This window comes from Hyperoodon ampullatus (genome assembly GCF_949752795.1).
Source record: "Hyperoodon ampullatus genome assembly, chromosome: 18".
NCBI lineage: Eukaryota > Metazoa > Chordata > Mammalia > Artiodactyla > Ziphiidae > Hyperoodon > Hyperoodon ampullatus.
The window spans coordinates 57,431,371-57,503,459 of NC_136931.1; the positions used below are offsets into that span (position 1 = coordinate 57,431,371).

General features: G+C 41.8%; 1 protein-coding gene and 2 pseudogenes across 3 annotated transcripts; 2 read left to right on the forward strand and 1 right to left on the reverse strand.

Moving 5' to 3' along the window:
- Positions 1-30,172: 30,172 nt before the first annotated feature.
- On the reverse strand, positions 30,173-30,999 carry LOC307066763 (translation machinery-associated protein 16-like; annotated as a pseudogene). Its single transcript has 2 exons — positions 30,571-30,999; positions 30,173-30,353 (listed from the first exon to the last, which is right to left on the reverse strand). The product of its transcript is annotated as a translation machinery-associated protein 16-like (transcript).
- On the forward strand, positions 30,998-38,390 carry LOC307066920 (zinc finger protein 350-like; the record flags this gene model as incomplete). The annotated part of the gene is made up of 4 exons (XM_079724139.1): positions 30,998-31,084; positions 32,155-32,281; positions 33,019-33,114; positions 37,048-38,390. 4 exons carry the CDS (start codon positions 30,998-31,000, stop codon positions 38,388-38,390), a joined length of 1,653 nt encoding a protein of 550 aa, XP_079580265.1.
- Positions 38,391-59,680: 21,290 nt separating this feature from the next.
- Positions 59,681-67,555, forward strand: LOC307066921 (vomeronasal type-1 receptor 4-like; annotated as a pseudogene). The gene is made up of 4 exons: positions 59,681-59,747; positions 60,915-61,578; positions 61,634-61,699; positions 67,429-67,555. The product of its transcript is annotated as a vomeronasal type-1 receptor 4-like (transcript).
- Positions 67,556-72,089: the final 4,534 nt, after the last annotated feature.

Genomic DNA, 72,089 nt, shown 5'->3' on the forward strand with positions numbered 1-72,089 from the left:
GTCTTATCCCCCCAGTAAATTAAAAATCCCTTGATTTTGCTATTTAAATGTTAAAGTTTTAACAACAGTCTGTTCCTCAGTTGCACTAAACCACATTTCAGGTGGTCACAATGTGACTAGTGGGTACCACATTGGACAGCACAGACAATGAGCAAAACTTTGTAGCTGACTATGTGGCCAAAAAGTATATACTGAGAGAAATCTGTCATCATTTCCATCATCCTAGAAAGTTATACTGGAGAGCCCTGGTTTACATGATTTTATATTTCCCAGCACAGAAAAATAAAAACCAAGTATCTGTTAATTTGGAAAGTGAATGAATGAGCTAGTGGACTAATCAGAGTGTTCTGTCATTGAAGGGAATGAGCCATTGGAAGGCAGTCCTGAAGAACACAGCTGTCTGCCCCAAATTGTATGTGATTAGAGACCCAATAACAATATAAACTGGGCAAAGCAAAAACGAAAAAGGATCCTCAGAATACATAGAATAGAAAGGATAGGAATCTTAGTCTCTAAGAATGGAGGAGAAAATAGGAGATGGGAGGTGACATTCTTTTTTTTTTTTTTGCGCTACACGGGCCTCTCACTGTTGCGGCCTCTCCCGTTGCGGAGCACAGGCTCCGGACGCGCAGGCTCAGCGGCCATGGCTCACGGGCCCAGCCGCTCCGCGGCATGTGGGATCTTCCCGGACCGGGGCACGAACCCGTGTCCCCTGCATCGGCAGGCGGACTCTCAACCACTCTGCCACCAGGGGAGCCCGGGAGGTGACATTCTTAAAGGATGTTGTGGAGAAGAACCTTTGTCCACAGGACTATCACTCTTGAAAGCTGCCACCATTAAAAAAATTCCAGCTGCACTGTTACCTGCTGAATTAAGATGTGTTTTCATTATTCTTTCTCCCTCTTCTGGGAGTGGGGCTCTTGGCCTCTCACTAGCCAGAGTACTTTTCCTTAATTTCCTAACTATCCTGTAGTTATCCTAACTATTCAAGTTATAAATAGTTGGGTCTTGTTAATAGGAAAGGAAATGGAAATTTGCCATGTTGTGGCCATCTCAGAATTCAATCTGAAATGCTGGGTTATTGGGTAATTCCCTCCTTCAGACGTATTTTAAAGCACCAACACTGTGTGAGACGCTGTATTCCACACTGAAGATACATCAATGAACAACACAGGCAAGGGAACGGCCTTTATGGACCTTACAATATAATGACGGAGAGAGTCAATGAATTGTATGTCAGCAAGTGATAAGCCCTATGAAGAAAAACAGAGCCTAGTAACGGTAATTTATAGTAATGTATTGGTAATAATGGGGGAGGCCCTCCCCCCAAGCTTTTCTGGATATAATTTGAGCCAGGACTGAAGTACTGAGGGGAGTCACCCATCACAATATTGGTAACCAGAGAATATTCCAGGACTGTTTCTAATGATTGTATATGACAGGCTTCCTGCCTCAGATTCTCTGAGAAACTTAATGCAAATTTCCCAGCCAAATCTGCGACCTCCTAAACTATAACCTCTGAGGCTGGAATCCAGGACTGCATTTTTAACAATGGCCTTATGCACACCTAATTTTGACATTCTTTGCCCTAAATCTTGGATTACTGTCCTCATCACCACCCGCAGGTTGTGCTTTTCCCAGCGACTCCAGACCTTGAATGGCCTCACTGCTAGTGGCCTTTTCCTAAGTGCCCACCGCCCCCGCCGCCCCCCATCACAACTTAGCTTAGCCCCAGCCGCTCTTTTCTCTCGTTACTAGCCAGCCCCGTACTGTACCAGCTTCTGGGAATCTTTTTCTGTTCTTAAAAACAGCTTTCTACAAACTATTTTCCGGTCAGAAGCTTTCCGTGGCGTCCGTAATTACCGGAGGTTATTATCTTTTCCCTTTCTAGGAGTGCGTTCTCCGCTGTCATGCCGACAACTCCTACTTGTCCGTTTGGAAACTTTTTTTTTTTTTTTTAATACAAAGTAGATAATACACGCCGCGGCCGTATTACTTGTCTGCCTAGCCTGCTGAAAGCAACTTAGCCTGCATCATTTTTGCCTCGCGAAGCTTGGGACTGAAAATTTACCTATTTTCTGCAGGAGTCCAAGTACCAGGAAATTGGATAATTTCACTGGCTTCTCATCTTCCCGGCCATCCCTGGCTCCTGGTACCGAACCAAACCCGCCCCTTGACTTTCTGTACGTCAGGTGTCCCAACATGGCCGCCCCCTGGGGCCGCGGAGATCTGGGCGCAGACATATTGCCTCTCTAGGAAATCCCGGAAATCCGATCGTCCTCGTTTCCTCAAACATCGCATATCCACTTCGTCTGCCGTAGACGGAGCCGGACCGGTCTAGACGTCAAAGCAGTTCACAGAAGTACGACGTTTAGGCTCCTTGTAGGTTGGGGAAATCAGGTTAGTGTGTGGTTTTGTCCATAGATTTTTTTTTTTTTTGTCGCGACACTGGTGGTTTTGTTTCGCCCAAGGGTGACGCGTGGACTTGGTGCAATCTGGACCCATGAAATTTTTGCCGGAGGGCAGAGGAGGATGGTGGAAGTGCGGAGGTGGATGTATTTAACGCGAACCAGGAGAGTACCTGCTTTGAGGTATTTGAAGGGAACCGGACGCGGGTTTTGTCTATGGTTTATGTTGGGGGGTGTCCTGGGAGTCAGTACGATTAGATTCTGTAGAGATCATTGCTCTTCCAGCTGTCAGGGCTTGCGGTTCTGCAGATCACTCCGCTTGCAGGGCGTACGAGTGGCATTGACGATGATCGCAGTGTCGGGTTCAGGCTGGGGATTTAATTTGGGGCTCAGTGGTGTTGGGGCCTGGCTGGATGGTCATCATATGAGGGTGTCTGGCCCAGGTTTCGGATTAATAAGGAAGTGTGTAGTCAGTGTCTGTGGTACAGAGAGTCTGTGAGGGCTGAGGCTTTGGACGCCGAGGACCCCTGGCTGTAGTTTTGGGGTTGAGGTTCCAACTTCGGCTGCTGGGACAGAAGACGGTACAGCCCAGGGCAGTAGTTCGAAACCATCTGGTTTTCAGCTTTTTGGTGTGTGGGTTTTTAATTTTTTAGTATACTTTATTGAAATATAGTTGATTTACAATGTTGTGTTAATTTCTACTGTACAGCAAAGTGATTCAGTTATACATATATGTACATTCCTTTTCGCATTCTTTTCCATTATGGTTTATCACGGGATATTGAACATCCCTGTGCTATACAGTAGGGCCTTGTTGTTTAACCTGGCCTTTTAGCTTTTAATCAAGGAGTTGATTACAGACTGAGGGACTAAACCAGCAATTTCAATCTGTTTTGTATCGTCTCTGATGCTTTCGCACAGCAAAGGCAGAATATAGTCGTGATGACAGAGACATTTTGGCCTGCAAATGTGAAAATCTGTGTCTGTTCTCTTTGCAGAAAATGTTTGCCAACACCTGCAGTCACCTCCTAATATTGATATATTGTAACGGCACCGTTACTTGCTTCCCTGACATACATGAACACTTTGTTCTTTGCTAACAGAATCTCCATTTTGTTTAAATATCTATCCCTGTGGCATGGTGACCTATATCCCAGTTTACTAGTAAGTCCCGGTTGGTCTTAGTCAGTCATGTGGTTCGAGTTCCCATTGCTAGTGATTGAATTAGTACTAAGAAATGAGCTTAGGTATATGGGGCATTTCTAGCCAACTGTGTATGTAAAAATCTGCTTTGGGGTTTCTGGGGGAGCATTTTCTCTTTTAAATAAGTAATGCCTTGAATCCCTTTTTTCGTGTTGATAATGATACTGATGAAAAATTTCTGCCCTATTTTCTAATGTTACCTTATTCTTATTTCAATGCATTGGCTCAACTCTGCAATACAAAATTGAAAAGTGGGGTGGTAATGGACATTTTTGTCTTGTTGCTTACTTATAAATTCACTTGCTATATTGTCTGAAGTCAACATGTTTTCAAGAGGGTAAATCTAGTATTTCAAATTTAATGACATGAAGGTATTCATAGTATTCTTTCAGGCAAAAAAAAATCTGTATTTTATCTGAGTCATAACTTCCATTAATTCCTTTTTCTTTTTCTTTTCTTTCTTTTTTTTTTTGCCCACGTGTAGCATGTGGGATCTTAGTTCCCCGACCAGGGATCAAACCCGTGCCTCCTGCAGTGGAAGTGCAGAGTCTTAACCACTGGACCACCACAGAAGTCCCTCCCATTAATTCCTTCTGTCCTTTATTTCCACTTTCTGTTTTGACTCTAAATATTTATATATTATTGGTCTTTTCAAACAACAGGCTTTTAGTATTTTTGAGATCTTCCATTTCTTTGTTAAATTAAAAGCTCTACAAGTGAGTCAGTATAAAAGGAATATATACATACAGGGACTTCCCTGGCGGTCCAGTGGTTAAGACTCTGTGCTTCTACTGCAGGGGGTGAGGGTTCAATCCCTGGTCATGGAACTAAGATCTCACATGCCACACAGCATGGCCAAAAAAAAAAAAAAAAAAAAAAGGAATATATACATATATACAGACATTACCTACATCAAAAACAGAACATTGCCAGCACCCCAGTGGTGTTCTGTGAACCTCTTCCCAATTATATTACATCCTCACACCCGAAGGTGAATACCATCTTCTCTATTAGCAAGCACTTTCAGGCTTTTCTTTATGGTGTTATAACATAATCATTCATTCCTCATCATTATAGTTTATTTAGTTTTGCATATTTTCAACTGTGTTTCAATGTAATTATACATCATGCATTTTTAAAACCATTTTTAAAAACTGAAGTGTAGTTGATTTACAGTGTGTGTTAGCTTCAGGTGTACAGCAAAGTGATTCAGTTATACAGATATGCAATCTTTTTCAGATTCTTTTCCATTATAGGTTATAATAAGACATTGAGTATAATTCCCTGTGCTATGCAGTAGGTCCTTGTTGTTTGTCTCTTTTATACACAGTAGTGTGTACATGTTCATCCCAAACTGCTAATTTATCTACCCACCCCCCATCCCCTCTGGTAACCATAAGTTTGTTTTCTATGTCTGTTAGTCTATTTCTGTTTTGTAAATAAGTTCATTTATATCAGTTTTTTAGATTCCACATATAAGTGATATCATATGATAGTTGTCTTTTTCTGACTTACTTCACTTAATATGATAACCTCTAAGTCCATCCATGTGGCTGCAGATGGCGTTATTTCCTTCTTTTTTATGGCTGGGTAATATTCCATTGTATGTATACATACCACATCTTCTTTATCCATTCTTTTTTTTTTTTTTTTGCGGTACGCGGGCCTCTCACTGCTGTGGCCTCTCCCATTGAGGAGCACAGGCTCCAGACGCGCAGGTTCAGTGGCCATGGCTCACGGGCCTAGCCGCTCCGCGGCATGTGGGATCTTCCCGGACCGGGGCACGAACCTGTGTCCCCTGCATCAGCAGGCGGACTCTCAACCACTGCGCCACCAGGGGAGCCCTCCATTCATCTGTTGATGGACTCTTGGGTTGCATCCACGTCTTGACTATTGTAAATAGTGCTGCTATGAACACTGGGGTGCATGTATCTTTTCAAATTAGAGTTTTCTCCACATCATGCATTTTTTATGTCAGGTTCAGTATTTCTGAGAATCATTCACATTTTTGCACATAGATGTACTTTTTTTTTTCCTCTGTAACAAGGGTCAGGCAAATATATTATATAAATATCCACACAATAAATATTTTAGAATTTGTAAGCCACAGTTCTCTCACATATATTTCTTTATTTCTTTATTTATTTATTTATTTATTTTTTGCGGTATGCGAGCCTCTCACTGCTGTGGCCTCTCCCGTTGCGGAGCACAGGCTCAGGACGCGCAGGCTCAGCGGCCATGGCCCACAGGCCCAGCCGCTCCACGGCATATGGGATCCTCCCGGACCGGGGCACGAACCCGCATCCCCTGCATCGGCAGGCGGACTCTCAACCACTGCGCCACCAGGGAGGCCCTATTTCTTTATTTTTGTTTTACAGTCCTTTAAAAACAAAAAAGTCGTTCTTAGCTTGAAGCTGTGCAAAGACTGTAATTTTTCCACAGCATTCCATTGTTTGAATATTTGGTTTTTCCTAGTATTTATTAAACTTGTGTTGTTTGCATTTTGGTTTATTATGAGCAGTGGTGCTATGGAAATTACTGAGCATGTCCACTGGTTCAAATATGCCCATATTTTTGGAGGGATGTATTTCTTAGATGTATCCTCAGAGTGAAATTGCTTCTGGCTTGAACATGTGGAGATGCAGGGAGAGTGACGCTCCTATAGGGGTCACTCCTTGCCCTTACACACATACCCTGCCCTAGGCATCTCTTCCATCTGGCTGTTCCTGAGTTACATCCTTTTATAATAAGTAAATATAATAACTAAAATGTTTCTCTGAGTTCTGTGAACCGTTCTGGAAAATTTTTGTTTTTTATTTTTTGTTTGGTTTTTTTGTTTGTTTGTTTTTTAGGCCATGCCACGTGGCATGTGGGATCTTAGTTCCCCGACCGGGGATCAAATCCATGCCCCCTGCAGTGGAAGCATGGAGTCCTAACCACTGGACCACCAGGGAATTCCCTGCTCTAGCAAATTAATCAACCCAAGGAGGGGGGTCATTGGAACCTGCCATCTGTGGCTGGTTGCTTTGAAGTACACGTGACAACCTGGACTTGTGTTTGCACATGAAGTAGGAGGTAGAAGCCAGTCTCATAGGACTGAGCCTTCAACCGGTGGGATATGATATCATCTCCAGGTACATAGCAACAGAATTGAGTTGAACTGTAGGACACCCAGCCGGTGTTGTAGCATTGCTTGGGTGTGTTCAAAAAACACACATATTCAAATTGGTGTCAGAATCGTACCTTCTTCTGGATGAGTTTCTTATTATTACATTTCCCTCTTCTGGTAGTGCTGCAAATTATGTGCTTTAAGAAAATTATTAGTGTTCATTATGACACTAGAGATTACAAATCACATGTAATTATTCTTTGTCAAATTCTTACGTTAATTAGTACTTCTGCACTTTCCTCTGACAATACAGTCATCTTAGAGCACCTCAACTTCATTTACCACCTTCTAATTTATGTACTTTTATTTTGTATTTTAGTTTTTTATGTACTTAAAACCTCCTAAGATATTACCATTATTGCTTACAAGACATTGCTTCTGGTTTGCCCAGTACATTGGTTTTTAAACTGAAGTGTGTGTACTCACAGGGTGTGTAAAAGCGTTTGAAGAGGTTCCTGAGTGCACACGGTTTAAAGGAAAACAGTGCCCAGCGCCTCTCCTCCCATATGGTCTGTTTTGTATAACTGAGCTGCCTGAGATTCTCCTGCTCCTGAGGGCTGCTGCTGGGATGGATCTTGTTTCCCTCATCTCCTTTGACAGTCATCCCACTTCAACTTCATGGAATAAAGGAAAACCCTCACCACGGTTAGAAGCTTAAGCTTTTTGGGCAAAGGAATAAAGTCTTCTGGGGCAACAATCTTCTGGGGACACTTAGCAATGCTGTGGGCATTGGGTTAAGGTGAGCGCCCAGGAGCAGCGTTAGCATCTGGGCCCAGAGGAAATGTACCCTCAGCTTGGATTTTCTCCTCAACCCACAGGTCCTGACTCTCCAGGAGCAAAAGAATCAGTAGAAGGAGGAAGAAGTTACACGGTTTGGTATCAGCATTTCTTGGGACATGCTTGATTGAAGACAGAACAGAATTTAGAGCAGATCCAGAAGACACAGTGACAGAACCTCCCTGTTGCCAGCTGTTTTCAGAAAACAGAAGAAAATGATCCAGGCCCAGGTGACTTTTGTTCTGTTTTATTCTTTCCTTTGTTCCCTGATGGATTTGTAGAGGCCTGTAAAAAATCACTTCCATTATTCTGTAAAGTATAAATATGTGTATCTTTTGTCTGTCATTCATATATCTTTTCTGGGATCTGTTTCTTCTTTATTTTACCCCCATCTTGATTTTTGTTTGCATAGTTTTCTTTTCCCATATGTATATATATATATATATATATATATATATATATATATGAGAATGTGGTGTTTCTAGCTTAACAAGAAGATTTAACTTCTACACATTATAAAAACTTCTAATTGGATAAATGGATGGGTGGCTGACTACACAATTAGAGAATATTTTATTAGACATTTGCTTCTTCAATGGTTTATTAAAATAAAAACCCTGCTAGATATCTCGATGCAGCCTTTAAAGTGGAAATGAGCAGAAAAACTTTAACATTTCTTCCATATCATCAAAAGGACATCACTTCATTAAACACCACTGTTATTACAGGAAACCCTGACATTTGACGATGTGGCCGTGGACTTCACGTGGGAGGAGTGGCAGCTCCTGGCCCCTCCTCAGAAGGACCTGTACCGGGACGTGATGCTGGAGAACTATAGCAACCTGCTATCTATAGGTGAGGATGGCTCCCCTGGGTCCCTTAGAGGGTCCCCAATCAGTGGCCTTTCCTTTCTCAGCTTCTGAAAGCTCTGGAGTGTCTGTGATGCTCTGAAGCAATAGATTCTTAGCCCCTTACCCAGATACGTGGGTATATTCTCCCTTCTCCTGAGAGAAAAGCCTTTACCTTGTAGGTTGTAACATTGTTTTGTCCTCAAATATAACACTCTGCTGTCTTCACAGATCCCAAGCCCAATTCAGTGGGTCTAAATCTGTTGTCATTTCCCACAAATAGGTTTTCAAGCCAGCAAACCAGACATACTCTCCAAGTTGGATCAAGGAGAACCGTGGACAGTGGAAGATGAAATCCACTGTCGAACCCATTCAGGTGAGTGAGAGACCAGCAAGGTGACAGGCGTGAAAATCACACTGTAGTTTGTCAGAGAAGAGTCACAGCTGTGAGGGGGTTGGACGCTGGGTAAGCAGTGCCTCCGTGCATCTCTCTCCCGATGTCAGACCTCTTTTTCTTTGTAGGAGTTTAGAGAAAAATATATCCCTTCTTAGGGAAGACTCTTGTCTTTTTTTTTTTTTTTTTTTTTTTTTTTTTTTTTTTTAAAAAAAACCATTTATTTATTTATTTTTTGTGGTACGCGGGCCTCTCACTGTTGCGGCCTCTCCCGTTGCGGAGCACAGGTTCCGGACGCGCAGGCTCAGCGGCCATGGCTCACGGGCCCAGCCGCTCCGTGGCATGTGGGATCTTCCTGGACCGGGGCATGAACCCGTGTCCCCTGCATCGGCAGGCGGACTCTCAACAACTGCGCCACCAGGGAAGCCCAAGACTCTTGTCTTTTATGGGATCTGTTTCTTCTTTATTTTACCCCCATCTTGATTTTTGTTTGCATAGTTTTCTTTTCCCTAGGATTCTCATATCTTTTCCTTCTTCTTCATACACTTCCACCTCCTTTTCTATGAAATTCCACCTTCCAAGGCCTCTCTCCAAAGAGAAAACTTTGAATTCCTCACTGTCTTCTGACTACTGCACCTTTCTGCTCCACTGGTAATGTTGATTTCTTTTGTCACATCCACCCCATCTTGGATGCCGGGCCCCAAAGTAGACTGGTCTTCACTGTGCCTTATTCCCACTCTGAGGTTCTCCAAAGGTTTTGTTTTCCATTTTCTCCAATGATCTCTTAACCTTCAAAGTTTTCTTCATCATAATAAGCTAAGCTCCTTAGGGTCACTGGAGAAGACTCCCAAATTGATCTCTCCCCAGTGTGATCCACCACAGACTTGGCTTCTATATAACTTATCTCGATGGCAGCTCTTCTGAGTTCCCAGTAACTGCAAGGACCTAAGATCATCTTCCCTCCCAGGAAACCCTAGAAGTTTAGGTTTTGCCTTACTCCTGTGCATCCTCCATCCTGGCCATTCAGGCATTACCTCAAATGTCCCCCACCTGCAGAGCTCTTTTCTGTAAAGGCGTCTGCTGTTCATGATGAATTTTTAACTAGGAAAGTTATTTTAACATCCTACATTCTCAGTTCCAGCCTCAGCCAGACCATAACTCTTGCCTACTTCAAATTAATTCCTTTGTATATTTACTGATTTTGAACTTTCTTCTCGTTCACTGTAGACCTTACCATTGTATTCACTTCCTGAAAGCTTTCATTTCTTTCCCCTCATCTTCTGATAACATTAAGTCCCAGGTAGGAACTTCCCTGGCAGTCCAATGGTTAAGACTCCGCGCTTCCAGTGCAGGGCACGTGGGTTTAGTCCCTGTTCGAGGAGCTAAGATCCCATGTGCCATGTGGCACAGCCAAAAAAAAAAGTCCCAGGTAACCATGTTACCTGTCACATGACATAAAAATTCTTCTTTTAGTGATCACCATGACATATCATCTTGTTCACACAGAGATTTCCATCTTCTTTCCTAAACTTCCCAGTCTGTTCCATACATGTGATTGCTTCCTTGATTCATTCCTCTATGAATTATTTTTTGACAGTCTAGTGTAAGCTGGAAGGTAACAGCAGTTGAAAAAACAAGTAGACCAAGAGCTTTCATTCTAAGAGGACGAGACATCAATTTAATCAAAATTTAAAATAAATAATATGTCTAAGGGGTGAAAAGTGCCGTGATGGAATTAAGTTGCATAATGGATCTCTCTGAGGTGCGCATTGTAAGTTAGATGTGCTTGGAGTTCTCTGCTCCGTCATTTTCTTTCTTTCTTTTTTTTTTTTTTCTTCTTGTCTTCTAGTTTTTTCTTTCTTTCTTTTTCTGCTGTGTCATATTCTTCATTCCCCTCATGCAGACCACAACAATGGATCCATGGGGAGGCCTGTCTTCCTCCAAAATGAGCCCTGGTTTCCTCCACCTCTCTTCCTCTCCATTGTTCCTTCCCACCAGGCTTTCCAACTGCAGCTGTTTTCCTTGTGTCTATCTCTGCCCTGTAAAGTGGTTTTACCCACCTACAGTATAGGCTCCGTGAACACGAGGAGTATGTTTGTGAATCCCCAACACTAGCACCGTTCCTGGTACACAGTGGTGATCAGTAAGGATCTGTGGAATGAATGCGTCCATCCCTCCCCAATTTGGATGAGGTGGCCCTGCAACCTGTGGTCTCCTGCTCACAGGAAATTGCTCGTATTTTACAGTATTTAGAAAGTAACCAAATCTGTATTTATTCATTATGACTGTTTTTTTTCCAATGTATAAAGACCATTAAACATGGAGTTTTATTAACATTCATACCATAGGGTCATCACTAAAAAGACACCTCACATCAAAGTATTTTAAAAGATACCTTTATTCCAAATCTGGAAGATGGAGGAATTCATTCTTCTTTTCTTTCCTAGAAGTCGCGAAAGTTGATGATCACCTGCTGGAGCACTTACAAAATGAGAGCATGGAGAAGAGACTAGAACAATGGCACAAACAGAACCCATTGGAATATTCTGATCATCGGAGCAGAACTCATTTTCTGTTCAGGCAAAATCATGGTATGTTTGACTTACATGGAAAAAGTATGAAATCAAATTTAACTTTACTTTCCGAGAGCAGAAGCTATGAAATAAAGAGCCCTGCTGAGTTTACTGGAGAAGTCAGATCCTGTCTCCATGGTGACAGTGAACAATTTCATACTGAAATTAAATTCCCCGAAAGCCAAAAACTCATCAGCACTAAGTCCCAATTCATCAAGCATCAGAAGACTCAGAAAATAAAGAAATCTCATGTATGTGGTGAATGTGGGAAAGCTTTCATCAAAAAGTCTTGGCTCACTGATCACCAGAATCTTCATACAGGAGAGAAACCCCATCGATGTAATCTATGTGGGAAAGCCTTCTTCAGAAAGTTCAAGCTCACTGAACATCAGAGAACGCATACAGGAGAGAAACCTTATGAATGCACTGAATGTGGCAAAGCCTTCCTCAAGAAATCAGGGCTCAGTGTCCATCAGAAAACCCATACCGGGGAGAAACCATTTATATGCAGCGAATGCGGAAAGGGCTTCATCCAGAAGGGAAATCTTATGGTGCATCAGCGGATTCACACAGGCGAGAAACCTTATATATGCAATGAATGTGGAAAAGGCTTCAGCCAAAAGACGTGCCTCACAGCACACCAGAGATTTCACACAGGAACGACTCCCTTTGTGTGCGGGGAATGTGGAAAAACCCTTTCGCAGAAGACAGGTCTCATTAAACACCAAAGGACTCACACAGGAGAGAAACCCTTTGAATGCAGCGATTGTGGGAAAGGCTTTATCGAGAAGCCGCAGCTCGTTATCCATCAGAGAATCCATACAGGGGAGAAACCCTATAGATGTAGTGAATGTGGAAAATCATTCAGAGGGAAGTCAGTCCTCAATAAACATCAGAAAACTCATTCAGTCAAGGTGGAAAATCCTCCCTCAGAGGGTCACAGGTCCTCACAGAGCAGTGTTGTCCTCCAAGAGAAAAACCTTAATACAGTGACAATGCAAGTATCTTCTGTCCCTCAGACATCAGTCAACATCAGTGGGCTCCTAGCAAACAGGAATGTAGTCATAGTGGGACAGCCTGTGGCCAGATGTGCACCCGCAGGAGAAAGCAGAGGGTTGGCACAGGAGAGAACCCTTATGAATGCAGTGAATGTGGTTGTGCCTTCAGTGGTCAATTATATTTTATTTTATGTCACAGAAAACCAGCAGGGAAAAAATTAAGACATTCTCTGAGGAAAAGCATTGAGCAAAAATTTCTAGTTCATATGGTGGCTGAAAAGTATACACTGAGAGGGCTTCCCTGGTGGTGCAGTGGTTGAGAGTCCGCCTGCTGATGCAGGGGACACGGGTTCATGTCCCGGTCTGGGAAGATCCCACATGCTGCGGAGTGGCTGGGCCCGTGAGCCATGGCCGCTGAGCCTGTGCGTCCGGAGCCTGTGCTCCGCAACGGGAGAGGCCACAGCAGTGAGAGGCCCGCGTACAGCAAAAGAAAAGAAAAAAAAAGTATACACTGAGAGAAACTGTATAAATGCTGAGACTGGGAACACATGACCTACTCATCCAATATCATAAATGCCTTGATACAGAGGCATAATCTGATGTTAACCTAAACACATAAACGTCAGTTGCTCTGTTGTGTCAATTAAATAAATGAAGGAAGCCTGAGTTCAACTAAGTGGAGGAAATAAGGAGGTGAATTTTTTAAACATATAATTTGTTTCTGGAAGGTTGCTATGGAGGAAAAATCACAAGAGGGCTAATATTGGATTGGTGGGATATGGGGCGTGTATATATCAATTCAGTTTCCCCAGGCCAAGGTGAATGATGAATCTGAAACTGGAATGTCTTCCTTAAACTTTCAGAAGTTTACATTATGCAGAGGGACTAATGAAACAACAGCCTTAGACTGAGTCAGTTTGGTCTTTCACAGAGTATTTGTCAAATACATCCTTGGTATAAGGTTCTGTTCCAAAAGCTGAGGATATTGTGGTGATCTGAACAGAGAAAGCTCATGGTCCCCTGGATAGACCATTGAGGTAGTCGGATTATCTTTAAGTGGCATCTCTACTCTCAAGCTAATTTAGTGAGAGCATGTAAGTATCCATAATAAGTGAAATGGACCTGGAGTAATTTGCTCAAGGGACTATGACAATTTATTGTTGAAGGAGCATATCATTTGGGAGATTGGGGAAGGAGTTAATAATGGTATTTAAGCACCATAGAACACAAATACTTTTTTTTAAATTTATTTTATTGAAGTATAGTTGATGTACAATGTTAATTTCTGCTGTACAGCAAAGTGACTCAGTTATATGTATGTATATATATTCTTTTTCATATTTTTTTCATTATGGTTTATCAGAGAATAATGAGTATAGTCCCCTGTGCTATACAGTAGGACCTCGTTGTTTCAAGTAAGTTATTTTTTATTTTTATTTATGTATTTGGCCATGTCACACGGCTTGTGGGATCTTAGTTCCCTGAACAGGGATTGAACCAGGGCCCTCAGCAGTGAAAGTGCAGAGTCCTAACCACTGGATCGCCACGGAATTCCCCAAGTAAGTTATTTTTTTTTAAATGCCTATTTGTTATCTCCATGAGGAAATTATAAATTCCTTAATTTTAGTGGCTTTCTTTAAATTTTAATGTTTAAAAAAAATTGAAAACGAATAAGATGAATCTTCAGTTACACTAGCCACATTTCAAGTGCTCAACAGTCATGTGACTCATGGCAATAGAATTGGACAGCACAGACAGCAAAATGGTGAGACAATGGGAAGATGCTCTACCGTCATTTCCATTGTACCAGAAAGTTATATTGGAGAGTGCTGGTTTCCATGATTTTCGGTTTCCCAGCACAGAGGGGGGAAAAATAATTCTTATCAGCTCTAGATTTGGAAAGTGAATGAATAAACTAATGGGCTAATCAAAATGTATTCTGTCTGTCACTCAAGGGAAAGACAGTTCTAAAGACCAAAATTGACACCCCAAACTGAGGTTAGAGAGACTTAACTGATTATAAAGGGACAAAGCAGAAAAGGAAAATGATTCCTAGAATAAATAGAACAAATGCAAAATGAGAGCCTTAGTCTTTAAGAATGGTGGAGTGTATAGGGAGTGGGGGGAGGTGAGATCTTCTTGGAATGTCTTAGAAATGAATCCTGAGATTTGTCCACAGGCTAACACCTGTGAAGAGTTGCCATTTAAAGATCCTGGCTCCTCTGTGACCTGCTGAGTTGAGACAGATGTCTTCTATCTCACTCATTCCTTCCCGCTGTCCTCAAAGTGGGGTCTTTGCTTTCTCCTTTATCCAGAGTTCTTTCCCATGATCCCATGAGGATATAAGATCCCAATTACAAACAGTCCTACTCATAAAAGACATGGAAATTTGCCATGCTGTGGCCCACTCAGAATTCAACGAAAATCCTGGGTCTGGGTAATTTACTCCTCCAGAAACGTTTTAAAGCACCATCACTGTGCAAATCACTGTTTTACACAGTGAGAAAACGTCAGTGAGCAAAACAGGCAAAGGAACAGCCTTTATCGTGGACCATATAATCTAGTAAAGGAGAGAGATGGTGAGAGAGATTACAAAATGTCAGGAAGTGATAAATCCTATGAGGAGAAATGAAGTCTAATAACAGATAGTAATTTATAGTAATCTGTAGGTAGTAATGAGGGAGATTTCCCCCTCCCCAAGGAAAGGCTTTTCTGGATATAATTTGAGCCAAAACCGAAGTACTGAGGGGAATCACACCAGAGAACATTCCAGGACTGTTTGTAATAATTGTCTATGACAAACTTCCTGCCTCAGATTCTCTGAGAAACTTAATGCAATTCCTGAGTCACACCCCACACCTCCTAAACCAGAACCTCTGGGGCTGGAGTCCCGGACTCTGCGTTTTTAACAAGGGCCTGATGCACACCTAATTGTGAACATATTTGTCCTAACTCCCGGGCTACGGTCCCCATCACCACCCTCACATTATAATGGGATGGATTCAGGACAGAGTCTCCAGCAAAGAACCAGTCACGAGGGCTCCAGCAACCTGACCCTCGGCTGTGACTCTCCACGTCCAGCCAAGGCCTGGTCAGGCGGGCTCACTCCTGGAACTGATCAGCTGGGGCCTGGGATGGGCGGGATGGGCTGGCTGGGCTGCCCTGAGCTCTGAGGGCCACGTGCTGAGCTTACCTTTCATTCAGAACTTGGCATCCCCAGGTAAAGGAGGCCCAGTGCATGCCTAAGCCTGCTTCCACACCCAGGATCCTTATGATTTCAATAAAGATCACCCTTCACCTCAAACAGTGGTTAGGAGTGGGCAATGAAGTCATACTGCCTGATTTTTGGGTTTTTTTTTTTTTTTTTTTGCGGTACGCGGGCCTCTCACTGTTGTGGCCTCTCCCGTTGCGGAACACAGGCTCCGGACGCGCAGGCTCAGCAGCCATGGCTCACGGGCCTAGCCGCTCCGTGGCATGTGGGATCTTCCCGGACCGGGGTACGAACCCGTGTCCCCTGCATCGGCAGGTGGACTCTCAACCACTGCGCCAGCAGGGAAGCCCTGATTTTTTTTTTAATAAATTTATTTATTTTTGACTGCATTGGGTCTTTGTTGCTGTGTCCGGGCTTTCTCTAGTTGCGGCGATCGGGGGCTACTCTTCGTTGTGGTGTGCGAGCTTCTCATTGTGGTGGCTTCTCTGGTTGCGGGGCACAGGCTCCAGGCATGCAGGCTCAGTAGTTGTGGCTCACAGGCTCTAGAGTGCAGGCTCAGTAGTTGTGGCGCACGGGTTTCATTGCTCCGTGGCATGTGGGATCTTCCCGGACCAGGACTTGAACCTGTGTTCCCTGCATTGGCAGGCGGATTCTTAACCACTGCACCACCAGGGAAGTCCCATACTGCCTGATTTGAATCCTGCCGTGCCAGCCCTGAGCTGTGTGCCTCTGAGCAAGTTGCTCAACTCACCTCAGTTTATCTTTAATATCTGCCTGGGTAGGTTTATTGTGAGAAGTAGATGTAGTTAAAATAGTGCCTGCCAAATGCAATTAATAACAGTATTATCATTAGTCCTAGTGAGGGAGGACTTTCCTTTCTTTCCTCCTATCTTCTGGGTCCCTCCTTCATTCTTCATCATCTTCAACAGTCACTTCTTCAGTGAAGCTTTCCCTCACTTGGCCAGGTTCCCCAATTTCTGGCCCTCCATGGAACTATGTTCCTCTCCTTATAAGCCCTTTATAGACTTGCAGTTTTATTTTTCCTGGATTTAGATGTATATTCCCCATCAAGATTGGATTGAAATTGTTTGAATAGGTCACAGAGTCATGTGGTTCAAAACTTAAAACTAGGGGCTTCCCTGGTGGCACAGTGGTTGAGAGTCCGCCTGCCGATGCAGGGGACACGGGTTCGTGCCCCGGTCCGGGAAGATCCCACATGCCACGGAGCAGCTGGGCCCGTGAGCCATGGCCGCTGAACCTGCACGTCCGGAGCCTGTGCTTCACAACGGGAGAGGCCACAACAGTGAGAGGCCCGCGTACCGAAAAAAAAAAAACCGTAAAACTATATAAAAAGGTGCATTTATGAGTCTCACTTTTACCCTGTTCTCAGTTTGTTTTCCCTTGACCTTCTGGCTCCCACAGTTAAGTTTTATTGTGTCTCCCTCCAGTGTGGGTTTTTTGTTTTTTGTTTTTGGCAGTACAAGCAAGTAGATACTACTTTTTGTCCCTTTTCTTTTCAAAAAGCAGCACATATATACATTCTCTTGCACCTTTGCTGTATTTAATTTTCACTGAGCAGCATAGAACCTTGACGAAGAGAATACTGTATCTTGCAAGCCAAATTCAGTTATTCATTTAATAGTCCGTTATTGAAAACTTCTGTTCAAGTTTTTGTTCTGAGCACTGTGGATACAAAAATATTTCAGAGTTTCTGTCTGAGGAACTCATAGTACATTTTGGAGGGCAGTCAAATTAGCATATTATGATGGTCTAGAAAGATGAATGATCTTCAGTCATCCCTTGTATAGACATGTTTTCTCTATTGGATGCCTTTTATACTTCCTATCGTTAGCACCACAATACAGCTGCAATTTTATATTTAATAATAACTGTATTATTGTTTTTGAGACTGACCTGGAAGGTGTCCGAGAATGCTATCCAAAGAAGTGACATCTAAGATGACTCATGAAAGAACAGCCATAGTAACTAATATTCTCTCATTGCTTCCTGTGTGCCAAGGACTTCAATGGAGGGAAAGTATTTGTAAATTCCTGGTAGCATATGAGACCACAGGGCATTGGGAAGTGGAAGGCAGGGAGTAATGGAAGTTGATAATGGAGAATCCGTTTGATGTTTGCCTGTATACAGTCTTAAAAGAATTCTCTTGAGATCTTGCTTTAGTCTGTAATCAGTATACTAATTCAGAGCTTCATGGAGCGTATGGTAATAAACATGGTGTGGTACGGAAAAAAAGGAGGTGGCTGGAGAGACACCTTCTAAGAAGGGACTAGTGCGGTGGCAAGTTCAGTAGTAATTCAGATAAATGGACTAAAGCAATGAGGGCGAGTACAGGGAGTGATTCAGAAGTTATTTCTGAGACAGCATAACGGGAATTGGTGGCCAGCGTGACAACGACATATACGTTTTGTTTTGGCTTCATCCTCTGACCTTTTCACAGCAACCTCCAGTAACCTACAATCCGGGTAACACATCTCTATTCTTAATTTATTGCGTAATAGTGACTGCTAGATGAGAAACAGAATAAGGGAAAATTCAGTCTGGAAGGGAGAAGGACTTCCATTTTAGAGTTGTGTAGTTTGAGGAGCTGTGAGACTGGAGCAGGCAGTATGTTTTGATGCTGTGTTAATAAAATCTTTTGAGTTTAGTGGGTACTTAGTGAAGAGTCCATCTCCAAGCCCAAACCCCAAATATAATCAAAACTGTAAGTTTTACTTAATCCATTCAAAAATTTGAAATGCATATGTTTATTAATGTTTGCCATATGAGGATCATATTATAAATACTGTTCTGGAGGTCAGTATTTCATCCCTTTGAAGTCACTAAAAAAATACTGGTAATTCTATAATTGGCTTTTTAATGGCGATAAACCGTTCTGTTGAGGAATGTGTTTAATTTACCAAACTATTCACCTGCTGATTGTACATTCCAGTTATTCCTAGTTTTTAAAAAATTTACCAAAATTTCTGTGGTTAATATAAAAAGTTTTTAACAAAGATTCTTAGCATTGGAATTTATACATCAACGAGAATGAAAAATTTAAATTGTATAGATAATTCTAATAAATTACCCTCTAGAAAGAATGTATAGATAATATCCTCTACTACCCCTTTGCCTGCATAAAATAATGCCTAATATTTCTTAATCATATTTCAAATGATTTCCCATCATTTGGGAATGATGCCAAACAATATAACAGCACAGCTCACCATTTAATTACTCTGAAATGCCCTTCGTTTTTTAAGGAAACATTTGCATACATTTGAAGCCTCACCCCTCACCCTTCCCTACCAGAGGCAGCCACATTCCCAGGCCCCTATGGGCATCGGTGTTCACAGAGCCCCGCTCTCAGCATCGGCCCCGCCCCTTCAACGGGTCTCAGAGCAGCCGTACTCATTCCCATCCCCGCTTTCCCTCTTTCCCAAATTTCACAAGGACTCGAAGTTTCCGTCTTTTGTCCAGGACCTGACCGCCGCCTTTAAAACGTGTCTCAACTCCTAGAAGCTTCGTTGACCGTCCCAAGTTTCCTCCTAACACTAGCCCCTCGGGTCTCTGCCGAACGGAACTGCACTTCCTGTAAGATGGCCGCCCCCTTGGTGCTCCTCCATCGTGGCTCACGGGCGCCGCCATCTCTCTCGTTTTGCCCAAAAGACAAAATAGAATTCAGCTCGCGCCGCCACGGCCTTGGATAGGGTCCAGCCTCTAAAAAATTATTCAGCCTAGTGCTTCTGACCGACAACGAGGAGGGAAATGGAAGGAGGTGTCCAAAAGTGATTTCAATTCTTCCCGCTCTGAGCCGTAGCCTCCATCATGACCGTTTCCTCCCCGATCGCTGAGATGGGCGTGGCCACGTTACGTCATAGAGCTGGTCGTGGGGCCCGAACTCCAAAACGCCGAAAGGCTCTGAGGTCGGGCCGGCCGGAGGCGTCCCTAGCGACAGCCAGAGAGGGGATTTGGGCGCGACAGCGGGGGAGTGGGAATCATTTTGGAAGTGAATTCAGCCTTTGGCAGCTGGCGGGAACCTTGAGAATCTCAGCAGCAGGTGGGTCGCGGTCTGCACGTGGGTCCGGAGTGAGGGGCCTGTGAGGCCAGTGAAAGGCCTTCTGGGGGTGTCTTTAGGTTCAGTCACTGGGGAGCCTTGGCTTCAGTAATAGGCCTTTTGGCGGTCAGTGTTATTAAATGTATGAATAGAGAAACGACCGAGGCTCTGACTGAGGGTTTTTGTCGATGTGGGTATTTTGAAACCCAGCCCTCCTAAAATGGAGTTCCCCCGTTGACCTTATATATTTAACCTCTCTATCCCAAACTTTATTCTTTTTCTTGTCTCACCTTTTTCCCCTCAGGATTGAGGAGTATCAAAGAAAGGGGGGGATTGAAACTGAGCAGGACCCTGCAGTACCTCTTGGGTACAAAAGCCCCTCTGTGTCACCCCCTTTCTAGTTTGTAGAAAAAGGCTTTGGTCTCTTGGGGTTTCCCTGAGTTCCAAAGATCAGACTAATTAGGGAAGTGAGGGAATATAGAAACAGGAAAAAGCAGACACGAAACAATAGTTCACAGAGTCCTAGTTCCTCCTCAAAGGATGTGCATAATGATCTGACGCATACCTTTAAGTTTTCTGCAGAAACTAAGACACACCTTCCAGGGTGGAGGGTGGTGACTACTTGCTGAGCATAAGCACGTAGACCTCAGACTGGTTGGAACCAGAAAGTTGATTAAGGTTCCTGAAACACTCTGTTACCTCACCAACAACCAATCAGAAGAAAGTCATCCCTCACCTGCATCCCTCACCACAAATGTTGCCTTTAAAAACCCTTCCCTGAAAGCCATCAGGGAGTTGAGGCTTTCGAGCCTGAGCTGCCAGTTCTCCTTGCTGGGCCCTGTAGTAAACGCTGGACTTTCCTTCACACCAACGCGGTGTCAGTAAATTGGCTTTGCTGCCCAGCGGGTGAGCTGACTCAAGTTTGATTTGGTAGCAATTTCTGCTCGTGAAGCTCAGTGATTAAGACCTGGAGTGGTAGGTGTAGATCAGTGAATTCGATGTCTCATGCAGGTCTGCGATTCACTGTGGGGCTCAGATGTGGAGAAGCCTGGGATGGAGAACGGGTGCTAATGAATGGGGGTTTCTGGTTCAGATTTCAGATTTAACTGGGAGTCATTTTTTGTTGTTGTTTTGTGGGGGAGGCTAGTGTATGTGGAAGGGCATGAGGCTGGCGCTTTGGAGACCCAGGGTCCCTGGAGAGTAGGTAGGTTGAGGTTCAGATGGCGATTCCTGGGCACAAACTCACAGTAATCCCACTGAATCAATGACCTTATAATGTGAATGATGATAGATTCATTCAGCTGATCCAAATCCAGTTTGCTCCTTCGAGTCCATACCTTCATCAAGGCACTAATTAAAAACTCTTGTCTTGCCACATAAACACTCTTGTCATTGTCTTCCCAACCAAAAATGTAGTTAGATATGATCTAGTGATGTGTTATAGAAGATACGTTTTATTCTTCTTTCCTCCAACTTTACTCCACAGTTTTCTTGGATATTTCCTTTCAGGTTCATGCGACACAAGTGAAAACATCTCTGTTACCCGAAACGCTGATCTCCAGTGCAAACCATTGTGTATGTTTAATATTTTTTTTGTTACCTTTGCATTTGGAATGACCTGTATAACAGATATAATTTGGTTTTATCACTTCATTTCTAATTATAAACACTTCCATAGTAGAAAACGATTACAGATTTTCTTAATGGCTGCAGTAGTGTCACATCAGGTGGGTGACCCAGTGACAAGGTTACTAGAGTCACATTAAATGTACGTATACATTAATTTGGATAGGCTTGACTTATATATCTATACTTTCCTGCAACATGTTATGATTCTATGCTTATCCAGCTTCTCTCATCCACCCACAGGATTTGTTGCCATTTACTACTGAATCATTCAGAGTGTTCATTTATATTGCCTTTTTAGTTTGAAGGTTTTTCTTGTGTTTTTTTCCTGGATATGCAGGGTTTTGTTTCTATTTTGATTAATGTGTTGAATTTCTCATTACTGTTGATTTCTAGTTTTGTTGTGGTCAAGGAATAAGCCTCTTTGATATTGACTTGTGAAACTTATGAAGATTTCTTTCTATGGCCTACTTTGCTCTGTAAAGCTTTATTTTTTTATATTTACACAGAGGTGTATTTCTGGAAAGGCAGGTGACCCTTCTAGGGCAACATGAGTGATTCCATACAGTGAATGGGTGCAATGCCAAGAAATCATCAGCAGGGACATGAGGGCTCATGGACAAGGAGTCATGAAATTTGGATGTGGCCAAGATGTTGCATTCATGTTCTCCTCCCCCATGAGGTTTTATAGCTATAGTTTTATAGTCCTAGATAGTCCTATAAATAGTTTTATACCGTTTCTCTTGTCTAGATCTCTAGTCCTGGTGCCTAAAGTGATTCTAGGCTGGAGACCGAGGGGGACTGCATGTACTCAGAGGTCAAAGAACAGTTGCAGTAGGGGCACGGCAGTGTTGGTGGGTTTGGGGGTTTAGAAAAGCTACTGGGAAATTATCTTAGAAAAATTTCTGGCCAGAAGAAGGGGAAACAAAAACTCACAGTAATCCCACTGAATCCATGACCTTATAATGTGAGTCTTTCTGACTCCTTGTCTCTCTGATTTGCTGCTTTGGAGTGAGTATTGGAACTTGCTCCTTTTCCATTTCTCTGTTAGTGGAAGAAGGTTGCTGTTTGTGTGTATGCATTGAGTGTTCTAAGAGCTGTTTCAGAAGTCCAGTTTATGCATTGTGGTTATGTGCTACCTTCTGGTGTGATATTAAACTGCCTGAAAAGTAGTAAACTTTTCAGGCAGTTCTACAGAGAACTAAACTTTTGGAGATTGTCTGGTTAAGAAGGTACAATGGTTAAGGTGATGAGTTTTGGAGAGAAAAGGCCTGGGCTTGAATTCTAGCCCTGCCTCTTAGAAAGTATGTGACTCTGGACAAGATACTTTGTCTCTAGGTTTTAAGCCTTGACTTCCTTCGTTCTAGTGATTTGATACTTCTAGATTGGTGGTTGAGGATTAAATAAGAAAGTGCTTAGGATTTGCTTAACACATTACTCTTCATAATGTTTGCTCTGCCTTGAGGTGTAGATGTTGTGGTTTTTTAAACAAAAGAAAACTCTTAAGTATTGGGATTTGATGTTAGAGGACGCCTATATTAGTTTTTTTTTGTGGTTGTGGTTGTTGTTGTTTTTTTGCTGTACGCGGGCCTCTCACTGTCGTGGCCTCTCCTGTTGCGGAGCACAGGCTCCGGATGCGCAGGCTCAGCGGCCATGGCTCACGGGCCCAGCCGCTCCGCAGCATGTGGGATCTTCCCGGACCGGGGCACGAACCCGTGTCCCCTGAATCAGCAGGCGGACTCTCAACCACTGCGCCACCAGGGAAGCTCAGTTTTTTTTTTATATATATATATAAATTTATTTTTGGCTGCCTTGGGTCTTTGTTGCTGCACGAGGGCTTTCTCTAGTTGCAGTGAGCGGGGGCTACTCTTCGTTGCGGTGTGCGAGCTTCTCATTGCGGTGTCTCTTCTTGTTGCGGAGCACAGGCTCTAGTCATGTGGGCTCAGTAGTTGTAGCTCATGGGCTGTAGAGCACAGGGTCAGTAGTTGTGGCGCATGGGCTTAGTTGCTCCGCGGCATGTGGGATCTTTCCAGACCAGGGCTTGAACCCATGTCCCCTGTGTTGGCAGGCGGATTCTTAACCACTGCGCCGCCAGGGAAGCCCCCATATTAGTTTTCTGTTAGTCCTGTGATAAAGTAACATAAATTAGTGGCTTAAACAACACAAGTCTATTATCTTACAGTTCTATAGGTTAGAAGTTCAGCATGGATCTTACGAGGCTAAAATCAAGGTCTCAGCAGGAGTGTGTTATTTTCTAGAGGCTCTAGGGGGAGAATCTGTTTGTCTTTTCCAGCTTCTAGAGGCTGCCCACACTCCTTGGCTCCTGTTTTCCTTTCCCGCCATCTCCAAAGCCAACAATGGTGTGTAGAGTTCTTGTCACATCACATCTCTCTCTCTGGTCTCTTTTGCTTTCTTCCATGTATAAGGATCCTTGTGATTACATTGGGCCTACCTGAATAATCCAGGAAATCTATTTTTAGGTCATCTGATTAGCAACTGTAATTTCATTAGCAACCTCAATTCCCCTTTGCCTTGTGATGTAACATATTCACAGCTTCCAGGGATTAGAATGTGGATATCTTTGTAAGGGCCATGATTCCGCCTACTGCAGCACCTTTACTGCAGGACGCCACCACAATAAATAAATAAATTTATATATATATAAAAACTAATATAGGCGTCCTCTAACATCAAATCCCAACCGACAAGGTGTATGGCTGAGGGGAATGTACAAATTAAAGCGAATTTGCTTTTGAGTCCTTAGAATCAAGTGAAGTAAGGAGAAGGAAGTTCCAGAACCAGGAAAGCGTCACTTCTGGGGATGCCATTAATTTGGGATGTGAGAGCTATGACCAGAATTTGAGTGACAATCTAGAAAAGTAAAAAAAGAAGAATCCCAGTTCCAGTCATTTTCTAAGAACAGAAGAAAATGACCAAGGTCCAGGTGAGTTTTACGTATTTATTTATTCCCTCCTTTTCTGTTGTATTTGTAGAGGCTTATAAAAATTGACTTGATTAATTGGAAAATGACACATTGATAAGAACCTGAATCTGAAGACAAATAAATATCAACCATAATGTTGATGTCACGGTAAACTAGGAATGGTGGGGATGCAAGTCAGAGATTCTGCTCAGAATTTTGAAGTCAGAATATTAATAAAAAACTGTAAGACCTGAGGGGTCATTTGTGTTGAGCTACCAGATTATCTCCAATAATTTTGGTAGCCAGTGCCAGCAAGAGAAACACAAAACATTACATGATTCGTGGTTTTGTACAGAGAAAGTAGATCATTTCCTCAGAAAAGTAAGTATTTCCTGGTACTGAAGTTTTAATAAATTTCTTGATGACTTTTCCTGCAGGGCGCAGTGGCCTCAATGGCAGCCTGCTGGTATATGCAAGAAGAGGTTCCCATTTCTCTGTTTCATGTGTGTGTGTTTTTACACTTTCTTATGGGGGCATAACATACATATAGTAAAGTGAATTTTTACACAGTTGTACACCTGTTGTTTCTTATAGGGTTCCTTCAATACCCTTCTGGTATTCTGGCTTGCTTCAGATATAAAAACCTAGATTTATCTAGACAAATGGATGGTTTAAATGGCCTCTCAAGCCATTTTTGCTGAATTGGATTCCGTGTACAGACCTACCAGCAGAGTTTAAAATCACATTCTCCGCTAAAGACTTGGGATGTAGGGATCCATGATGTTGTCTTTGTCACTGCATCCCAGTCTTAGAAATGTAGTATTCTTCCCGAATTATTCATTGTCAGTTTTCCTCTACTTCCTTGTATTAGTTTCCTGTGGGTGCCATAATACATCACCGCAAAGTAGGAGGCTAGAACGACAGAAGTGTGTGCCCTCACAGTTCTGGAGCCCAGAAGTCTGAAATCAGGTTGTAAGTGAGGCTGTGCTCCCTCCAGAGCTCAAGGAGAAATCTGTCCCTCGCCTCGTCCAGCTTCTGGTGGCTGTCTGCGTTCTGTGGCTTGTGGCCTTATCATTCCAATCTCTGTCTGTCTTCACGTTAGCTCCCCCTCTTCTGTTTATCTGTCTCCTTCTGTCTGTCTCTTATAAAAACACTTGTCATTGGGTTTAGGGCCCACCCAGACTATCTGGGACTATCTTCTCATTTTAAGATCCTTAATTACTATACCTGCAAAGACCCTTTATTGAGACAAGGTAAAATTTACAGGTTGGGGATTAGGAAGTAGACATATCTTTTAGGAGGCCACCATCCAACCTGCTACCTTCCACTTTTATCATCTTTTGTTATCAAATGAGTCATATACAAATCATTTGTTTGTGAAATATACAGAAACAATATGGAAATAAATAGAGCAAAAAAAGAAAGTGGCCCTGTCAAACCCTTCTCTACTCATCACTTAGGAGAGAAATAATTCTGTTTTTATTAACACTTATATGCACATAGGTATACATACATTATGTACACTTATGTGCATATACACATATTTTTTGTGAAAATATTTTTGCATTACTGAGATCATAATAAACACATTACCTGCTTTATTCCTATAGCAACCTGCCCTGGAGAGCATTCCATTCAAGTATTTATGTATCTATTTCATTGCATTTAGGTTTGCATGATATTTCCTAGCATGTATATGCCTTAATTTATGTACTCTGTTTATATAAAGGTACTTTTTTTATTTGGCCCGCCGTGCAGCATGTGGGATCTTCGTTCCCTGCAGTGGAAGCATGGAGTCTTAACCACTGGATTGCCAGGGAAGTCCCTAAAAGTACATTTTAGCCATAAAATTTCTTCACAATACACATTCTGAATATGTGTGAAATTTTTTTTAGGTTAGATTCCTAAAAGGGAAATCTATGAGTCAAATGGCACCTGGACTTAAATTTTTCATGGTTGCTACAAAATTGCCCTTTTTTAAAGTCTTCAGGACTTCCTCTCAGAGTTTATGAAAGTCTCTGTTTTTCCCACATTCTTGCTATTATTTAATATTGTATCAGTTTTTAAATCTTACAAATCTGAAATATAAAAGCTGTATCATTTTTTGAAGGTTGTAGAGCCTAGTGTTTAGTTTTTTTTATTAATTTATTTTATTTTGTTATTTTATTTTATTTATTTATTGTTTCTGGCTGCATTGGGTCTTCATTGCTGCACGTGGGCTTTTCTCTGGTTGTGGTGAGCAGGGGCTACTCTTTGTTGTGGTTCGCGTGCTTCTCATTGCGGTGGCTTCTTGTTGTGGAGCACGGGCTCTAGGCGCGTGGGCTTCAGTAGTTGTGGCATGTGGGCTCAGTAGTTGTGACTTGTGGGCTCTAGAGCACAGGCTCAGTATTTGTGGTGCATGGGCTTAACTGCTCCGTGGCATGTGGGATCTTCCTGGACCAGGGCTTGAACCCGTGTCCCCTGCACTGGCGGGCAGATTCTCAATGACTGCACCACCAAGTGAAGCCTGTAGTGTTTAGTTTAAGAGCACAAATTCTGTGGTCAGATTCACTCATTCATATCTTGCCTTGGTCTATAATTACATGCTTGATCTTATTCTGGTTATTTAATCTCTCTGCAGTCCTTTCTTCATCTGAAAAATGGGAATTATAATAGAATTTACATGAAAGGATTATTCTGAAGATTAAATAGGTTAATATATATCAGACTTTTTTAACCTCAGCACTATTGACTTTTTTGGCCGAACAACAAATTCTTTGTTGAGGGGATACCACAGGATTATAGAATATTTAGCAGTTTCCCTGGTCAGTACCCACTGAATGTCAGTAGCACCCTCCCACCCCCAAGTTGTGATAACCTAAAATGTCATATGTCTGCTGTTGTAAAATAATTGTTGGCCGGTTGAGAACCACTGATCTATGTATATATGTATATACATATGTAGGACATATCTTAGAACATTGCCTGTTATTTAATAAGTTCTATCAGAATTAGTTTTTCCATTATTTTTACTTGCATTATTATCAGTGACTTTGAACATATTTTAATGTATTTATTAACTGTTTGTATTCTGTGAATTGCCTAATCAAATCCTTTGTGCTGATTTTGTTTTTTCTGATCTCTAAAAAAAAATAGGTTTCAGGGATATTAATCTTTATCTTTTTTTTGCAAGACATTTTCTAGTTGGTATTGTTAGTGTGCTAGTTCGTGTGAGTAGTAAACTACTCATTTCTACATATTGATCTATCACAGTCTATCTTCAAGTAATATTATACCACTTCATTCATAGTATAAGAACCTTAAAAGACTGTGCTTCCATTTCTTCTCTGCCAGCCTTTGTGCTATTGTTGTCCTACATTTTACTTCTTTGTATTTTAGAAATCCCACAATACATTATTATCATTGCTCTAAACAATCAGTTATCTTCTAAAGGTATATAAAAAAATAAGATTTTATATTACTCATAGGTTTTTCATTTCTGCAGCCCTTCATTCATTTGGGTAGATCTAGATTTCTATCTGAAGGACATCCTTTAACATTTTTGCTAGTACATGTATGCTGCTGCTGACTTGCTTTAGCTTTTGCATGCCTGAAGAAGGTTTCATTTTGCCTCCATTTTTGAAATATATTTTCACTGGGAATTCAAGGTTGACAGTTTTCTTCTTTCGATTCTGTAAAGATGTTTTTCCATTGTCTTCTGACTTGTACTGTTTACAGGAGAAGTCTCTGTTCATCTGCTCTGTTCTTGTGCCTGTAATAAATCTGTTTTCTCTGGCTGTTTTAAAATGTTTCTCTTTAGGTCTTTTTTCTGTTTCATGCTGAATAGTTTCTATTGCTGTATCTTCAAGTTCACTGATCTTTTCTTCTGCAGTGTCTAGTCTGCTATTGATCACATCCAACGAGGATATTGTTCATCTCAGACATTTCTAGAGTTGGAATTGGGTCTATTTGATATCTTCCATATTACTCCATATCACGTTCATGATTTCCTCCACCGTTTTAAACATATGTATGTATAATATGTATTTTACTATCCTTATCTACTAATTTTATTATGTATGTCATTTCTGGTTTTGTTTCTGTTGATGATCTTTTCTCTTTGTATGAGTCATATTTTCTGTCTTTGCATATCTGGTAATTTTGATTGAGTACCAGGCATTATAAATTTTTCATTGTTGAGTGATAGACTTTTATTCCTTTCAATATTTTTCAGTTTTATTTTGGGATACAGTATAATTTACTATACCTATGTTTTTCAACGAGAGGGAGGCTGTGGGTACTATTAACATTTTGAGCTTGACAGTTCTTCCTGTGTAGGACTGTCATATGCTTTACAGGATATATAGCACCCTTGGTCCCTGACCATTAAGTATAGTAGATACCTGGTCAGTGTGACAATCTGAAACAGTCTCACAAATTTTCATATCCCTCTTTGGTTTTTTTAAAATTAATTAATTTATTTATTTATTTTGGCTGCGTTGGGTCTTCGTTGCTGTGCAAGGGCTTCCTCTAGTTGCAGCAAGCAGGGACTACTCTTTGTTGTGGTGCACGGGCTTCTCATTGCGGTGGCTTCTCTTGTTGTGGAGCATGGGCTCTAGGCGTGTGGGGTTCAGTAGTTGTGGCTTGCGGGCTTAGTTGCTCTGCAGCATGTGAGATCTTCCTCAACCAGGGCTCATACCTGTGTCCCCTGCATGGCAGGAGGATTCTTAACCAGGGAAGTCCCATATCCCTCTTTGATATGACATCTAAAGTTGGAACAAGACAAGGATGTCCAGTGACACCACACTCTTTGGAAATATTAGTCAAGAAAAGATATAAAAGAGATATAAATTTGTAGAAGAGGATTTAAAATTTTCCGTACAGATAATTTGGCTGCATACTTGGAAAACTCTGAGAATCACTACAAGCTTATTAGAAACAATAGGAGAAATCCATATATAATATTAAGATATACTAATAAGTATAACGTTCTTTTTTTATAGAAATAAGTTGTACTTTTAATTTTCTGAAGTAAAAAAACTGTTAACAAGACTTAGTTGATAACCTAGTTACCTCATACAGCATTTTTTTTCCTTTAAAATACTCAAATACTCTTGCATTGCATTCTTTAGAAAACAGACCAGAAGATACTTGCATTTAACAAGTTCTGTGAAGAACATTCAACCACATCCATGTTTTTCATGATACTGGAAATACTGTTATATTATATGTCAATTTAACCTATCTCTTAGAAAAAAAACTAAGACAATTGAAATAACTAGTTTTCTAATCTTTAGTTCTGTTTCCACAAATAAAACCTATCACTTTTCACAATGAGAAAGCAAAAAATAATATACAAACCAAAAGAGCTAACCTGAAATCATTTATCCCCTTTATCAAGATAACAGGTTAAGTGCAGGAGATCAACAAAACAAGAATAGTTACTGTTTTTTTTAACCATTTAACTAACTCTGGCTCAAAGTGAATAAATAACAGCAATGTACAACCCATAAATGTATATAAATTCCGTATCACATTTTCCCTATTTTATAAGGAAAGAAAATAGCTTTAATGTGTAAGAGGAAGAATAGTAAAACATATTACTAAAAGGCAATTTTGCCATTGTCACTGCTCAAGAAGTACCACAGTAACCTTCTAGCAAACAGCCGCTGCTCATGCCCCAAAACGTGAGATTAGGTGATTCTAAGTAAGCATGAGGAAAAAAATTGCAACAATTTTTGTCCCCATTCATACTGCTCTCCCAGCCTCAGAAATTCAGATTAAATGGATTTTGCAGAGCATTTCTACCTAGTCTAACAAATTAATGTAAACAAAAAGCAACATTCATTTTTAAGTAAAAATCATAACACTGTTTTTGAAACTGAAAATGGGATTCTCATCATAGAATAAGCTAAACAGCAAATGTAGAGACAATTATTTACCATAATCAATTCAAGTGTAACTTGAAGTTCTCAAATTATTTATTTTCAACTCAAGTAAAGACAATTAGGCCACTGCAGTCAGTTCCTCGTCTGTGTCCGTTGATTCATCTTTCAGTTCCAGTTCTCCTAAATCTCTGTCTACAGCTGTCACAGTTTTCTTCTTACACTTCTCAGGCACTGCATCATTAACACAGATTTTTCTCATTTTGATGTTTGGCAGTTTCGTCAGATCAAAATCCCATTCCCTGCATTTAAAATGTCTGGAATCTCGGGCTTCCCTGGTGGCGCAGTGGTTGAGAGTCCGCCTGCCGATGCAGGGGACACGGGTTCGTGCCCTGGTCCGGGAAGATCCCACATGCCGCGGAGCAGCTGGGCCCGTGAGCCATGGCCGCTGAGCCTGCGCGTCTGGAGCCTGTGCTCCACAACGGGAGAGGCCACAACAGTGAGAGGCCTGCGTACCACAAAAAAATAAATAAATAAAATAAAATAAAGTGTCTGGAATCTCAAGGCCGCAGCCCCTGTACTGCTGCCACTCTCGCTCCATGGTCTGCTTGATGACCACCTCGGGAGCAGTGCTGCCTGCCCTGCCTGGCCTTGATGCTGCTGTGTAACTCAGTCTGCTCCAGCTCACTGCTGAACTGATTTAAATACCTTTCAGTTAATTCACAAGTGTCTCTCTTTGAATATTCTACATTTTGGGGATCAAGATAATTTTGAAACCGCTGCAGTTTTTCACAAATAAGGTTGAGATGCAACGCCTTTTCATTCTTCAGTTTTTCCTTTTTTTCTAGTTGGTGGGCCTCTCTTGTAATTTGAGCTGCTTTTCTACTATATGGATGGATGACTTTTTTTTTCTTGTCCTACACTTTTTCCCTTTGGTGCTTTAGACATGGCGACATCCTTGCGGCCTGGGACCTCCAGACCTCCGACTCCACGCTGCGGGACCTCAGGGTCTGCGGCGGCAGCAGCTCACGAGGCAACTCCCGGTATAACATTCTTGATTGAAAGTTATTTCACTTGGCACTTTGAAAATACTATTTCATTCTTTTTCAGGCTTCCATCACTGCTGTTGAGAACTTAGAGGCAATAAATCATATTTGTTCTTTTGTTAGGTATATGTCATTTCCCTTTGGATATTTTTGAATTTTCCCTTTGAGTTTTGGTGTTCTGCAGTTTTACCTCCATGTGTCTAGGAGTGGATCTCTTTTTCCTGATCCTGCTTGAAATTGTGGGCTTCTCTCATCCTGAGGTTGTGTGTCTTTTACCAGCTCTAAAATATTCTCTGCCCGTACATCTTTGGTTATTACCTTCCCTCAAATTTTCTGTTCTTCCCTCAGACTCAGAATAGGTGTAAATTCAACATTCTCACTCTATCTTCATATCTCTCAACCTCGCTTTTGTATTTTCCATCACTGTCTTTTGCAGTTCAGATCTGTTGTCTAGTTCACCATTCTCTCTATGTCATATCAAATTGGTAGTCAATCTATAAATTGAAATTACAATTACTGTATTTCTTGTTTTGAGAATTCATCTTTGTTTCTTCAAGTTAGCCCACTCATCTTCAAGACTCTGTTATGCCTTTGCACATATTAAACATTGTTTATATTCAGTGTCTTACAATTACAGCATCATCAGGTTTTTCATGTTTAATTCTAGTGCTTATTGTTTCTGTTTAACTTGTGCACAGTGAAGGCTTCTTGAGAACAAGAATACATGTGTTTGTTTTGATATCACCTGGTTTGTTTTGATATCACCTGCATGTAATTCAGTGCACGCACATATGCACACAGATGGCAAATCTATCAAGGTTAATAAGAGGTTTTAATGACCACATTTCAGAAAACCTTCTGAATTATTGAGGGGGTGGGTGGCTGAATCACAGCAGCAGGATATCTGTATAAGACTTTCCATTCTTCCACACTATATAATGTAAATCACCTATACAGATACAACCTACACAGTAGAAATGATTAGAGTAGATTTCTATACTTCTCTTCCAAACCATCAAATGATCACCCCAGATTAAAGAAGAATTAATTACTACAGGAATCATTATTATTTGAAGATGTAGCTGTGGAGTTCACCCGGGAGGAGTGGAGGCTACTAGACCCTGCTCAGAAGGACCTGTACCAGGATGTGATGCTAGAAAACTATAGCAACCTGCTGTCCGTGGGTAAGAACTGCTTCCCTGTGCCACTCAGGGTGCCCAATCAGCAGTCTTTCTCAGTTGTGCAGTGATATGGGGGCAGATATCTGAAGTGTGAATAATGTAAGAGAGATTGTCAAACTTTTTCTTCAAAGGGCCAGATAGTAAATACTGCAGGCTGTTCGGGCTACCTACTGTCTCTGTAATTATATTCTGGTTTTTTTAAAATAACACTTTTATTTTATTTTATTTGTTTTTTCAGCACACACATACTTTTATTTATCAATTATATAAGTATTCTAAATTTATTATATGCACTATAAAATATACTTAAAAATAGAAACATCAAAAGGATGAAACATCGGTGAGATAAATATTTTTAAATGGTTTTAATTTTTAAAATTTAATGGTACAAAATACTTTTGCTATCATGTTTTAGAAGTTTGCCTTCACTTTTCGAATACTCTGTTTTGTAAGAGCACTTTATTCTGAATTAATAATGCTTTTAAAATGTAAAAAGATGCCTTAGTTACAGCCACGGACCATAGTTTGCTGGCCCCTGTGTAAGACTTGAATTTTATAAGTGACAGGTTCTCAGTCTCCTCTCAGGCCTCAGATAGAGGGAGGAGTATGTTTTCCCTACTCCAAGGGGAAAACTCTTTTCCAAGGTACAGTCACACATCTATAAAAGGTATCATTTAACAATGTTTAGATCTCACGCCCAAAGATATTTTCCTAAATATTCTGTTATTTTTCGTGAATAGGGTATCAAAGTCCCAAACCAATTCAAATCTTCAAGTTGAAGCAAAGAGACAAACCATGGTTAGAAAAGGAAAATATCCACGGTCAGAACTTTCCAGGTAAGTGAATGAGAAACATCCAGATAGAAAAGAAGTAAATTCCTAGATTTGTGGAGGCCTCACACCTTTGAAATAGTGTTGAGGTGACTCATCTTCTGGTTTCTAACCTTTTGACAGTATCTAAACAGAGCCTCTGAGTATTACTCTCCTATGTTAATATTCATTGCTTAAGCATTTAGAGGAAAATACTCCTGTGTTCTCACCCCTGGATTTGATACTGATTTATTTCATCTAGGATCTTGATTTGTTTTGCTTAGATATTTTTCTTTCTGAGGATTCTCAAATTTTTCGCTTCTTCATTGACTGCCATAGTATCACTGCTTGTTCCTTCCTCTTCCCTTGCTTTGAAAATTCAGTCTTCCACGCCTCTCTTCAAGGAGAGAACTTCAAATTCACCATCGTCTTCTGACTACTGAACCTTGGGTAATATTGATTTCCTTCCTAACATTCAGCCCCACCCAGGGTGCTGTGTTCCCATGATAACCCGGTCTTTTCATGTGCATCTGTCTGTTTCCTTATTCTGACTGGGCAAATATGAGCTAAAGCAAATGTAGCAAAACGTTAACTATAGAATCAAAGAGGTGGATATATGGCTGTTCACTGTGTAATTCTTTCAGTTTGTTTGTCTGTTTGAAAAATTTTATAGTAAAATGGTAAGGGAAGAGCTATAAGTATTGTAATTTTCGGAGTGAATTATGCCTCCCACATACACTGAAATAAAGGAATTCACTCAAATAAAAAAACGAAAACAGAAAATTCACAATCTTAGACCCCACCTGAAATCAAACCATAAACCTCATGCATACTTTGCTGATTTCTCTGTATATTTGCTGGATCTGGTATTTACCTTAGTTACTCTAAGTTTAATTTCCCGAGTCTAAACAATTGTAGTTATAACCCTAGTACCAACTATGGGATATTTAAATCCCTCTTGTGATCAAGGGACTGCAAGATACCATGTGATGCTTACGTAGAATTTTCTTTCCATTCCCTAAATTGAAAATCAGCTTCCTTTAAACCAGTCTCTCCAGTGCCCGCCACACGTATGATTGTTTCATTGATTCATTCCCTCAACAAGTATTTTTAATGCCTAATACACACTGCTATGTAGTTTGCTTTATATTATGTGGCTACAGCAGAGAATAAAAGGGATTAAGTTATTACTGTCACAGAACTTGCATTCTAAATGGGGGAGGTACACAAGAAATATACGAATTTTTCTGGTGGTAATTAGAACCATGGAGAACAATGTAGGGCGTAGTGAATGTCAAGCAATAGGAGGGCCTGATGTTTTGTACACAACGGACAGAGAATGCCTCTCTGCTCTGCTAGGGTGGCTGAGTGGAGTGAGGGATGATCCATGGGTAGGCCTGGGAAAAGTGTACCAGCAGTGGTGGTCCTGAGGCAGAGGTGTACGTGGCGTGTTTGAGGACTGTCCAGGAAGCCTGTGTGGGGAGAGCAGAGCGATCAAGAGCGGAAGTGATACTCATGAGGTGAGAAAGGGGCCCACACGATGCAGGGCACTGCAGGCTATTTTAAGGACTTAGGATTTTTTTTCAGAATGACAGTTATTGAATGGTTTGGGGCAGAAAGTGACATGATCTGGCTTATGTTTTTGGGTTTTTGTTTGTTTGTTTTGGCCACACCGCACAGCTTGTGGGTTCAATCCCCCGACCAGGGATTGAACCCAGCCCTGGCAGTGAAGGTGCTGAGTCCTAACCACTGGACTGCCAGGGAATTCCCTCTCTGGGAATTTCTATACAGGCACAGCTCATTTTATTGTGCTTTGCTTTATTGTACTTCGCGGATAGTGTGTTTTTTGCAACTGAAGGTTTCTGGGGAATTCCTTGGTGGTCCAGTGGTTAGGACTCTGCACTTCCACCACAGGGGGCACGGGTTTGATCCCTGGTTGGGGAAGTAAGATCCCGCAAGCCTCGTGGTGCAGCCAAACCAAACCAAACCAAACCAAACAAAACAAATTGAAGGTTTGTGGCAGCCCCGTGTCAAGCAAGTCTATCAGCACCACTTTTCCCAACAGCGTTTGCTCACTTTGCGTCTGCGTCACATTTTGGTAATTCTCTCTATATTTCAGACTCTTTTATTATTATTATATTTGTTATGGTGATTTGTAATCAGTGATCTTGGATGTTACTTCTGCGACTTGCTGAAGGCTCAGATGATGGTTAGCATTTTTTAGTGAGAAAGTATTTTTAAATTAAGTGTACACTATGTACACTGTTTTAGACATGACACTATTGCACACTTAATAGACTACAGTATTGTGTAAACATAACTTTTTTTTTTTTTTTTTCTTTTTTGCGGTACGCGGGCCTCTCACTGTTGTGGCCTCTCCCGTTGCGGAGCACAGGCTCCAGACGTGCAGGCTCAGTGGCCATGGCTCACGGGCCTAGCCGCTCCGTGGCATGTGGGATCTTCCCAGACCAGGGCACAAACCTATATCCCCTGCATCGGCAGGTGGACTCTCAACCACTGAGCCACCAGGGAAGCCCTAAACATAACTTTTATATGCACTGGGAAACAAAAAAATTCACGTAACTAGCTTTATTGCACTATTTGCTTTATCGTGGTGGTCTGGAACTGAACCTGCCTGTACAGATAATCCCAAATTTGTCCTCTAGCCAAAGTCTTCTCCAAATTCCTCTCTCCAGTTGAGTTCTTCATGTCTGCACCAAGATGTCCATCTCAAAATGTTTATGTCAGAATACACACCTGAGTTTCCCACATTCAAAACCTGTCTCCCTGATGTTCCTCAACAACTTAGCTGGTACGTCTAGTCATTTAAGCCAAATACCTAGGGAAAACCGTTGATTCCTCCCTTTTACTTACATTGAATTCAACACTGAATGTTGTTTTTTCCTTCTCCTAGATGTACCTTGAGTTCATCCGCTTCTCCACACGTACACTATTGTTGCTCCACAGCAAGCCACCATTATCTCTTCCCTGGATTACTTCATTAACTTCCTCTCTCCTACACTCCTTCCTCTCCCATCACTATCCATGTAGCAGTCGGCATCCTCTTGGAAATATAAATCAGAACCCCCCACCTTCTCAAAACTTCCAGTGGCTTGCCACTAGTCTTAGCGTCAAATTCAGATTCTTCCTACCAGATCTACGTGATATGCCTTCTGTCTACCTTTTGAACTTCAACGCTTCCTTCTCCCTATATAGCTATTCCACTCAGGGCCTACTGGCTACCTTTCTATTTCTTGACCTGGCCAAAACCTTTCCTGTCTCAGGGCTTTTGCATTGCTGTTGTACTTGAATGAAAACTTGCAATTCTTTACATGAGGTTGCTTATTCTTTATTCCTGGTTTCTTGGCTCAACTTTTATTTTCTCATGGGTGTTTACCTATTTAAAGTTGACCAACTCCCGCTGTTCTTTTTCATATGCTAGAAACCAGTTTTCAGTCTGAAGTTGCCTTATTTCTTTGCTTCCATTTTGTTTTCTTTTGCCTAGTGGGATGCATTTGTATTCAAGTGCTGGACAGTGAATGATACATAGTAGACATTCAATAAGCATTGGGGGAATGAATGGCTATATCCTCCATCATCCTAGATCAGATGTCTCTCCAACATACTTTATCTTATGTTAATGAGACACATTTCTACTTCATCCTCTTTGCCCGTTTTGCAAGGATGTATTTGGAGAGCAGCAAAAACTTTACTAATTGAGAATTGTCTACCATTGATTCTGAATCAGCTGGGTTTTTTTTTAAGATGTTATGGCTTTATTTCATTGTGTTTCCCCTCATATTCAAGAAGTAAATTTACACTTGATGGTTTCCTTCATATGACAGAATTGTCACAAAGAGCCAGCCCAAACCGTGGCATTTTAGAAGCAGTTTTATTACCTGATTTAGAAGCAGTTTTATTACCATAACCTGATTGTGAAAGAATTAATTTTCTTTCTAGAAGTTGGAGAAATTGGTGATCATATGCAGTGGTCTTTGGAAATCCAAAACAAGCATAAAAATATGGAAAGAGGCCGTGAACAGAGTTCATTGGGAAATGTGTTTCATCTGCGCAGAAATCTTGTTACTTTAAGGCAAAGCCATGATAAGTTTGATGTACTGAACTCTAATTTAGATTTAGTTAACCAGAATAAAAGCTGTGTAGCGAAGAATCCTGACAAGTTTAATAAATATGAGAAATCGTTGCTTCGTACTAAGCATGAAAAACGTTACACTGGAGTTAAATGCAATAAATATGGAAACACCATCTGCACCAATTCGAAACTCAGTATACATCAAACTGAAAAACGAAAGAAACATGAGTGTATTGAATGTGGTAAAGCCTTCTTCAAAAAGTCTCAACTCACTGTACATCAGAGAACTCATACAGGAGAGAAACCATATAAATGCCTTAAATGTGGTAAAGCCTTCTGTAGGAAAGCAGAGCTCAATATACATATGCAAGTGGAAAGAGGAATAAAACCCCACGCATGTAGTGAGTGTGGGAAAACCTTCTCCAGGAAATCTCAGCTCCTTGTACATCAGAAAACTCATACGGGAGAGAAACCCTATACATGCAGTGAATGTGGAAGAGGCTTCATCCAGAAGGGTAATTTTCTTATACATCAGCGAATTCATACTGGAGAGAAGCCCTATGGATGCAAGGAATGTGGTAAAGCCTTCAGTCATAAGCCATGTCTCGTTGCACATCAGGTATTTCACACTGGAAATCCTCCCTATGTATGCAGTGAATGTGGAAGAGCTTACTTTCAAAAGTCGAGTCTCATTAGACATCAAAGAGGTCATACAGAAGAGAAACGCTATAAATGCAACGTATGTGGGAAAGGCTACTCCACGAAGTCAATACTCAGTAGACATCAGAGAGTTCATACAGGAGAGAAACCCCATGGATGCAGCAATTGTGGGAAAGCCTTCTGCCACAAGTCCTCCCTCACTAAACATAAGAAAACTCATATGAAAGAGAAATATGTGGATTCAGTCAAGGTGGAGAATGATTTTCTTGGGAACCACAGGTCATTATGCACCACAGAACCCGTACAGGAGAAAAACTCTGTTGAAACAATGACAGTGCAGGGGCCTTCTGTGGCCGTGCAGACATCATTAAATATCAGTGGGTTCCTAGCCCAAGGGAATGTAGTCCTTGTGGGACAGCCTGTTGCCAGATGTGTACCCTCAGGAAATAACAGAGAATTTGTACAGGAGAGAAACCTCATGAATGCAGTAAATGTGATAGTGCCTTCAGTTACCAATTATGTCTTACTTTATGTCACAGGAAACGTGTAGGGAAGATTTGGTACGTTCAGTGTGGAAAAGCCTGTAGGTCAAAGTTTTTGCTTTTTATATAGTTGAAAACTTTCACTGAGAGAATGCTAATGAATGTAGTGATAATGGGAAGATATACCTCATTAAGTATCAGTGACTCTAAGTAGGTTGCATTGTAACGAGCTTGACTTCAAAATCATCAGTAAATTCACATCAGAAAGAAATTTTAGGAAGGCAGTTGTATCAAGTCCCTAAGACCACCCTCACATTTGATTATTCTCTAAAAGCAGTCACTAAACTCATAAAAGCTGCTCTACTTACTGTTACAGTTTATGACAGTGAAGAGTTACAAATTAAAATTAGCAAATGTAAAAGGTGCATGAGGCAGACTTTAGGAGAAACCAGGTGCATCCAGTTGTCCTCCCAGTGGAGTTGTATGGACAGTGCTTAATTCTTCCAGCAATGACCTGACAACACATATGGTGTATTGCCAACCAGGGAAACTCACCTGAGCCTTAGTGCCAGGGGGTGGGAGTGGCAGTAAGGGGGTTAGTTATGGAGGCATGAGAAACCACATGACTGGCCTTAACGTCTCAAACTCCAGCCTCCTAAGGATCAAACTGACACAGCATGGCCCAGAGCCCCAGGCAAACAAAAGCAGGTGTTCACCAAAAATCATATTGCTAATGTAAACGATACGGCATGGCCGAAACCCCAGGTATACAAAGACGCTCTTAGCAGGCAGGATAGTCCAAGGGCTTAGAGGTTCCTTCTCAGGTGCCAGTCAAGGGTCATTCCTTTCATTGGAACGTGCAGGTTCTGAACACCCCAGTCTTGCCGAGTCAGCCCCTAATTTGCACAGCAGTGAATAGGACAAGGTTTTTAGTAACATGGTTCCTCATCATGTGTCAGAAATAAGGAATGTCTATGGATACACCAAATGTGTTGAACCTTTAGCAGAATGGCAGAGATCTCACAAAGGAGATAAGCTCGTGACTGCAATGGAAATTTGGAAACTTGTTAACGTAAGTCAGATTAACACCCTTAATGTGGTTTTGTTTGTTTGTTTGTTTTTTGCGGTACAGGGGCCTCTCACTCTTGTGGCCTCTCCCGTTGCGGAGCACAGGCTCCGGACGCGCAGGCTCAGTGGCCATGGCTCACAGGCCCAGCCACCCCGCGGCATGTGGGATCTTTGGACTGGGGCACAAACCCGTGTCCCCTGCGTCTTCAGGCGGACTCTCAACCGCTGCACCACCAGGGAAGCCCCCTTAATGTGTATTTTGATAGAGAATGTCTTGAACTCTTTCTCCTTGCTAGGGAATGACTCCATAACTCATTTGAAGATGGTTTATAGTCCATGTCACATTGTACCTATTACATCTAAATCTTCTATCATCTTTGCCGTATTCTTTTAGAAGCAAGTTCCTAGGCCAGCCCACACTCAAGGGGAGAGTTGAGAATCTTTGAGGGCCTTCTTAGAGCCAGCCTACCAGAATAATGATTTTCAGGGAAAAAGACATTCTTTGCCGAGAGTTGCCATGGTTTCCTGCTTAAACAGCGCTTGAACAGAAGCTGGTGCTCACCACCCCACCCCCTCAACCTGGCCGTGCAGAGCCAGCCTTCTGCCTGCTCCTCACAGCACCCTCGGACCACTCCCAAGGCGAGTGGGAGTCGTGTGACTGCTGTGACTACCACGTCCCCCTCACAGGTGCCCCAGCACTACCACCAGGACTTGGAGGCTACAAATAACTGCCAGATCCACCTGGAGCCTCTGACGTTTACCTGTCCGTGTCTCACTACGTTGATGGCCATGATGTGGCTTTGGAGAACTTTGCCCGTTGTTCTCTTCACCAGTCTCGTGAGGGGAGGGGACATGCTGAGAAACTGATGAAGATGCAGAACCTGCTAGGTGGCCGAATCTTTGGTGTATCCTGAAACCAGAACAGGATGACTTGGAGAGTGGGCTCAAGGCAAGGCAGAAAAGGGCATGAATCAGTCACTACTGGAACTGCACAAATTGCCTACTGCGAAAAATGACCCCTACTTGTGTGACAACCTGAATGAGCAGGTGAAATACATCAAAGAATTGGGTGACCACATAACCCACTTGTGTGTGATGAGGGCCCCCGAATCTGGCATGGCAGAGTGTCTCTGACAGGCTCACCCTGATGATGAGAGCTAAGCATCATGCTGGCTTCCCAGCGGCCCTGGGGGGTGACTTCCCTGGTTACCATGACAACGCATCCATTTTGGGTTTTCCTTTACCTTTTCTGTAAGTTGTACTAAAGCATCCACCTAAGTGTTTTTCATTTGTACTAGTCCTTCAAATTTGGTACCCAGATTTAAAAAAAATGACAGACACGTAAAGACCCCAGGTTATACTAGGATTCCAGTGCCATTGAGAATACCCAGTCTCATGGTGAGAGGGCCCTTGGTTGATAAGAAAATCTCACAAATGTCACCCTGTTTTTTACGTAGGAGTGATTTAGTTAGAAGTCACTGCTCCTCAGTCATTCACTTGAAACTTTGTGCTGGCTTGAACAGGACAAATGACTGGCTGGTGCAAGGAATTAGGAGCCTGGGGGATGGACCCCCCCACCCCCGGTCCCCTGCTCCCCCGCCATGGAACTCTTCCTCCAGTCTCTGAGGAGAGCACATGGCTGGCTGATGCTAGAATGCCTGAGGGCGTGGGATGAAGATGATTCTAAGACTGTGGACGAAAACTGAAAACAGCAACCAACTGTTTCCTCTGGAGCAAGAAGAGAAAGCAAACAGGAAAAAGCAAGTCCCATCTCCATTTTCCTCCTGCCTACCCATTCTCTCTAGTGGCCCATGTTGGCAGAACTTAACATGAAGCTGGCAAAAGAGAATCTGGTTTGCGCTATCACAAAGCAGACAGTGGAAGAGTAGGTTGCGAGGTGAGAGACAATAGCTAAATAATCAGGCGAGCAACCTACTTCAATTGAGATGAGCTGTGGTGCGTGCCCCTGGCCCCTGCAATTTACAAATCTTACAGTCCACTTATAGACAAGCGAGGATTGAAAATATATTTGTGAATAAAATGAGACTTATTTAAACAGTCCTTGAATATTTGCTCTGTATAAGACAACCTGTTAGTAAAGTTACTAGTCATTATTTGTGTGTGTGTGTGTGTGAGGGGGTTTCGTTAGTAACTTTGATGGGATTTATGACCCAAAACACCAGTATGGTTTATGCCCCTAGAATCTATAACCTGTTTTGTATGTTTTGTACATTTTTTTAATATTCTTATTTTAGGGATAAATACACAGTCTGAAATCATGTAAAGAGGGGAAAGGGAGGATCCTTTAAGGTGCTGGAATTACTCATTATTGACATGGAAAAAGATGAAATTAGATCCCTACCTCACATTATATATCAAGATCCATTCTCAATAGATCAGAGACCTAAATTCGAAGGGTAATATTTAAAGAACATAATCTGGGTGAGATAGTTGGATTCTGATCATTTCAAAAGCCCTCTTTCCAATGGCTTCCAACCATGACATCCTCATACTCCCAGTAATTGACTCTTGGAATTGCACCAGTCATGGACCACGAGGACCTTTCCATCACTGGACTCTACAGATTATTCTTGACTGACCCCCCCACACACACAAAGGCCTACCAATCCTAGGCTACCAGGGGACCTTCATCTCCTGACCTTCCATTTCATCGATTCCTCAAACCTTCCCATCCACTGACTGACAGCCAGCTCCACCAGGTGGTGGATGTAACAGGAATTTCAGTCTTCAGGTCGGCAGCTGGTTTCCTCTCGGTTCCACAGTCTTCACTGGCGAGCTGGAGGTGAGTGTGGGTAAAGGACACTCTAATTTCAGCAGGTGGGGCTGAGGCCGAGTCATGGTCATGTGAAGGTGTGGAGGGGAGGGGTCGGCACTCGAGGGCATCTGGCCGGATGTTGAAGGAAGGGTGGGAGCAGTTGTGGGGAAAGTGCTTCCTCCCCTAGGGCTCCCCTCTGTCATTGGCTGAGGAAATCAAATCAGCTGCTTCATGGGCAACTGCTCACTGGGCAGGAGGCTCCCAGCTGATGAGTCATTTTCCATTTTTTGACTCATTGTGTGATTTAGATGGGTCCCTTACCTTCTGAAGCTTCTTTTCATAAGCCGTGTAAACAAAGGGAGCAGGCTTGTCGGAATACAAGAGAGTTACAGGATGGAACGTAGAAAAAAGTTTATCCCCCAACTTCCACTCCACCTCTTTTGGCTTCTGATGCTGCTGGTATTTCCCAGTCTTGGAGGCAGAAAAGCCCTGCCTCTGCTAGAGGCCCCGCCCATATAGGTGAGAAGGCCTGCCCTCAACACAGACCCTCCCACAGTCTCGGGGCGTTCCTCCTACCTCATCTTTCTTGGCCCAGCTCCCTTTGACACTCCTGCATAGGCCATGCCACCTCTTTTCCCCTGTTCCCCATCCTCTGTACCACTGTAACCGAGCAGGGGCTTCTGTGCTCACGGCACAGAAAGCGGGTGTTTGCAGCAAAGTAATGGTTTATTTGCAGGGTGCCACGCGGGGGAGTGGGAGACAAGTTGTAAAGGGGACTAAAGAGGGTGGGATTAATCGTCGTCTTCTGACATTTCTTAAACATGGTTTCAGGAGTCAGAATATCTCTGGTTTATGATTTTTCTGGCCAGGCGGTCCATGGCTCGGGGTCTTGAAGTTCGTCTTGTCCTGGAGAAACAACCTTGAGTTTGTACGTTAATGATCCTGTCTACAACAGCAATTTTATTACAGTAAGGATGTTATTGACAACAATCTGACTCTGGCTGATGAGTGTTCAGCTGGCTCAGGATTGAGGTCAGAGTGGGCAAGAACGGGAATAAAGTTTTGGACAGAGATTAATCATACACTCACTAAGGGAACTCAGTTTTAGGGGGACTTGGTTTCAATCCTCACTCCTGTTTTGACTTTCCCCAAATCTTTGAGGGAACGGGCCAGTGACTGCTCTGGCTATGTCCCACCTCAATTTGGGGAGTGGAAATTTTGCATATTGAGCTGGGAACATTCCCAAGTTCCAGGTCTTGGACCCGAATCTTGCATGACTAAAAAGTCCCTTGGTCCATCGTTTTGGTGCAGCAGACCCAATTAGATGTAGGAGATGGAGTGAAACCCAAACTTTAATAAACCTTGGAAAATATATCTTATTCCCTGAGGAATTCAGGAGAATAAGCCTGAAAACCAGTCTGGACCTGGCACTTCTGGGGAGATGTGTAGCCAGTTGCCTAATTTTATCGAAGTAGGTTTTAACTTCTGATGTGCTGTTAACATATAACAGGAGCTATTGGCCACTACATATACAATATGATCTAAAGCAACTGTATTGCCTAGTACAATTCTAGATAAAGAATCTACTGCTTCACACCTGTCAGAATGGTTATCATGAAAAAGTCTACTAATAACAAATGTCGGAGAGGATGTGGAGAAATGGGAACCCTTGTACACTGTTGGTGGGAATGTAAATTGGTGCAGCCATTATGGGAAATAGTATGGAGGTTCCTCAAAATCTGAAAACAGAACTACCATATGATCCTGGGTATATATCCAGAAAAAAACGAAAACACTAATTTGAAATGATACATGCACCCCAATGTTCATAGCAACACTATTTACAATAGCTAAGATATGGATGCAACCCAAGTGCCATCCATAGACAAATGGATAAAGAAGATGTGGTATATATATACAATGGAATATTACTCAGCCATAAAAAGAATGAAATTCTGCCATTTGCAGCAATGTGGATGGAGCTAGAGAATATTTATGCTTAGTGAATTAAGTCAGAGAAAGACACAATATGATATCACTTACATGTGGAATCTATAAAATAATACAAATGAATGTACATGCAAAACAGAAACAGACTCACAGATATAGAAAACAAACTAGTGGTTACCGAAGGGGAGAGGGAAGAGGGGAGGGGCAAATTAGGGGTATTAATAGCTACAGACTACAATGTATAAAATAGAGAAGCTCAAAGGATATATTGTGTAGCACAGGGAATCATAGCCATGATTTTGTAATAACTGTAAGTGGAGTATGGTCTTTAAAAATACTGACTCACGATGCTGTACACCTGAAACTAATACAATATTGTAAATCAACTATAATTAAATTTAAAATTCTTTTCAGTGAAAAATGGTAGTTTGAGGTTTTAGCTTACATTTCTTTAATTATCAGGGCAAGTTTAAATGTTTCTCTATACATTTGTTTCAACTTACTGCTTTCTGTTTAAAAAAATTATCTTCGATTGAGTTGCCTAACTGCACTGAGACTCAGTTTCTCCATCTGCAAAGTGCAGATAATATATATAGCACACTATTGCTGTGAAATCAAATGCAGGCATACCTCATATTATTGTGCTTCACTGTACTGCACTTGGCAGAAATTGCGTTTTTTACGCATTGAAGGTTTGTGGCAACACTGTGTTGAGCAAGTCTATTGGCACCATTTTTTCAACAGCATTTGCTCATTTTGTGTCTATCGCACTTTAGTAATTCTCACAATATTTCAAACCCTCCATCAGCAGAAAGAGTACAACTTACTGAAAGCTCCGATCATGGTTACATTTTTAAGCAATATTTTTAATTAAAAAATAAAAATAAAGACATGTCTATATTAATTAACCCAACAAGCTTAAGCTAACTTTAATACCAGATATTAATTTAATATTGACTATTTCCCAGATCACAAGAACCTGAAATTCATTTGGGTTAGTTTCTTTTACATTTCTGAGAATTTATATAAGTACTTAAACTCATTTAAGCCAATTAAATAGAGCTCATTTATAAATTAATTTTGGTAAAGGTAAAGACATATTTATAATGCACATGTTACATACATACATCCAGACAGACAGAGATCTCATAGCTTCATTTTAAAACTTAGTCATGAATCAGGCATTATAATATAAAATTCACTATAACTAACAGTTGGAATAATTTAAATTTAAAAGGACTCTTTTCCCTTTTTCCCCATCAATCTCAAGAATTGGAGATGGTCTAGATAAGATACGACTTCCTGAGAGCCCTGGGAAAACATTTACATCTCACAGGGAAAGAAAAGCAAGTTCTGGAAGGACTTGTTCCCTTAGGGTCAGAATTCTAAAAAAAAAATGTTTTAGACTGGCAAAACCAGTTTTAGATTGTCAAATGAGGCTTGTCATGGGCATTTTTCTTCAGAGTCTAAAGAATGTGGCTACGCAGTGTTACCAAAACAACAAACAAACAAAACTTTGGCTTTAGTCATGGAACAGAACTAAAGGTGGTCCAATTTTGTAGGATGCATCCTAAAGGGCTATTTTTAGAAACTGAAACCCCCCCATATCCGCCAATTAAAATAGTGCACCTTGTTTAACACAAATATACACTCACATGCACACACAAGACAAAAGCCAAATCAATTCCAAAAGATTTAAAGTCAAACCAATTCCAAAAGCAACCTTAGGCTCTTTCATTAAATCCAATCCCTGCAATATGGGCAATGGGCCTAGGAGAGCACCAATATACAAGGATAAAAGTTTTAGGCTGGCACTATCGTGCGGTTGCTTACGTCTTCCAGTCGAGAAAACATTCCTTTATTGCAAGCCTGAAATATTGCCTAGGGTTGCTGATGCGCGGTTGAGAAGGGAATTCCCCAGCCAGATCCCTGGGCCAAAGTGGCTGGGCAGCTGCTGGATCCTCAAAAGGAAAGTCCTGCGCTGGCAGAGGGTCAGCCGACCACAGGCACTAGCCTCAGAGGAACCTTTGGGTCGCTACATTGTAATTGAGCAAGGGCTTGTGTGCCTGAGGCGCTGAAAGCCAAACTCTGACAGCAGGTGTTTGTAGCAAAGTAATGGTTTATTTGCAGGGCGCCAAGCAAGGGAGGCGGAGATGAGTCTCAGACCCACTCTATCTTGGTCTTTGTGTTAGGGATGTTATAAAGGTGAAGAACAAAGAAACTAGGATTAATCATCGTTTTGTAACATATCTGTGACATTTCTTAATCACGGTTTTGGGAGTCAGAATGTGTTTATGATTCTCTGGCCAGGTGGTCCATAGCCCGAGGGTCTTTGAGCTCATTTTGCCCTGAAGCAACAACTTGAGTTAATATGTTAATTATGATATCTACAACAGCAATTTTATTACATTAAGGATGTTATTGACAACAGCAATCTCAGTCATTTGACTCTGGTGGATTAGTGTTCACGTAGCTCAGGACTGAGGTCAGAGGGTATAAGAAAGGGAATAAAGTTCTGGACAGAGAGCTTAATCATAAAGTCAGTAGTGATACCAAGCAGGAGTGGGGCTCCTGGGCACAAAAGCCTTTCCGTGCCGCCCACTTTTTTTTTTTTTTAATTAAAAAATATTTATTTCTGGCTGTGTTGGGTCTTCGTTGCTGCACACAAGCTTCTCGTTGCGGTGGCTTCTCTTGTGCAGCACGGGCTTGCGGGCTTCAGTAGTTCTGGCTTGTGGGCTCTAGAGCACAGTCTCAGTAGTTATGGGGTATGGGCTTAGTTGCTCCGTGGCACGTGGGATCTTCCCGGACCAGGGCTCGAACCCGTGTTCCCTGCACTGGCAGGTGGATTCTTAACCTCTGCACCACCAACCGTGTCCCCCACTTCTTGATTACAGAAAATAGGCTTCATTTAGACTTCAGGACCTTCCCTTAGTTCCAAGGGACAGGTTTAAACCGATGCTAATTAGGGAAGGGAGGGGATGCAGAGACAAGGGAGGAATAGTCTAGAAACAGTAGTGCTGCCTTGGGGCAGAGTCCTGTTCCCCTTCAAGGGCTACACCTGGCAGTGTCTTTGAGCTGTTTTGCAGATACTGAAACTCCCTCCAGGTGGGAGAAGTTAAGGCAAGCTGCTCACAGGCACGGAGGCCTCCCACCTGTTGAATTCAGGTTGCGGATATTGACTCCCACTTACCTCACCACCGACCAATCAGAAGAAGGTCCACGCCCTCTCAGAACCATTCCTATAAAACCCCTCACTACCCCCTCCACGTTGGGACTCATAGTTTTGAGGTTGTTAGCTTGTTCTGGCGCCCTTTGACTGGTAAGGCAGTAAAGCTATTTTTCTACTTCACCAGGAACTCTGTCTCCGAAGTTAATTCGGTGTCCGGGTACAGAGGCTGGATTCGGCTTCAGTAGAGGAACTCAGTTTTAGGGGGACCCAGTTTCACCACCTAAGCTCCTCCAGAACCCTGTACTTTTTCTCTAGAGCTTTCTCCAGCCAAAAGCATTCCCACGGTCTGCCCCTCGACCAGGCTTCTCTCTGCTAAGGATGAAAGTCTTTTGGACACGTACACCTCCTTCAAGACGGCCACCACCTCCTGTGACGAGAGACTCGGTGGCCACGGCCGTTTGAAGCCTTGGTCCCACATAACTGACGGGGAAGAAGACCCAGCTGCATTGTCAAGAGTCGGCACGTGTGCCACACTTCTGATGGCACTTGGGGAGACGGACGCTCCAGAGCTGAGACGTCCGGTGGAAGAGGCTACTTCTCTGTAGAGCACAACTTGGAAAACGCCTGCTCCACAGCTGCCGCCATATTGCCCCGCAGAGCCATTCCACTCCCGCCCACCCCACGTGCAGAATCCAGGTCCCTGGAGGTGCTTCACGTGACCGGCGGCCATTGGCGGCTCACAGGTAGTACTGAGTATGCGCAACAGAGGTGCTGTGGCGTTGGCAGGCGACCTGCTTTGGAAAGTAGCCTTTGGAAACCTGGGGTGGTTCCAGCCACGTCGTGAGAAGACCCGGTAAGAGGAGAGACTTCTGTGGGGTGCAGCGCTGAATCAGTGATTAGGGTCGGTGGGGTCAGTGGCAGGAGTCTGTGAGGGTCAAGGAAGCAGGTGTATTGGGTTGAGACGCCGTTTGTTTAGTCCATAATCGGAGAGTCTGTTGACTCTGGTGATCTGAGCAGTTTTTAATTGGGCAAATCTATGGTTCAGTGACGGAGGGAATGGGGGGTCCGCTATGGCATGATGAATCTGTGGGTTCAGAATTCATGGCCTGGGGAATAAGGGCTGAAGGTTTGTGAGGTCGCTGATTGGGAAGCCTGTGAGAACTGGTAATTGGCGGAGCCTGTGTGGTCACTGATAGGACTGTAGGGTTAGTAATGGGGCTTCTTGAGGTCAATTATGGGAGAGTCTGGGCATTAATTATGTGGAGGTTTGGGGAATCAAGGATGAGGTATTGGGGGCAGTGATGGAGTCGTTGGGGGACATTAGGAGCTTGGAGGGGGTCACTGATGGGTACAGGAGTCAATGTTTATGACTATTATTGGGGCAGGTCATGGAAGGGAGTTGGTGTCTGTGACTGGTGAGCTCATGGAAGTTGTTGATTTGGGAAGCCTGTGGAGTTAGTAATTGGGGAGGGACTCCCTGGAGATCCCTGATTTGAGTTTCCAACCTTTACTTCCAACCTTTACAACCAGATGGAGCTTCATATTGTGACATTCCCCCCAGTTCCTCAACAGCTTACCAGCCTTTCCCATCAAGCCACTCCTCAAACCCATTCTTCTCTTCACATCCCTTTTTAAAAAAATAAATTTATCTTATTTTATTTATTTTTGGCTGCTTTGGGTCTTCGTTGCTGCATGCGGGCTTTCTCTAGTTGCGGAGAGCGGGGGCTGCTCTTCGTTTCAGTGCGTGGCCTTCTCACTGCAGTGGCTTCTCTTGTTGCAGAGCACGGGCTCTAGGCACATGGCTTCAGTAGTTGTGGCGCGTGGGCTTCAGTAGTCGTGGCTCGCGGGCTCTAGAGCGCAGGCTCAGTAGTTGTGGCGCACGGGCTTAGTTGCTGCACAGCATGTGGGATCTTCCCGGACCAGGGCTCGAACCCATGTCCCCTGCATTGGCAGGCGGATTCTTAACCACTGCGCCACCAGGGAAGTCCCTCACGTCCTCCTTTGCTTTGACCACGTCCCTACAAAAATTTAAAGTGTTTTTAAATGATCAGAGCCTAAGGAAATCTAAACTGATATTTGCTTGTATATTTGTAGAATATCACTGAGGGGATTCACAAAATTAGGAACAGAGGAACTGGGTGGTGGAAGGACCTCAGCTGTACCTTGTGAATGTTGAATCATGCGAACTATTACTTGTTTTACAAAGTACTTTTAACTGGTATGCCTGGAGAGTTCGTCTGATGTTACATTAAAACTGTATGTTACTTGCTGAAGATACGACATATATCAAACATTCAATTATCCTTTTTCAGAACATGTTTTTAGTTTTCATGTAGGCAAGTGATATCCTTCTCTTGTTTCCACCTGGTAATCGTAGAAATAATCACAGTTATTCTGATTATATTCATGCTTCTTCACCATAAATTTTCACATTTAAATATTTATTGTCATTTTACAAATATGCAATGATTGCCAATTCTATTCTTACTTCACATAAGAGACATTTAGGATAATTTTTTTTTTTTTTTTTTGCGGCACGCGGGCCTCTCACTGCTGTGGCCTCTCCCCCTGCGGAGCACAGGCTCCGGACGCGCAGGCTCAGTGGCCATGGCTCACGGGCCCAGCCTTTCCGCGGCATGTGGGATCTTCTCGGACCGGGGCACAAACCCGTGTCCCCTGCATTGGCAGGCGGACTCTCAACCACTGCGCCACCAGGGAAGCCCTAGGATAATTTTTAATTTTATGATTTGTTTGGAATTTTTTTGGTTGCTATCTTTCTTGTTATTCCTAATTCTATTTGGGGGAATTTATCCCGCTTTTCATTGTGGTACCATATATGGTCTTTTCTTTTAAGGCAAATGTGAATAGTTGAAAACCATGTATATTTTCAGTATGTACATCTTTTATCTACTTTGATATATTGCTGACGTGAATATTAGTTTTAATATTTAGGCCATATATATAATATTTTCCTACATTATCTGTCACAAAATTACAGTGGTATTAATATCTTCTATCTCAGTGGTGTTTCTGTCAAACATCCTTGTTTTTGTCTTTTTTTTTAAACAGCGTTTGTTTTATGTGATTTAGTTCCCTTCTATTTGCTACATAAAGCAACCACACTATAACTTCTAACTCATGTTATTCTATAAACTTCTACTTTACCCCATTTAATGGCCCTCATCTTAAATTCTTTTACCTGCTACTTTTACTGTTTCTCTTCCTGATTCCGTTATCTACATTTGCCTGGTCCTGATATACTTTGTTTCTTACACTTTGTCTTCCCTGGCTGGTTTTTGAGGATGTGGGTGTCTCTGAGAACCAGCCAATCACTGGATTTTGTTTTCGTTTTATTCGTTCCAGTCAGCTTTGTCTTGTCATGGAGAGTTTTACTTTTGCCTTTGTTGCCTCAACCCTGTCATTTGTGTCTCTCACTCCCGTTTTACTCTTTCTTCATTCTCTTTGTTTCCTCGTAGTTTAATTTGCTTTATAGTTCCTCTTACATAGATTATGTACTTTTTAGCTTTTATGCCGTGGTTTAGAAGGCACACCTTGTTTATATTTATCTACTGGAAGTTCTCTTTAAGTTTTCCAGAAATATTGTTGAATTTATGTTATCCTAATTACCAAAGTGGCTAACAGAGATAATAGGTCTATTGTTTTATTTTATTTTTTAAATTTATATATATTTTTTGGTCTATTGTTTTATATGTGATCTTTCTACTTTCTATTCTAGCTACCTCAGTTTTAAAATAGGAATAATTGGGGAGGATGAAATAATGTATATTGTTTGTTTAGCTTATTAACTTACACATCATTAGCCTATTACTAGAAATTATTTCGTGTGTGTGTGTGTGTGTGTGTGTGTGTGTGTGTGTTCCAATAAAGCTTTATTTACAAAAACAGGAAGCAGGCCTACCTCTTACTCCTTTTCCTCTCCACAGCTGAGGTCCTGCTTGGTATAAAATTCCATTCTTTCCATGCCTCTGCCCAGACTGATAACTTCATTCTCTGTATGGACTAGAGCACCTTCCTGCCTGTTAACAGTGTCCCTTTTCTTTCCTGACAACCAATCCTGTCTGGGTCCAGGTAACACCACCCTAACTAACCTACATCCTTCTGCGCTGATTCACTTTTTACTTGCCTGGTTTCTGGATCTTCATGCTCCAAGAATCTTCCAACGTTTCTGTTCTCCACTTTCTGTTCTTGACTTTTATTGTAACTCCTTCAGTAATTTGAAACTTAAGCTATTGGTTCTATGCTGGTGTTTCTCAAATTGGCAAGTATTCTCACATTTGACCTCTAGCCCTGCATTTGCTTGCCTCCAGAATACCTCCTCCGTGATGTTCTTCTTTCAGTATAAATATCAGAAATGGAAATGGAAATTATCTTCTCTCCCAAATAGCTCCTTTTTTTCTTCCTCTTTTATACTAGCTGCTCCTGTAATATTTATCCTGTAGCCTGGCTATGGTTATTTTTCCTCCCTAAACTTTATTTTTCAGAATGCAAAGCTGGTACAAAGAATCCCATGTATATCCCACAGCCAGTTCCTCTGTTACTGACATCTGACATTAGTGCAATATATTTCTTACCATGAATGAACCAGTATTGATACGTTATCTGTTTTTTTTTTTTTTCTCGGTACGTGGGCCCCTCACTGTTGTGGCCTCTCCCGTTGCAGAGCACAGGCTCTGGACGCATAGGCCCAGCAGCCATGGCTCACGGGCCCAGCCTCACCGCAGCATGTGGGATCCTCCCAGCCCGGGGCACGAACCCGTGTCCCCTGCATCGGCAGGTGGACTCTCAACCACTGCGCCACAGGGGAAGCCCTGATACGTCATCTTTAACTAAAGGCCATACTGTAGTTCTTACCTAACGTCCTTTTTCTCTTCTAGGCTTGAAGTAATATTGTAGGCTAATGACTCCCAAATGTTCATTTCCAACCTAGAACTTTGTGCTCATCTCTCGTCTTATTTGAAAGACTGGTCTCTTTATATCTTCACTTGAATGTCTACAGACATCTCAATCTTGATAGGTACAAAGTTAAGCTCTTGATTCCACTCGTCTTCCCCTAGACCTGTTCCTCTCTGAGTATCCCCCAGGTTTGAAACAGCACTGCAGTCTGCCTGGGTGCTTAAGCCAAACCCCAATCACTTGTCTTCCCCTCCATTCTTACAAGTATTTTTTCCATTTCTCCATATGCCAAATCCATTCCTGACTCAGGGCCTTTGCATTTGCTGTTGCCTGTGCCTGGAGTTTCCTTCCCCCAAGTTTTTACACTGCTGCCCCACCCTCTACCTTTTTATGGGTCTGAGCTCAAATGTTTCACTTTCAGAGGTGATCAGTTTATCTAAAGTTGACTTCCCTCAGCTTCTCTCAATTCCATCTTCTTGTTTCTTCCATAGCATTCATCATCACCTTGGTGGTTTTCTTTTTCTGGACAATTTATTTAAAAAATTATTTTTTTTTCTTTTGCGGTACACGGGCCTCTCACTGTTGTGGCCTCTCCCGTTGCGGAGCACAGGCTCCGGACGCGCAGGCTCAGCGGCCATGGCTCACGGGCCCAGCCGCTCCGCGGCATGTGGGATCTTCCCAGACCGGGGCACGAACCCGTGTCCCCTGCATCGGCAGGCGGACCCCCAACCACTGTGCCACCAGGGAAGCCCTAAAAAATATTTTAAACTGTAAAAAATTGAAGTATAGTTGATTAACAATATTATTTTTGTTTCAGGTGTACAACATTGTGATTCAGTATTTTTACAGGTTATACTCCATTAAGAGTTATTCTAAGGTAGTGGCTATAATTCCCTATGGCCTACAATATATCCTTGTTGCTTATTTTTTTTTTTTTTTTTTTTTTTTTTTTTTTTTGTGGTACGCGGGCCTCTCACTGTTGTGGCCTCTCCCGTTGCGGAGCACAGGCTCCGGATGCGCAGGCTCAGCGGCCATGGCTCACGGGCCCAGCCGCTCCGCGGCATATGGGATCCTCCCAGACCGGGGCACGAACCCGTGTCCCCTGCATCGGCAGGCGGACTCTCAACCACTGCGCCACCAGGGAGGCCCCCCTGTTGCTTATTTATTTTATATAACAGTTTGTATCTCTTACTCCCATACCCCTAATGTGCCCCTCCCCACTCCCCACTGGGAACCACTAGTTTGCTTCCTATACCTGCGAGTCTGTTTCTGTTTTGTTATTATACATTCGTTTGTTTGTAGTTTTTAGATTCACATATAAGTGATATCATACAGTATTTGTCTTTCTCTGACTTATTTCACTAAGCATAATATTCTCTAGGTCCATCCACATTGCTGCAAATGGCAGAATTTCATTCTGTTATGGCTAATATTCCATTATGTATATAATATAAATATGTAATATGTCTGTTGATAGACACTTGGGTTGCTTCCATATCTTGGCTATTGTAAATAGTGCTTCTGTGAACATTGGGGTCCACGTGTCTTTCTGAATTAGTGTTTTCATTTTTTTCTGGATATATACCCAGGAGTGGAATTGCTGGATCGTATGGTAGTTCTATTTTTAGTTTTTTGAGAAACTTTATACTGTTTTCCATAGTGGCTGCACCAATTTACATCCCCACCAACAGTGTACAAGTGTTCACTTTTTTCTATACCCTCTCCAACATTTGTTGTTTGTAGGTTTTTTGATGATGGCCATTCTAACAGGTGTGATATCTCATTGTTGTTTTGATTTGCATTTCTTTAATAATTAGCGATGTTGAGCATCTTTTCATGTGCCGGTTAGCCATTTGTATGTCTTCTTTGGAAAAATGTCTCTTCAGGTCCTCTGCCCACGTTTTGATTAGATTGTTTGTGTTTTGATATTGATTTATATGAGCTGTTTATATATTTTGGATATTAACCCCTTGTCAGTGATATCATTGGCATATATTTTCTCCCATTTTGTAGGTTGTCTTTCGTTTTGTCAAGTTCAGACTCCACAAGACTGTCCTCAGTTCAAATGTGAGCCTCAAACATTGGGTGCCCGGGCTAACAACTCTTCTGTCTGACTTTGCTGTTACATCAGGGATTCCTCCACTCACCCCTCCCCCCACACACTTCAAGTTCAATAATTTGCTAGAATGCTCACAAACTCCCAAAAACATTTTCCTTAAACCACCAGTTTATTATAAAGGATACAGAGGAATGGCCAGATGAACGAGTACATTGGGTGCGTTCTGGAAGGAGCCCAAGCACAGGAGCTTCTGTCCCCATGGAGTTGGGTAACACCACCCTCCCTGCAGGTGGATGTGTTGTCCAACTCTGAAGCTCTCTGTGCCCCATTGTTCAGAGGCTTTTATGGAGGCTTCATCCTGTGGGCATCATTGATGAAATCTTTCGCAGTTGGTGAATAAGCTCAATCTCCAGCCTCTCTTCCCTCTGTGGAGCACAGGGCTAATGCTGAAAGTTGCAACCCTCTAGTCTCCTGGTCGGTTCCTCTGGTAACCAGCTCCCAGCCTGAAGCTCTCTAGGGGCCCACCAAGAGTCACCTCATTAACAGAACCTCAGACGTGGTTGAAAGGGGTTTGTTATAAATAACAAAAGACGCTCCTTTCACTTCTATCACTCAAAACATAACAAGGGTTTTAGCAGCTCTGTGTCAGAAACCAGGGACAAAGACCAGATGTATCACAGCTTCCATGACAGAAATTTGTTCTTTTATGTTGTACGTTGTATGTTTTGTGTATGTACAGTACCAGCCTTACACTTCAGCAAACTGACTTTCCCTGGACCTCAAAGTTTTCACTCCTGCTACCCTCTCCTATGTCTTGGAGAAGCTTCCTTGAAATCGGCAATGCTGTGGGGAGAGGCTGCTCTGAATGCAGACCAGGTTCTGCATAGGTCTTGGTCATTGGAAGCACCAACTTTGAATTATTTAAATGTCCCTTTCTGGGGGCTGAAACAGGCAGGGCAGTGTCTAGGTAATAATGTCCAAGACCCTGTTTCTCCCCTTTGGGGCATTTGATACCTCTTTACTTGCCCATCCTTCTTCATGCATGAGCTCAACACCATGGTTCAAGGGAGTTCCATCAGGGCCCATAGCAAGGTCTGGTTCTGTTATTGAACGCAAGTTCATGTGCCCAACACACAGTGAAGCCAAACAAACTTGAAACGTCGGAGTTCAGAGCAGAGAAAGGTTTATTGGAGGGCCATGCAAGGAGACGTGTGGCTCATGCCCCCAAAACCCCCAACTCCTCAAAGTTTCAGCAAAGCCCTTTTAAAGGCAAGGTGAGGGAGGGGCATGGTTAGTTGTTGCAAACTTCTTGGTGTCAGAATCCCCGTAGGTTCTTGTAGCTGTCCACTGTCCACGTAGGTCAGGTCAAGATGTTTCTGAAGCCTCAACAAGACAGCTTTTTATCTCTATATGAATGGACTCTTGAAGGTCAGAGTCTTGAGAATAGGCTATGTTGTATATTTCAGGCTATATGTAACATTCTTTTACAAAAAGTGCAGAGCCAGCATGACTAAGGACAGGCAACAGAGCACAAAGGTTAAAGTGAAAAAAGAACAGATCTAATATGGAGTCAGATTTGATCTTCCCTATTATGGTTCTGGGAGGGTGTTTTATACGTGAGTGGGAATTTTTATGTGTTCAGTGTGTGCATTAATGCCCGTGAGTGTGCAGCTGAAATTACATGAGCACGTGGGTGATTGTGTATTGTGTGTGTGCATATGTGTGCGAATGTGTGTGACTGTATGTTGCAGTGTGTGAGTACGCGTGCATGTGTGTTTGCATCTGGGTAAATGAGTTGGGGGAGGATAGATTGCCCACTGTTATGGCTCTAGCAACTGACTTGACATTGGGGAATCACTGCATAGTGAACCTTGATCAAAGAGTTGATTTGTGTATAGGAAAACCTGAAGAATTAATTTCAACCATAATATATATATATATATTTCCCTTCTTGACTCATCAGATATATATTTCTTAATTTAAGGGGTAATCATAATTCCTTACTCAAAGTTTTGCACAAAAGCAAGTGTGGAGGACTTTGTTGACCATTTGATGGTCTTGAATTAAGTGAGTAGCATTGACTTATCTGGCAGTAACAGGAATAGTAGAATCTCCCTCTTAAACCATCTGATCCTGGTGCTGTTATTTGCAAGGGTCTCTTTTATTATTTTTTTTCCTCACCCCACCCCCCAAGGGTCTCTTTTAGAACCTTCTTTCTTTCTTCTATGGATATTAGTCTGCTTCTGCTTCCTATCGTTAATGAGGGTCAATGTCAGTAAAATTTGTTTTCCTAACAATTTACAGATTCATTGATATTGAGTTGTACAAATGAGTGCAATGACATCTAATATAGACATTGGCATCATGTTCTTGTTATTTGTATCTCTTTTTAGATCCTTCTCAGATACTTGGACAGATTCCACTTCATTGCTCATACCTTAATTGATGGTCCAGCTTAGTGTATGAAATTAGGAAAGAACCGTCCTGGGTAGAATTTCTCAGTGAAGCAGAACCTGCATTGAGACATGTACTTGCAGCCAGTCCCTTACGTGTCAAACCTAAGTACTTCCTGCTCCCTACATAGGAGCCCTGTCTGCCTCCAGGGATCATGGAAAAGTAAGCATCGGTCACAAACACGCCAATAGTCTCTTAAGATATATTAGCTAGAAAGTGATCATTGTTCTTGGTAATTAGCAACTAGGAAAATATTTTAAAAAATAATCACAGCTCCCAAGCCTGTTCCTGCCACTGCTGCTCCAGGTGAAATGATAATTGCAGTTCTGAGGGGAGGGGAGGTCACAGGATCACAAACTCATATCTCAGGGTGGAGCTACCCCTCTCGCATGTGTACTGATTGCTTTGACCTTCGCGTTGAGCCCACCATCCAGGCAGCAGGAAAAAGGCGGTGGGTTTTCTCTATTCATTAGGGAGGTGGAATCTATAAAGGAAGGATTTGTGCAGGAAATTGGGAAGTGAACATATTGGATAAAGGGACTCTCCCGTGTATGAACCTGGTCCAGCACCAAAACCACACAGGACGGTGGGATAAATCCTAAGGCATGAACTGAGATAGTCAAGAGAGATGGGGTCCTAGACCTTTCACCAACCCCCGATGGCTCCTAACGTAATGTATGTATTTCTCACTGACAGTGATTGTTGTGGTTTAATGCAAGTGATGATGAAATCTGATTTTTCATGTGCTTAAGGACTGTATTTCCCAATTCAGTCTGCTGTTCAGTCTACTTTACAAAAATTGCAGACATAAATTTCAGGTTTCAGAGGTGAGCCCGTTATACCTCCATACTTGTAACAAATACTGGGATGAATCTACAGGACTCAGCTGATCCTGTGCAGAAACAGTGTGTCTAGCAGCCCTTGTTGGAATGTAAATGCTTTCTCTAACTCTGGCTGTATGAATTGCTTAGCAGATTTATTTATTTATTTATTTAAAAAAATCTTTATTGGAGTATAATTGCTTCACAATACTGTGTTAGTGTCTGTTGTACACCAAAGTGAATCAGCCATATGCGTACATATGTCCCCATATCCCCTCCCTCTTGAGCCTCCCTCCCAGAGGATTTAATAATTGTGTCTTTATTGATTATGGAGAGAGTCTTCTCACTAAAAGGGCAGTAGCATTTAAGAAAAGTAGAACTTTGTAAGTTTCAGATACCATTTTTAGGCTTAAATGTATCCTGTGATATTTCTGCTGCTTTTAAATATTATGATACTGATCCAGAAAATGTATGGCATTTATATATGCACAAGTTGCTCACCTTAACATTCGATTTTGCATGTGTCTTGTATTTTCATATCTTTCACAAATCTTGCCTTACTGCTAATACTTTTATTTGACTTGGGTATTAATAAATAGTTATGCATATGGTCTGAAATCAGTAATAATTTGTTTCTACTGTGCACTATTAATCAGGCATCAGTGTTTCCTGTCCCATAGTTCCAGTGACTTAGGACATTTGTACTTTTGTCCTGGAATGGAAGTAAATGAATCTTTTTGTTTCCATGAGCCATTCTTGCATTTATTAAATCCAAATTGTCATGGGTGAGTAACTGCAGTTTTATACTGCAGTCGGTGCATTTACATTTTTTTTTTAAGATTTTTATTTTCTTTATCTATTTTTTTTTTTTTTGCAGTACGCGGACCTCTCACTGATGTGGCCTCTTCCGTTGCAGAGCACAGGCTCCGGCCGCGCAGGCTCAGCGGCCATGGCTCACCGGCCCAGCCGCTCCTCAGTATGTGGGGTCTTCCCGGACTGGGGCACAAACCCGTGTCCCCTGCATCGGCAGGCGGACTCTCAACCACTGCGCCACAGGGAAGCCCCTCTGTCTATTTTTTGGCTGCGTTGGGTCTTTGTTGCTATGCGCGGGCCTTCTCTAGTTGTGGTGAGCGGGGTCTACTCTTCGTTGCAGTGCGCGGGTTTCTCATTGCAGTGGCTTCTCTTGTTGCGGAGCACAGGCTCTAGGCGTGTGGGCTTCAGTAGCTGTGGCACGCGGGCTCAGTAGTTGTGGCTTGCGGGCTCTAGAGCACAGGCTCAGTAGTTGTGGCACATGGGCTTAGTTGCTCCGCGGCATGTGGGATCTTCCTGGACCAGGGCTTGAACCCATGTCGCCTGCATTGGCAGGTGGATTCTTAACCACTGCTCCACCAGGGAAGCCCCCTGTGCATTTACATTTAAGTAAGATTTCTACAGCTTTATTCAAAGTTTGTATTTGGCAATAAAATAAGTCTTAATGACAAGTTTCCACTTATTTATTAACTACATTTTTAAATAAAATATCAGCAACCTAAATTGAAATGACAAGGTGTACAAGCAAAACTAAATTTAGATCTGGTTTATTTGAAGAACACAGGTGACTAGTATTTGAGTATATTCTGGATTAAATGCACTGTCATTGTAACCAGCCCAGTCAGGGTCAAATCCCACTATCCACCTGCTGCCAACCAGTGAGTCAATTTAGACCTTAAAAAAAAATCTTAAAAAAAAATGTAAATGCACCGACTGCAGCATAAAACTGCAGGTACCCACCCATGACAATTTGGATTTAATAAATGCAAGAATGGCTCAGTATTAGGATGGAAACACTTAACCTCTTATGTGTCAGTGTTTGCCTCATCTTTATAAGGAAGATAAGTGTTTGCTTCAGGAATTCGTGAGGAATAAAGATGTTACCACATGTGTGGCTTTCATAGCAGTGAGTCATACATTGTAAGTGTTCTTTAATGGTTATACGTTCAACCCTTGGATGCCTTGACATGACAGGAAGACTATATTTCAAAGTAAGGCTATTGTTAAGTGCCGAATGTTGGATTTCAGTTGACCTGGTACATGTGGTCCATGCCTCATATTCGCATTCAGGATCTTCTAGCTCAGAAGACAAGCATCAGTCAGTGAGACCTGATAACATGGCTGCCAGGGATTTGACAGCAGGATCTATCTTATTATTACCGACAGTATTTGGAATGCTGGGGAATTTCCCTCTCTCTCTTTTTTTTTTAAACATTTTTATTGGAGTATAATTGCTTTACATTATTGTGTTAGTTTCTGCTGTATAACAAAGTGAATCAGCTATACGTATACATATAATCCCCATATCCCCTCCCCCTTGAATCTTCCTCCCACCCTCCCTATCCCACCCCTCTAGGTGGTCACAAAGCACCGAGCTGATCTCCCTGTGCTATGTGGCTGCTTCCCACTAGCTATCTATTTTACAGTTGGTAGTGTATATATGTCCATGCCACTCTCTCACTTCGTCCCAGCTTACTCTTCCCCCTCCCTGTGTCCTCAAGTCCATTCTCTGCATCTACGTCTTTATTCCTTTCCTGCCCCTAGGTTCTTCAGAACCATTTTTTTTTAGGTTCCGTATATATGTGTAGCATATGGTATTTGTCTTTCTCTTTCTGACTTACTTCACTGTGTATGACAGACTCTAGGTCTGTCCATCTCACTACAAATAATTCAATTTCGTTTCTTTTTATGGCTGAGTAATATTCCATTGTATATATGTGCCACATCTTCTTTATCCATTCATCTGTCAATGGACATTTAGGTTGCTTCCATGTCCTGACAATTGTAAATAGTGCTGCAATGAACATTGTGGTACATGACTCTTTTTGAATTATGGTTTGCTCAGGGTATATGCCCATTAGTGGGATTGCTGGATCATATGGTAGTTCTATTTTTAGTTTTTTAAGGAACCTCCATACTGTTCTCCATAGTGGCTGTATCAAGTTACATTCCCACCAACAGTGCAAGAGGGTTCTCTTGTCTCACACCCTCTCCAGCATTTATTGTTTGTAGATTTTTTGATGATGGCCATTCTGACCAGTGTGAGGTGATTCCTCATTGTAATTTTGATTTGCATTTCTCTAATGATTAGTGATGTTGAGCATCCTTTCATTTGTTTGTTGGCAATCTGTATATCTTCTTTGGAGATAATTTCTCTCTTTTTTACCATTATCTCTTCCCTTATTGCACTGGGTTTAGGCTGAGGACCATAGGTTTGATTGTCAAGAACCTGATTGTAGCCAAAATGTTGGTTCTGTTCTCTGACGGATTTCACAATACAGTGAGAAATTATGGGTGGCACCACATGGACAGTGATTTTTGCCTGCAAAATTTTCCCCTATGTTCGCGGAGTGGGCAGGGGTGTGTCCATTGCCACCACCTGCTTCTTGAGTGTCTTCCAGGCCATCATGATCAGTCCCAGGACTTCTAGGTGGGCAGAGCTTAAAGTGAAAGCTCTCAAGTGTGTTATTGTTTCAGTTATCCTGTGCTGGATCATGAACATGCTGGTAAATATCATTTATCCCCTATATATGACTGGAATATTGAGCAACAAAAGCATCACAAACAGAAAAAGTTTCATTGTTTTGTTGTTCGCCATGACCAAACCGGAGACTTATTATATGCAGCATTGCTATCCTTCCCTGATGTCTTACGTTTTGTATTCATGACCTGGACCAGTGGCTCCACGGTTTTCATCCTGTACAGGCATAAGCAGAGGGTCCAACACATTCATAGGATCAGTGTCTCCTCCACATCCTCCCCTGAGTCCAGAGCCACGAAAACCATCCTTCTCTTGGTGATCACCTTTGTTAATTTTAACATTCTTTCCTCCATCTGTTATATTATTTTGGGTCTTTTGAACAATCCTAGTTTGTTCCTTTTGAACGTGTCTGCAATAATCACTTTGTTTCCCAGCTATCAGCCCCTTTCTCCTCATGAGTCGTGACTCCAGAATATCCAGGCTCTGTTTTGCTGGGAAAAGGAATACAAAATCCCCTACCTTTATGAGAAAGATGTAAATTGTATGTATTTGCACTATATTCATTTGATAATTCACTCTCTTTTCTCAGAGTCTTAAGTAAAATTGTCAGTGGCTTACCAGAAGATGGTAAACAGGACATGGGAACGTCTTCAAAGTAAACAATGTTACAATAGTGATTGTAATGAAGTGTTATGTAATTATCATGTAAATACTTCTGTAACGGATGTTTTGCTAGTGTTGCAGTGGAGGAATTCAGAATTTATGCAGTAATAAACACCAGGTCCTCAAGCAATCTGGATGTTATGGAGAAGTATATTAGTGTGTAACTTAAAACTATCACCATAAATTTCCCAGAAATGAAGTAGACATGAAATATTAAGAAAAGGTTCGTGAAAATGGAAGAGCATGTGGCAGGTCATTACTGAAACTGAAGATAATAGCACTGGAGGGGAAACTCAGTCCTTGAGTAATGCTTTTGGAAGCTAGTCATGAGTTTTGTCCATTATATCCTTAGAATGAAGACAGTCATTGATTTGAAATACGGTGTTTTGTGGCGAGATGAGCATGTTTAAATATGTTCAGATAGAAATGGCCAGATTGAACTAAAGTAGGGCAAAGTAGAGCATAAAATTACATTTTACTGTGTTTTTTTGTTTGTTTCTTTTTGCGGTACGCGGGCCTCTCCCTGCTGCAGCCTCTCCCGCTGCGGAGCACAGGTTCCGGATGCGCAGGCTCAGCGGCCATGGCTCACGGGCCCAGCCGCTCCGCGGCATGTGGGATCCTCCCGGACTGGGACCGGGGCACAAACCTGTGTCCCCTGCATCGGCAGGCGGACTCTTAACCACTGCGCCACCAGGGAAGCCCCATTTTACTGTGTTTTTAAACAACATCAGATGATTGTGACAATTGAAAAAGATGTGAATTGTACCTAACTGGGATCTGTAGAAGGCAGAATAATTTTCTCTCTTTTGTGAAGATGACTTGGACATATTGGTAAGAAAGAGGTTGACAGGTACATGCTCATGTCTCCAAAGCCATGAAATTAGTTTACAGTGGAGACTTTCATTAAATTCAGAGCACCACAGGAAGAGCCATTTGAAAGGGAAAGACATTCTGTGTATGTGGAGTTTGTGGCTACACAATTTCCAAGGAGTAAAGTGGGGTATTGCCTCAGTTTTAGGAGAGATTTTTACATGGTTTTCTCTGTATTGACATTCTGAAGCCAATGAAAATATTGAGAATTCAACAGTTTGAAAAAGAAAGTAATTATTCTGACCCAGTGGATATACAGATTGAACCTTGTACCCCAACGAGAAACCAATATATTTAGCTCACATGAAACACTTCAATATTTACCACAAAGTGGATCATGAAGCAAGAAGAAAATGCAGACACACACCTACCTACTAATGTGTATATATGTCTGCTTGTGACCTGTGTGTATATATACAGACATATAAATATAAAGTCAATCATGTTTGTTATTTATCAATAACATTAGGAAGTTGTACTTTGAGAAAAATTTAAAATAGCACTAACTACAGTAGTGAAAAATCTTAAAGTATGCATTATCTGAAGAGTATATTGCCATGCTAGTTTTTTGTTACAATTCCATAAAATGTATTTTTCATTTTCCTACTTTAATCCTATTATTTGGCCATATCTTTTGAAAAAACATCTAATAACTATAGTTACGAAAGTTTGATTAAGAAATTAGTCTACTTACATTTACTATAATAATTGATATGTTTGTGTATCAGTAGAGTTTATTTTCTTTTCTATCTGTAACTTTTTTTCCATTAATTTTTTTTGTGTGTGTGGTACGTGGGCCTCTCACTGTTGTAGCCTCTCCCGTCGCGGAGCACAGGCTCTGGACGTGCAGGCTCAGTGGCCATGGCTCACGGCCCAGCCGCTCCACGGCATGTGGGATCTTCCCAGAGTGGGGCATGAACCCGTGTCCCCTGCATCGGCAGGCGGACTCTCAACCACTGTGCCACCAGGGAAGCCCTCCATTAATTTTTAAATATAATTCTACCTTATAATTGATCTTTTCTTTGAAAGCTGTGTACTTAGTATGTGTTAGCTTTTACCTAGAAATTTAGCATACATTTAAAAGCTAATCACAGTGTCATTTTATGTAATATTGTTATCCCACCTTTACAATATAAGGATATTGAGACAGTAATCTATTCACTGTATCTCTTTTTTTCCAGAAGGCTCCAAAGAGGAATTTATTTATTTACTTGTTTAATTTTTAATTTACTTTTGTTTCAACTTCTAAATTTTTAATTTAATTTAATTTGAAAAATGAAGTATATTTGATTTATAGTATGTTTGAGTACAACATAGTGATTCACAATTTTTAAAGGTTATATTCCATTTATAGTTATTATAACATATTGGCTATATTTCCTGCATTGTACAATATATCCTTGTATCTTATTTATTTACACATAGTAGTTTGCATCTCTCAATCCCCTATTCCTGTATTGTCCCTGCTCCCTTCCCTCTCCCCACTGATAACCACTAGTTTGTTTTCTGTATCTGCGAATCTGTTTCTTCTTTGTTATATTCACTAGTTTGTTCTATTTTTTAGATTCCACAGAAAAGTGATATCGTATAGTATTTGTTTTTCTGTGTTTGACTTATTTCCCTAAGCATAATAACCTCCATGTCCATCCATGTTGTTGCAATGGCAAAATTTTATTCTCTTTAATGGCTGAGCATTATTTCACTGTATTCAATATATATACCACCTCTTCTTTATCGATTCATCTGTTGGTAGCTCAGTTTGGATCCATACCTTGGCTATTGTAAAAAAAATGCTGCTCTAAATGTTGGCGGGCATATTACTTTTTGAATTAGTGTTTTTGTTTTGTTTTAGATATATACTCAGGTGTGTCATTGCTGGATCATATGGTAGTGCTATTTTGAGTGTTTTTGAAGATCTTCCATAGTGTTTTCCATAGTGGCTGCACCAATTTACATTGCCACCAACAGTGTACAAGGGTTCCCTTTTCTGTATAAACTGGCCAACATTTCTGTTTGTAAACTTTTTGATATTTATTTATTTGGTTGCACTGGGTCTTAGTTGCAGCACGTGGGCTCCTTAGTTGGGGCATGCATGTGAGATCTAGTTCCCTCACTTTGGATTGAACCCGGGTCCCCTACATTTGGGAGCACGGAGTCGTATCCACTGCACCACCAGGGAAAGTCCCTGTTTGTAAACTTTTTAATGATAGCTATTCTGACAGGTATGAAGTGATATTTCATTGTTTTCATTTACATTTTTAATGACTAACGATGTTGAATATCTTTTCACGTGCCTGTTATCCATTTGTATGTCTTCTTTGGAAAATGTCTATTCCAGTCTTCCACTCATTTTTTGTTTGGGTTGTTTGTTTTTTGATATTGAGTTCATATCATTTGGATATTAAACCCTTGTCAATCATATCATTTGCAAATATTTTCTCCCATTCTGTAGGTTTTCTTTTCATTTTGTCAGTTTCCTTTCCTGTGCAATAGCTTTTAGGTTTAATTAGGTGTCCTATTTGTTTATATTTGCCTGTATTTCATTTGCCTTAGAAGACAGATTCAAAAAAATATTGCTGAAATCAACTAGATTTCAATAAAGTTAAAAAAATACTGCTGTAATTTATGTCACAGAATGTTCTTCCTATGTTCTCTTCTAGGTGGTTTTCTTATAGGTACAGTACTTATTTCCCAGAGTCACATGAAACTGGTGCTGACCAATTTCACATGCAGAATGGTACTGACACACTGATTTTGAATGTATTACATTGTTTATATTGACAGGAGCCCCATAAAGAAAACATCTCTATGTCCTAAATATGTGTGTGTGTGTGTGTGTGTGTGTGTGTGTGTGTGTATGTGTATTTTTTTAACCCCCTAAGATGTAGAATACATTCACTGTTGGATTTTTTTAGCCTGGGATCCTAGACTTGGTAACAGAGCTTGTTACCACAGGATGACATTGCTGAAGATATTTTATTATTTAACATGTTTGGGTCAGAGGTCTCCAAGGCCCTCCTCAAGCTTGATGATACATAGAGGACTCCCAATACACTTTATTACAGTGAAAGGATACAGGCTAGAATCAACAAAGGGAAAAGGTGCATGGGGTGAAGTCCACAAAATCAGGTGTAAGTTTCCACATGTCCCCTCCCAGTGGAGTCACAATAAGGTGTGCTTAATTCTGCCTGAAAAATACGTGACAATACGTGGGAAGTGTTGCCAACCAAGGAAGCTCATCTGAGCCTTTGGTGCCGGGTTGTACTGGGGGCCATTCATGTAGCCATGCAGCACTCCTGTGACTGACATCAGCTACTCATGTTACCGACCAGGGTTCTTCGACTCCTGAATAGAAATAGAGGCCAGACAAGAAATTCTGGCAAGGTTTTATTTATTTATTTATATTTATTTTAATTTTTATTATTTTGGCAAGGTGTTATTTGGACTTGTGCTGCAGCTTGAGGGGGCCAAAACAAGTAACAGGTTCCCTTGCTTGCTCCCTGAGCGGGGCGAGCTGGTCCCTTACATGGGGTGAAGGTAGGGGTGGGTCCAGTGCTCGGGCTCGAGGCTGGCTTGGGTGGGCTGCCCACCGCCTTGGTGGTACATTGTGCAGGGCACACAGGCAGGACCCTGCTTTTGCTCCCAACTCCTCAGAAGTGGCAGTTGGCTTTTGCTCTTCTTGTATCTTGTTCATAATTTACCCAACTCCCCATGTACGCAGTTATTTTTAGTCCTTTATAGCTTCTTTGTATTTTCTTGCTGGAGAAGATGTTTGTCCAGGTGCAAGTACTGCAGTAGAGGGTCCCAGGTCCCAGGTTTCAGGTCCCAGCCTGTCTCACTCAGACCCCAGCCCTCCAGAGCAAAAATGGGCCTTCACCATTGTTAGGGTAAACTTACCTGATCTCACTGGTCCAGTATGGCCCAATGCCTCAAGTATAAGAAAACACTCTTATCCAGGAGAATATTCCCAGGACTCAGAGGTTGTCTTCCAGGAGTGAGCCAATCCTGAAGACAGCCCTTTGTTTAAAATTTGCAGGTTTTGAGCAACCCAGGTTTGTTGAGTTAACACTTTCCTGTATGGTGATAGTGGATGGTTTTGTTGGTCTTTTTCTAAATGAAGACTGGGAATTTGCTGATAAGGTGAAGTGACACCAAGATAAGCAAGATAACCTGAGCAGTATGGAAAGCTGCCATGAATATGATGATTTGGGAGAAATATATTGTCTAAACATAAAGCTTGATTCTTTAAGAGAAAGGTGCCAGAAATTTGACTCACAAGGGATGTTTCTTGAGGGAGGGGTACAGAGGGAATGGGAATTGGGCCAAGGTGAGTAGAACAGGGGAAAATATAGATCAAAGGGGAAGGGGAAGGCAGTGGAAGACAAGGCTGAAGTGCAGGGCATGGTGCAGGTATAGAGTTGACAGAGGGAACTAAATTCAAAGTAGGTGTAGAATGGAGGTGGGGTATGGAAGTAGAAGGGTCAGGTGACAGTGGGTAGGTGAAAATGTAGATCCCAGGGTTTGAGTGTGATGGGGTAGGTGCTAAGAGATGGATAAAGACCTAAGGAGTCATGGAGTAAAGGTCTCTGGGCCATAGTGGTGGAGAGGGATTCATGATGGAGATAAAGGCTATGGAGTATCAGGGGCAGATTGGAGGTCACTAATTCGTCCCCCATTATTAATACCCTCGGTCACAGTGGAGTCACAGATCACTCATGGATCGTTTTTTACATTCAGCTCATGAGGCAAGAATCTTGCTCATACAAAATACTCCTACGAAATTTTTAACATACAGTAGAAGCACAGGCAGAGTGTTGAGTGACACCGTGCATCTCTCTTTCACCCTTCCAGTGGAATCTCGGGCGTGGGGAGTGACTGGGGTGGGTCTGACACTGGTCCTGGGCCCTCAGCGTTGGCAGCGGGAAACCTGACCCCTTCCCAGTACTGTGTCTTCAACAACTTTTATGCCCCAAACTGATTTGATGAAATGCCCCTTATTTATTGTAGTATTTCTAAAATGTAATACATGCTTTATATAAGAAATAGAACATAATAAACAATAGAAAAATGTGTAGGTAATGTTTATTTCTTGTGTGATACTGTCCTGAGAAGTAACCACTGGCAATAGTTTTATGGATATGATCACAATTAAAAATGCTTTTCATTGAAAAAAACTCCTAGTGGTGTAGGCGGATCTGCATCCCCTGGTGTTACCCCTTAGTGGTTTATATTACATTACAGGCAAAAGGGACTTTGCAGATGTACCTTAGGTTACTAGTCAACTGACTTTAAAATAGGGAGCTTATACGCATTATCTGGGTAGGCCATGTGTAGTCACATGACCCTAAAGAAGAGAAAGGCCCGTTAGATGCAACTGAAGAGGAACAGATTGAAAACAGGAGGGGGAGTCAGTGAGCTGACGCTGGCTTTCAAGATAGAGGGAGCCGCATAGAGATTGTGAAGAATTCTGCCAAAGTCGTGAATCAGCCTGGAAGGAATTCTCCCCCAGAGGCTCCCGTTAAGAGCCCAGGAGAGCGGACAACTTGATCTTGGCCTTCTGTCTTACTGACCTGTGAGAAAATGAATGAGTGTTGTTTGGGGCTGCTAATAGCATGGGAATTTGTTTCAGCAACAATAGAAATCCAGTCCGCATAGCGACACAATAATAAAACAATAAAGTTAAGTAAAATTCCCATTTATTCTCCCACAGCTGATGCCATTTTGATCTTCAAGTGTAACAGTTTTCTTCAGTTTTATGTTTACTTTTTTTTAAAGTGTAGTTTTAGAGTATACTTAATATTATATCTGAAATGGCATAAAAATGAATTTTTTAAAGTATTCTGTTTTGGTCAGTGTTTACACATATATTGTCACACTGGACTTATTCTCCAATTAAATTGCTCTCCTCAATCACTGATCTGTGATGAAGATATTTTTAGTCCAATATAAGTAGATCTACAATATTGTCTGAAACATCACGGTTTACTCAATGGAGATTATTTTTCAATTTAATTTTTATTTTTTACTTGAAGTATGGTTGATTTAAAATGTGTTAGTTTCAGGTGTACAGCAAAGTGATTCAGTTATGTATCTAGGTATATTTTTTCAGATGAGTTGTCATTGTCAGTTATTACAAGATATTGAATTTAGTTCCCTGTGCCATACAGTAAATCGTTGTTGCTTATCTATTTTATGTATAATAGTTTTTCTGTTAACCCCATACTCCTAATTTATCCATCTCCCCACTCTCCCCTTTGGTAATCATAAATCTGTTTTCTATGTCTGTGAGTCTTTTTGTTTTATATATAGATTCATTTGTATTATTTTTAGATTCCACATATAAGTGATATCATATAATAATTGTCTTTCTGTGTCTGACTTACTTCACTTAGTATGATATTCTGTGAGTCCATCCATGTTGCTGCAAATGGCAATAATTCACTCTTTTTTATGTCTGAGTAATGTTCCATTGTATATATGCCACATCTTAAAAAAATTTTTTTTTAATTTATTTTTGGCTGTGTTGGGTGTTCATTGCTGCACATGGGCTTTCTCTAGCTGCGACAAGCAGGGGCTACTCTTTGCAGTGCGCAGGCTTCTGATTGCGGTGGCTTCTCTTGTTGGCAGAGCACAGACTCTAGGCGCGTGGGCTTCAGTAGTTGTGGCTCACAGGCTCAGTAGTTGTGGCGCACGGGCTTAGTTGCTCCGCGGCATGTGGGATCTTCCTGGACCAGGGCTCGAACCCGTGTCCCCTGCGTTGGCAGGCGGATTCTTAATCACTGTGCCACCAAGGAAGCCCACCACATCTTCTTAAGCTGGTCATCTGTTGATGGAAACTTGGGTTGCTTCCATGTCTTGGCTGTTGCAAATAGTGCTGCTGTGTACATTGGGGTGCATGTATCCTTTCTAATTAGAGTTTTCATTTTTTCTGGATATATGCTTATGAGTGGGATTGCTGGATCATATGGTAGCTCTATTTTTAATTTTTTAAGGCTCATCTGTACTGTCTTCCATAGTGGCTGCACCAGTTTACATTCCCACCAACAGTGTTGGAGATTCCTCTTTTCTCAGTGGAGATTATTAATGAGACATCTTTGTCAAAACACTCCCTGTTTATACATTTAAAGAGTTGAATGTCCGCTGTCACATCATGGGGTGTGGATAGTTGGCCATGTTGCCTTGTACACACATGGATTATCTCAGTGGTTCTGAGGGATGGGACTGCTTCACCACCATGATTCACAATCTCACTGTGGGTGCATAATTGCTAAATTGCCCTTGCAACTGGCTGTAAAATGTAATACCCTACCATCTGTGTACCCACATACTCCCACCTTTCATTTAATTATCACTTTTCATTTTGAAAAATTTAAACATGTGGAAATTTTAAAATACAGCAGGAAATACAGACCTACAGAACGTTGAACCTACCGCATACTCTTCATCTAGATTCACCAAACATTACTATTTTTTGCAAACATAACTGTTATCACAAGTTTTTTCACCTGTTTGTTTTTGCTGTTTCATGTGAGAATAATTTGTACACATTTTGACAATTTGCCTTTTGATATCTGAATATTTACCTCCTTATTTCGAGGTCATTCTCTTATCTAACACAATAGAACCATCATACTTAACAAATCAATGCTATTGTGACACCATCATTGAATAGTTAGTCCATAAACAGATTTCCCGCACTGAGACAATGATGTGTTTTCTATCTGCTTTCATAAATCTAGGATCCAGTCATGGTACGAGGATTGCATTCCATTGTCTTGATTCTTTAGTTTCTTTAATCTAGAATACTTGCAGCTCTTTTTTTCTTCAGTGATACACTTTTTTTTTTTTTTTTCGGTACACGGGCCTCTCACCGTTGTGGCCTCTCCCGTTGTGGAGCACAGGCTCCGGATGCGCAGGCCTAGCGGCCATGGCTCACAGGCCCAGTCGCTCTGCGGCATGTGGGATCTTCCCGGACCGGGGCACGAACCCATGTCCCCTGCATCGGCAGGCGGACTCTCAACCACTGCGCCACCAGGGAAGCCCAGTGATACGCTTTTGAAGAATACACGCTCACTGTTTTGCAGAACATCCTTCAGTGTAGATTTCTCTGATCGTGTGCCTCATCTTGAGACTCAGGTTTAACATTTGAGTAAAACTTCTACACCCAGATGACGGTGGAACCTTCTTATTGCATCACCTTGGAGGCACAGATTAGGGATATTTTCTGTTATTGGTGATGGGTTCAATTATTTGGTTATGACTGCATACTAGGTTTACTTTTTTTAAAGGTGACTTTTCCCTGTGTAAGTGATAATGATCCCTGGAGTGATACCTTGAAGTTGCCTGAACAGCTTAAATACTTTGACCAAATTATTCTGGCATCCACTGTAGATATTTCATCTGAATGAATCATCAGATGATGATTGCAAATCATTTTTTAACATTCTCCTATCTCATATGTATATTAATTGCCATTGCTTGGTAATGAAGAGGTTTTTCTTTTATCTTTTGATAGTGGATTCAAGGATTCCTTTTCATTTGAAGTGATATAATATTACTGTAATTTTCCTTTTTGGTGCTCAAATTTTCCCAGGTTTTTCCACTGGGAGATTCTTCAGCCTGGCTGTATCCTGTCCAGATTTTTTTTTTGTAAAAATTATTATTGAGTTAAAATACACATAATGTGCAGTTCACCATTCTCAGGGGTACAATTCAGTGACCTAGAGTACATTCACAGTATTGTGCAACCATCACCACTGTCTCGTTCCAGAACGTTGTCATAACCTCAAAAGGACATCTAGTTCCCTTGAGCCATGCACTCCCCCGTTTTCTCCGTCACCCTGCCTGTCCTGTCAGACCCACCATGTTTGATCTGATACACGGTACCCTGAAAGAAAAGAGAAAATACTGTTGAGTGTTGTTCACCCCAAATTTTCGATGCTATCCTCTCTTGTAGATTCCATTGAAGGATACTGAGGGATATTTTATCTGAGCAAGATTTTTGCCCATGAGCTGAAATTAAAAACCATAAGAAACGAAAACAGCTTATTGAAGAGGTATCAGCAATCCCTTGTTTATTACATCATTTTCACAACCTCCAAGATGTGGAAACAACCTAAATGTCTGGCAATGAATGACTGAATATATATTTGTAAAATATACACACAGAATGGAATATTATTCTGTCATGACAAAGAAGGAAATCCTGCCATTTGAGACAATAAGGATGGATCTTGAGGACATGCTACGTGAGATTATTCAGACAGAGAAAGACAAACACTGTGTGATGTCATTTATATGTGGAATCTAAAGAAGCCAAACTCATAAAAACAGAGTAAAGTGTGGTTACCAGGGGTGGGAGGTGGGAGAATAGAAGAGTTGTTGTCTAAGGGGACAAAGCTGAAATTAGTAGGCAACTAGGGCCTGGAGATCCAACACACAGTATAGTGAGCATAGTCCACAATATTGTGTTTTACTCATCCAGTGTAATCATTCTAACGACCTAAAGGAAG